General features: G+C 44.8%; 1 long non-coding RNA gene across 1 annotated transcript; it reads left to right on the top strand.

Moving 5' to 3' along the window:
* The first annotated feature begins 37,984 nt into the window (after positions 1-37,984).
* LOC138569085 (uncharacterized) lies at positions 37,985-70,084 on the top strand. Its single transcript, XR_011303115.1, has 3 exons — positions 37,985-38,065; positions 68,343-68,431; positions 69,462-70,084. It is a non-coding gene; the product is annotated as an uncharacterized lncRNA (long non-coding RNA).
* Positions 70,085-72,089: the final 2,005 nt, after the last annotated feature.

Genomic DNA, 72,089 nt, shown 5'->3' with positions numbered 1-72,089 from the left:
TGGGCATCCACGCTAGCGTCCCTATATGACTTCAGAAGGAACAACGAAAGACAGGTATTGTTGGAATGCACGGGGGAATATTTGTCGGGACAATGGAAAAAGTTAATTGGGAAGTTACCACCGCAACGATTGTTGGACTTGAATGCATTAGCCCATTGTAGAGGGAGAGATGAAGAAATAGAACAGCATGTGAAGCGACTGTTTGAAATAAAGAATTCATTGGATCAAGAGTATTCTGAAGTACTCACCGCACCGGGAAATAGGAGAAAGAATATTGAGAGAGGCAGGAAGAAAGCGTAAGGACTGTATATGCAGAAATATTTGCCACCACCGGGACAGATAGCTGATAGACAAAGATTGCAGGTGTGTGTGCGGGAAACAATGAGATTGATGTCAAGCCCTAGGACTTCGGTAGGGGAGATAAATGAGATATGTAATGAGTACCCTTTGCAAATAAGAATAGAAGCTCTGCGGACGATAGTAGGAGTGTTACTCCAGCAGGTAGCAGGACACACCAGGGGAAGGGGAAAGGCACAGAGTAGGGGAAATTCAAATATGCATGGATGGCCTTTGGGATTAAACCAATGTGCATACTGCAGAGAGGAAGGACACTGGTGGGCACAATGTCCGCATTTGTAAAATAGAGGTGGATATAGTCAGAGAAGGCCTCACATGGGAACAAATGGTCACAACAGAAATCATATGCAGCAGCACCAAAATAATTATGGGAACGGTGCACAGAATCAAGGCAAGGCTCTGAATCAAACTACTCAAAGTCAAAATCAGCAGGGTGTACAAACGGGAAGTAGAGGGAGAGGGGGGAACATTTTTGATAACCAGACAGGTGCATATTATAATAACAGTGGAGACTACACATCAGATGATATGTTGTTACCCCAATAGGACAGCCCAGGACAGGGGTCGGATTCAGTGTCAATTCCCATGAATCAGAAATGACCGAAGTAGAGATGAAAATCGGGAATGAAGAGAATAGATTCCTTGTAGACACGGGGGTACAAAAGTGCTCGATAGATCATCACTTGGTTCCAGACATACCTCTGACAGGGTGACAGAATATTTCAGTAGGGTTCGCAGGTACTCCAGTAATAAACCCCAAGTCCAAATCAGTAGCAGTGACAATAGGGCCTTTTACTGAACATTGTCCATTTCGTTTAACAGAGCATTGTGGGGAAAATCTTTTAGGATTGAATCTATTGAAAAAAACTAAGCACAGTTATTCATTGTACACCAGATGGGGTGTTTTGACTATTTCTCCCCAGACTATGCCGACTTCTGAATTTGTGACAGAACCTTTATCAGAGGAATTGAGTAAAGTACCAACTTGCATTTGGGCCGTGAATGACAATGATGTGAGATGCTTGAAAATAGAGCCAGTAAAAATTACATTAAAAGAAGGAATAACGCTACCACCTATTCCACAGTATAAATTTTCAGCAGAAGGAGAAAAAGGATTGAAAAGCATTGTTTCTGATTTGGTGAAATTGGGAGTGATTGTAGAGATTACAGGTAGTGTATGTAACAGTCCCATTCTTCCCGTGTACAAGAAAGGGGGTAATGAGGTACCGTACCGTTTCATAATTGATCTCCGTACACTGAACAACGTGGTAGATCCCCAATTCCCGTTAGTGCCAGATGTCACTACGATTTTGACAATGATCCCTGCGTCAGCAGAATACTTTAGTGTTATCGATTTAAAAAACGCTTTCTTCAGCATTCCAGTACACAAAGAAAGCAGGTATTTATTTGCTTTCACTCTAGGAGGACGATCATTCACATTTACACGCATTCCACAAGGCTATACTGAAAGTCCGAGTATATACAGTAGAGCATTGAAAGAACAGCTAGACATGTTAGAATTACCAGCAGATTGTGTGTTGCTACAATACATTGACGATTTACTAATCGCTGCTGATACGAAGGATATATGTAAAGAAGGTACTGTTCTATTATTGACTCATCTAGCTACGCATGGCCATAAAGCGAGCTTAAAGAAATTCCAGTACTGTCAGAAAGAAGTAGCTTATTTGGGTTACCTACTTTCAAAGGAAGGGAGAAGATCAACGCCAGAGAGGATAAAGAGTATTTCTGGTATGCCTATTCAAAGAACACAGAAAGGTGTGAGAGCGATAATAGGGATGGCTTCTTATTGCCGTCAATGGATTATAAACTTCTCTTTAATTGTGAAACCAATGGTGGAATTGACAAAAAAGGATGCTGTGATGCCTTTGCAGTGGAATGAAGAATGTCAGAAAGCATTTGATTTGCTAAAAACCATTTTGAGTTCTGCTCCAGTTTTGGGCACACCGAAGTATGAAAAGGTTTTTAGGCTATTTGTGCATGAGAACGAAGGATGCGCGTGGTCTGTCTTAACACAGGAACAAGGTGGAAGATATAGGCCATGCGGCTATTTTTCTTCTGCGCTGGACCCTGTAGCGCGCGCACTACCACGATGTTTGCGAGCTGTTGCAGCGGCTGCTGCGTCAGTGAAACAAACAGAAGGGATGGTTTTGGGGCACACCTTAATGTTGATGGTGCCACATGCCATAGATGTTCTACTCAATAGAACGCAGACACAACACCTCACATCCGCTAGATTGACTAGATATGAAATTGTATTGTTCGCGCCCCACATCCAAATTATGAGGTGTAGCGCTTTGAATCCAGCAGAATTAATGCCAATGCCCGGGGAAAACAGTGGTGGGACTGAATTGCCTCCCCATGATTGCCTAATAGTTACTGAGGAAGAAACAAAAAGGAGAATTGATCTGAGTGACACACCACTAAAAGAACCATAAGGGGAAATGTTTTGTGACGGCTCCTGTTTTAAACTACCTGACGGCACATCAACAGCCACATATGCTGTTACGACATTAAAAAGCGTTGTGGAGAGTAAAAGAATTCCTTATAACTCTGCCCAAGCAGCAGAGATAATTGCTTTAACAAGAGCTTGTGAAATTTCGGAGAACTTGAGCGTGAATATCTATACTGATAGCCAGTACGCCTTTGGCGTAGTTCATTATTTTGGACGATTATGGGCCGAGAGAGGTTTCTTAACATCCCATGGGGCTAGAATTCAACATGGCCCTCTGATTGTGCGATTACTGTCGGCACTTACATGTCCAAAGCACCTGGCAATAGTGAAATGCGAGGCGCATTAAAAGGTGACATGTAAAGTGGGAGAAGGAAACGCATTTGCAGACAAGATTGCGAAACAGACTGCCACTGATTTGAATACAAAAATGTTGACAGAACAATCAATCTGCATGATAGGAAATGGAATTGTGACTGTTAAAGAAATGCAGGCGGAAGCTACCGCCGACGAAATACAGGGATGGGCCAAGGGCTCTGCAGAACTGGATTTGGAGGGTTGTTGGGTGGACAAGAAAAGTGGGAATTGGATACTGCCAAATGCTTATGTAAACGCAATGGTTACAATGGCTCACAGTCCCACACACATCTGTGCGAAGAAAATAGTCCAACATTTAGCCACAGTCTGGGAAAATCTACTCATAAAAAAGAATGCCGAAAGGCTGGTACAAAACTGCATTACATGCCTACAGCACAATGTGGGAAAGGGAACGATGACTCCAACAGGAAGTTTTGGACCTCCTTCTATGCCATTCGAAGTGATTCACTTTGACTTCATAGAAATGGAGAGATGCCAAAATCTGAAGTATGTTTTGGTGATCATATGTGCATTCAGCAAATGGGTGGAAGCATATCCCTTGAAAGATTGAACAGCTATGAGCACGGCGAAAGTAATGCTAAAAGAGTATTTCTCTCGCTTTGGTCTGCCCCGTGTCATATGGTCTGACAATGGTCCGCACTTTGTAGGTGCAGTGATACTGCAGATTTGTGCAGGATTGCAGATCGATAAAGGATTCCATTGTTTGAGACATCCGAGTTTGGCCGCTCTTATTGAACGGCATAACGGAATCTTGAAATCCACAATCAGTAAGATCTGTGCAGGCAGCAAATTAAGTTGGGTAGATGCATTGCCAATAGCGTTATTGTGTATGCTAACATCAGTACAGGCCAGAACTGGGCTCTCCCCATATGAAATCATAATGTGGAGACCGGCGAATGTGTGGTGTGCACCTCAGCCGAAGAGAATGAGAGAGGTAGAATACTCTGTACTCAGCATTTACTGTAATTTGTTAGTAAAAAAACTGCATTTGATTCATCAGCAGGTGCATGAGGCATTACCGCTGAGGTACACTGGCCCAGGACATGCATTGGAGCCAGGAACCTGGGTACTAGTTAGAAATTACGAGCGGAAAACATCGCTGGCACCCAAGTGGTGTGGGCCCTATCAGGTACTTTTAACCACGCAGACAGCACTACGCGTGGATGGACGCAAGGCATGGATTCATGCCACGCAAGCCAAGAAAGTCCCATCGCCATTCGACACGTCAAATGATCGGGACAAAGACCAGAAGGAGACAGCAGCGGTTCCAGAAATGAAAAAGGTTGTTGCCAGTCTTTTGCCACAGAAGTTGCCTGATCGTGAAACAGAGCCTGATGAGATTGCCATAAAAGCGGAAGAGCAAAAAGTGCCTCAACGTTGCCCAGCAGATTCTGCATCTCTGCTGGCCGAAATCAAGCGCATACTTCTGTGGCGCCCACCATCTTCTGTTGCGCCACAGCCTGCATTGTCGCCTGGGCACCCATCATCATCTGCCATTGTGCCCCAGGCTGACTCCAAGCTCGAAACCGGAAGTGCACCCGCACTATTTGTTGATCACACGGTACCAGGAGCAAATCGGTACAACCTGCGGAGCAGAAAGAAGGAGTGATCACATTTTTATCTCTTGGTGAATTTCTTGCCTCTGTTTCCTATTTTCGGATGAAGTGGGAACCGGAGGCCTAGAGGAGGGCGGCGTAAGAGTTTTGCAAGTTAGGCAGCTCACAAAACCCAACTCCTCTGTGCTAAATCCATGTGTCAGGAACCCGAGTGAACAAGCGGGGCACACGTGGTACAAAGGCAGCTGCTCTGAAACTATAGGGCAATGTGAAAATGCACGAAGGCCTTGCCAAATGAAAAAGCAATCCAGGCAGATAGCAAACTGGCATAAAAAGATTGTAGACATTGATTGAACTCTGTCAACATCCTGGGAAGCACATGAACAAGAGATATTCACGACGAGCAAAGCAGAAGAAGAAGGAAGAGAAGAAATGTTGGAATCAGCAAATGCCCACTCCTGCACCAATGCTGATAGAGAATTAAACGTAGTACATAGAATGGAAAAAAAAGGATATGGTAAAAAGAATTGTATGCTGGGTTTAACCATATTAATGTGAATAATGAGTATATTAGCCCCAATGCTGACCATATCAGTATTATGGTACCTAGAGGAAATGCACCCTCTCGAAGTACTTTTGCCTATTATGAACATTTCCACAACAGAACGCCCAGTCCATGTGATTTCCTATACCTTGTCCCCATTGGAATAGAAACATAGAGAAGGATATGGGGACAACACATTGCTGTTAATAATGAATATGACACACTCAATCCTTAGAAAAAATAATTGTTGGGTTTGTGCCCACCTGACGCAGCATGGTGGTCAGGGAATAGGATGGTATGTACAGCCCCTGCCCTTAACTTCTGCATGTTATGCTTCTCTGAGTGCCCTATATTATGGGAAATGTAACAAAAGTGAAACTGGTCAACTAGATAAAACAAATATGAATGAATTCGAGGAAGTGATTATGAAGCTGGTGGGTTGCTCCATGTTCCATAAAAGACAATTAATTACACCAGCAATAATGCCACAGGATAGATTGTCTGTACCTTATAAAATTGTCTGTACCTTATAAAACCTCTGTGATCACGTTCCACATGAACTCACAGGAGAATAAGGATGCGGATTCATATATAGTGAATTATAACCCACATTCTGTCCCATTCTGTTTAAAGAAAAAGGGTTCTTTCCAGGTAGAAACATTTACCAGATGCAGGAATATAGCATTCCTTGATAAAGAAGTGGAACCAATATATGTGGGAGATCCTGTGTATTTCATATGTGGAGAAAAAGCATATCCTTGGTTACCTAGGAACTGGGGAGGCACGTGTTATTTGGGATTTCTGTTTCCTGGGGTGTTTCTTTTAAAAACTTCAGACATAACCAAATTGACCAGGTCATGACCTCGCCGTAATATTGAAGACGGGTTGATTGTAGGGGACATAGCAAAATCATTCATACCATTTTGGGGCCAGGCGATAAACTCTTATAACATAAGACGACTGTCTAGGATATTGGAAGAAACAATAAATGGAACAACTGACATATTATATAATATGACTCTCGAAGAAAAAGGAATTAGATTAATGTCACTGAAAAATAGAATGGCCCTTGATATAATCTTAGTTGATCGCAGCGGTGTTTGCAAAATCGTGGGATCAGCGTGTTGCGTATTCGTAAGTGACTCCTCTCCCACGATTTTTGAGGCGATAAGAAAATTGCATGTGTTAAGCGCTGAGCTCCACCCCCCTGAAGGTGGCTGGGAATTGAACATAAGATCCTGGTTTTGGGAAGTGTTATGATCCTGGGGATGTAAGCTATTTGCAATCCTAGTAGCAATCCTAGGAATATTCGTGACATATTGTTGTTGCGTACATTTTCTCCCCATAGTATGTACTGAAATTAGCGAAGAGTGTGTACAAATGATGAAACGAAAAAACATTACTAAATCAGGCACTCGCCATAGTAACGAATCTGAAACCATTAAAGAATTCATGGCAATTGATATTGATAATAATAACGAGGAGACAACAAGTGTACATGAGTCAGAATTTGAATCAGATTCCGAATCTAATCCAAATACTTGGTCGGAGGAGGATGCAATGTATGGATGAGATGTTTGGCATACGGCCAAGAGGAGGGTTTGTCAGTCCAGAAAAACCAAACACCCCTTGAGGGTCTGGATGATAATGATAACTGTTTGGCCGAAGACCAACCGCCTCATTTACAGTGTTAAGAATATATATTCATTAGTTATTACGTAGCTATTAGTTTAACTAGAGTGAGGCCATTTTAAGATGACCAGAATCGCCATTTTGCTTTCTCTCTCTGCTCTCTCTAACGTTGCCACTTTGCCTCATGTAAAACTGCTTTGCTGTAGATATTATTTCGATTCAATGGTCTAAGGCTAAGAAACATGTTCAAACATTACACATGAGAGCCAGACAGAAATGCCCGATTCCCTCCCTCACATATCCTTGAAGACAGGGAGCAAGGCATTTAATCAGTACACAAATGCCAGCGAGTCTCCTGAAAGAATAGCAATGTACGAAACTAGCATTTAAAGAGTTGAATTATGCTCTTCTTTACGGCCCCCTTTCTGAGCCCAGTGAAGCCCCGGAGAGCGGGCTGACCTCTAGAGCAAGAATCGAAACTAAGAGATAGTGAGGTCTGGTATGTGCCAGTCTCCTACGCGCAGCTTGCCCATGAAAAACAGAAACGCTGTGTTCTCGCAAATAAAGAATGGTGTCTGTAAAATTGAAGATTGCAAACCGTTACTAAATATGGTGGTCTAAAGTGTCATAATTATCACTCTGGTCAATCATCACCTCTAATTTAAAGGGAAATGAATTGGGGGCGGCATCAAATGTGTCATACTGTGTCATTGCTGATTGTAAGGTGCTCAGTTTGTATATATGTAACTGATGTACGATTCACGTTGGCTTGCTTCCCCTGAGGTCTGTTAGACACACGTCGCGGGGCGTGAGACCATTTGGCCAACTCAGACTTCTTTGTATTGTAATAAACCCTAGATTTTGAGAATGGAACCTCGTGTCTGGCGTATCTATTCGAGTGTGGTGACTTTGCCTTGTTTCCACATCCGAGGGTCCCTCAGGGGCCCCTTCACTTTTACAGGAGTACAATTGCACAGTGCGATGTGTGCCAGGGGTAAGAAATCGCGCTGCTGATTCCCTATCACGTCTCACCAATATATCTGAGATGGATGAAGGAAATGAAACTTATTCGGAAGTTGTTTTGAATATAGAGACACTGTCCATATCCAAGGCAGAATGGGAAGAAGCAGAGAAACAAGACACTCCTATGATACTTTTAAAACAAATAGTCCAAAGTAAAGAGTCTCTAAAGAAAACAAAATTCGAAGAACTTGATCGCATGGATTACTGGAGAGTTGCAAATGAACTCAACGTGGAGAATGACAGAGTCATGAGAGGTGACTGTATGATTCCGCCTACAAGTCTACGATAAAGACTCATCGAATTGGGACATGGGGGTCATCAAGGGATAATGAAGACAAAACAAAGGATACGTGATGATTTCTGGTGGCCAGGATGTGACCTACAAATCGAGAGAGTCATCCGAGATTGTATCCTTTGCAATGAAAGTGACAGGGCATTTGTGAATGCAAATGTGAAGTACCCTATGGTAGTAACTAATATCCCAGGCAAGGTTTGGGAAGATGTGGGTATGGATATACTAGGTCCAATACATAGCTATGACAAGCAACAATATTGTCTGGTAGTCATTGACCTTCTGACCAGGTGGGTGAAGGTCTTAATTAAAACGTGTATGTTTGCAAAAGTAATTGTTGAATTCTTTTCGGAAATTTGTGCTAGTGAAGGTTTTCCAAAAAGTATATTGACCGACAATGGTGTGCAATTTCGGTCTAAGTAGATGCAAACATTTTGTGTAGAAAATTCTATCATGCACAGAAAAAAGTGCCATATATCACCCACAGATGAATGGTGTGGTTGAGCACTTTAACAAGACGCTCAAAGATGCCATTCGGTGGGCTTGGGCTAACAGATTAAATTGGGAAGATGCGATGAAGAGGAAGATCATTGCTCACCGTTTCACCCCGCATTGTACGACAGGTTTATCTCCATTTGAATTAAGCAGGGGACGCAGAGCAAACACCAAAGTAACCCTGTCCTGGATGGAGAGAGTAACCGTTGTAAGGAAGGATTTTGGTGAAGTGTGTGAGAACATCAGAAATACACAGCAAAGCTTGCTCACAACAAATATTCGAATGGGAGAAAGGAGAGAGAAGCACCTACTGTAGGAGGGTTTGTGAGGATCAAACTTCCCCGTGTGTTGAGAGATGGACCTTGCAAATGGTCCTAACCAGTGGATGTGGTTGAAGTGTTTAAAAACGCAGTAAAAGTTGAGGACGGAAGAGTATGGAACATGGAAAGAGTATGTGTGGTAAAACCATGTAAAGTGAATATACCTGATGAATCCATGTGTATAGACCAGAAAAAAAAGAGCAGTAGTAATAACACTGAGGAGGGTGGTAGGTGTGTCAGAGAAATGAGAGTAATGGGTAGGGATGCAATGTCAAAAATGTCCTTGCCAAAACCGAAACCAGATTCTTCCCCCTGTGTCAAGAACCAGAAGGATCATTCGCAGACCAGGACACATGAAGGATTTCGTATTGGAGTACAGAGAATAAGGATCCAGGCAGTAGACTTTTGAAAGTCAATAGGAGGCTAAGGAAGGGAGATGTGTGTGGCATTCCATAAATACTCTTCTATGCCACTGAACACTCACAGAGCATGAGTGCTCCGTGCTGAGAACTCTGATTGTACGCTATGTAATTGGAACTCTTCACTGTTTGAAGCACAGCAGAGACGTTGGCGTTGCGGTCGGTGGGGCCTCTTTATTACCCTGTATACCTATATTCATAATGTACCTTGTGTAACCATAATAGATAATAAAGGTACATATAAAACTCCACACCGCCCATCTTTCTTATTCCCATTCACTACAAAACCACTAGAAGTAAATAAGAATCAATACTGGAAAACTCAGTCTTGTAGCAGTAAACTATAAGAAAGTAAAATAGAAGGAGAGACTTATACATGTTGGATACCTTTACCAGGGGATGAGAGAAGAACACATCTCTGTAGAAAGAATCAAGAGGAGAAGAATAGAACCCAAAGGGTAACCATCAAGGAAAGGTGAAGCCAAGCAAAGTCTTGAACAAATTGTATGAACTGATCAAAACAGTCACCAGAAACGATCTGAAAATTAACTATTAAAATAGAAGTTTTTAAGAAGCAAATAGACCACAGGAGAAGGGAGTCATTCTCCTCTCTTTAGTTGTTATTATAGCGGGAGGGTCAGTTAGGCTAGTTTGGATGGTGGTCAGGTTCTTTTAAGACATCCACTGATGACTGAATGGCAGCTTTGCTAATTTTGGTATGTAGGAATGCCTTATATCATAGTGATTTTTAGGCATTTTTCCTTTTCTTTAATACTCCTAATAGTGACAATTATCAGAGTCTGCATCCTTCTTCTGACCCACCACAGGCCTTAATACCAAAGCACAGTAGAAAATAGTTCTCTGTGTCCTGGACCATCCTTCGGGAAGTGTGCTCTGCAGTGTGATGAATTGTTGCAATCATTGAGTGCTGGCTCCATCTAATCAGACCGTTGTCCTTGTTTTGCAGATGAGCAGGAGGTGGTGCAAAAGAGAACCTTCACGAAATGGGTCAATTCTCATCTGGCCAAGGTAAGAGCGGCAGCAAGACAGAGTTCCATTTGTCCTGTCCCTGTTTTTAGTTGGTGTCATCTGGCAGGTTCCCAAAAAAGGGGGATTATATATGTTTTTAAACAATTCCTTCACCAATTCTTCCTTCACCAATTCCTAGCAAATCTTTCTCCTTGGCTCCTCAACCCCACAAGCATTGTTCCTCACCTTTCCTCAAGTTCTCATGCGTGGGCGCACTGTAAGCAATCATTACACACATATAATAAAACCAAGCGCTATAAATCGGGCAGGAAATATCACTAATATAAATAAGTGCTCATCACACTTTAGGCGCTAAATAAACTATAGCATGATTAAAATATATTTCCATATTTAACATTCGATATGAAAAATGGCATTGAATGTTAAAAGTATGTGTACATCACAAGACAAACAAAAAAGGAATGCAAGACAAGATATAATCCAAAGAGGGATTCAAATACATACCACATATAAATGACCCTCCCGCATGACAAAGAACAGGTAAAGTAATCTATTCAGGACTTGTAATCTTACTCTACTGTCCCGTTACTACTCGTTCCATTCATGTCTACCTGTAATGCGCCCTGATGCCTGCGGGCTCTGGTGCTATATAAATAAATAAATAAAATAAAATAAAAATATAATGTCCCTCCTGAGTCCCTTTTCTGAATCGGACTCCTTCGTGCCCTCGCTCACGCTTCACTGGAAAATACATTTACGCCCCACCACTTTAACAGTTCACCAGCCATCACTGATCGGAGAACATACCAACAGCATGACCTGCTTGGGTGTTTAGCATGGCTTTTATGGATTCCATCACTTAAAATGGTTCAGTCGGTGTCCGCACATCCTAAAAGAGTGGGACCATAGGTTACTGGGCTGCTGTCAAAGCTCTCTCAGGGATGTGTGTAATTGTAGATCACTGACCTGGGAGGACAGTCCCAAGCAATGTGGTCATCTTTCCTAATTGAATGAGCACTTTAGGATTTCTGGCATCTCAGACTTTGGTTTCTGTTTTTGTTTGTGACAGTGGCATTTAACCTCATGGGAGACGGCTGGCCTTTAAAATGTAAGCATTGCATTCACATATGTATACATGGGTTTAGGGAACGTGGTTAGTAATTACATAAGAGGATGTGTTAGTCTCACTGGGCTAGATACTACCTATAATGATTAGCAAGGTCTAGGTCTACATGCACAGTGACTGTGATGATTGGGGCCAGTCCATGCTTTGGGGTGCAGCTGGTGAAGAATTGTTAAAAGTCTTTGCAACTTTCTGAATGTCTGTGTTTAGAATCTAAGAATGCTATTTGTGAGCAATGTGTTATCATTTAACAGACAGTTTAATCATGACAAATTTCCTAAAGTACACATCATTCAGTGGACAATGGACTGTTGAGTAAATGCAGGGGTGGAGTGTTCCATAATCTCGTCAGCTATTCATCAACATATGGCACACATACACATGTAACTGTATGTCTGATAGATCGATACGAGAAAACTCCCCAGAATCTACCCATTCTAGACAAAAGACTGTCATGTATAAAGGATGCAGTATTCATGTTAATTTTCATATCTATATTTTAATTGGTATTGATGACAATTGTCATGGAATGTTGAGAGGAATATGATTATTAATGAAGATGACTTATTTTATGTAAATGCGTGCTGGGATTAGTTCTTGATTGCAGATGCAGATTTCTGCTGTTCATAGACATTACACCAGATATGTTGGGATTAGTTCCTGATTGTTCCATGAGATTTCCGCAGTTCATATATTCAAGCAGACATGATGGGATTAGTTCCTGATTGTTCCATGAGATTTCCGCAGTTCATATATTCAGGCAGACATGATGGGATTAGTTCCTGATTGTTCCATGAGATTTCCGCAGTTCATAGATATTCAGGCAGACATGATGGGATTAGTTCCTGATTGTTCCATGAGATTTCTGCAGTTCCTAGATATTCAGGCAGACATGATGGGATTAGTTCCTGATTGTTCCATGAGATTTCTGCAGTTCCTAGATATTCAGGCAAAAATGTTGGGATTAGTTCATGATTGTTCAATGCGATTTTATGCAGTTCATAGATATTCAGGTAGACATGATGGGATTAGTTCCTGATTGTTCCATGAGATTTCCGCAGTTCATATATTCAAGCAGACATGATGGGATTAGTTCCTGATTGTTCCATGAGATTTCCGCAGTTCATATATTCAGGCAGACATGATGGGATTAGTTCCTGATTGTTCCATTAGATTTCCGCAGTTCATATATTCAAGCAGACATGATGGGATTAGTTCCTGATTGTTCCATGAGATTTCCGCAGTTCATATATTCAGGCAGACATGATGGGATTAGTTCCTGATTGTTCCATGAGATTTCCGCAGTTCATAGATATTCAGGCAGACATGATGGGATTAGTTCCTGATTGTTCCATGAGATTTCCGCAGTTCATAGATATTCAGGCAGACATGATGGGATTAGTTCCTGATTGTTCCATGAGATTTCTGCAGTTCCTAGATATTCAGGCAGACATGATAGGATTAGTTCCTGATTGTTCCATGATATTTCTGCAGTTCCTAGATATTCAGGCAGACATGATGGGATTAGTTCCTGATTGTTCCATGAGATTTCTGCAGTTCCTAGATATTCCGGCAGAAATGTTGGGATTAGTTCATGATTGTTCAATGCGATTTATGCAGTTCATAGATATTCAGGCAGACATGATGGGATTAGTTCCTGATTGTTCCATGAGATTTCTGCAGTTCCTAGATATTCAGGCAGACATGATGGGATTAGTTCCTGATTGTTCCATGAGATTTCTGCAGTTCCTATATATTCAGGCAGAAATGTTAGGATTAGTTCATGATTGTTCAATGCGATTTATGCAGTTCATAGATATTCAGGCAGACATGATGGGATTAGTTCCTGATTGTTCCATGAGATTTCTGCAGTTCCTAGATATTCAGGCAGAAATGTTGGGATTAGTTCATGATTGTTCAATGTTATTTTTGCAGTTCCTAGATATTCAGGCAGACATGATGGGATTAGTTCCTGATTGTTCCATGAGATTTCTGCAGTTCCTAGATATTCAGGCAGACATGTTGGGATTAGTTCCTGATTGTTCAATGTGATTTCTGCAGTTCCTAGATATTCAGGCAGACATGATGGGATTAGTTCCTGATTGTTCCATGAGATTTCTGCAGTTCCTAGATATTCAGGCAGAAATGTTAGGATTAGTTCATGATTGTTCAATGCGATTTATGCAGTTCATAGATATTCAGGCAGACATGATGGGATTAGTTCCTGATTGTTCCATGAGATTTCTGCAGTTCCTAGATATTCAGGCAGAAATGTTAGGATTAGTTCATGATTGTTCAATGCGATTTATGCAGTTCATAGATATTCAGGCAGACATGATGGGATTAGTTCCTGATTGTTCCATGAGATTTCTGCAGTTCCTAGATATTCAGGCAGAAATGTTGGGATTAGTTCATGATTGTTCAATGTTATTTTTGCAGTTCATCGATATTCAGGCAGACATGATGGGATTAGTTCCTGATTGTTCCATGAGATTTCTGCAGTTCCTAGATATTCAGGCAGACATGTTGGGATTAGTTCCTGATTGTTCAATGTGATTTCTGCAGTTCCTAGATATTCAGGCAGACATGTTGGGATTAGTTCATGATTGTTCAATGCGATTTCTGCAGTTCCTAGATATTCAGGCAGACATGTTGGGATTAGTTCATGATTGTTCAATGCGATTTCTGCAGTTCATAGATATTCTGGCAGACATGTTGGGATTAGTTCTTGATTGCAGATGTAGATTTCTTCTGTTCATTGACATTGTGCCAGACATTTTGGGATTAGTTCTTGTTTGCAGATGCAAATAACTGCAGTTCATAAACATTGCGCCAGACATTTTGGGATTGCCCTTTGTTCTCTTTTGCCCCTTGTAAGCATCGCTAGGCAGATGAGGCGATGAAGGGGAGGCTCATGCTTAAATGGACATGGTCAAGTATAGATTGGCCCAATGTAGGCAGGCTGTTTAGACCAATTTAATATATTTCCCGATTTGCAATATACAAAGGCCATTTTATATATGTATAAAGGTGGGTTTTTGTTGTTGAAAGTTTAGTTGTATCATCAGGCCTTTGCAAGTAGTAATAACCAGCAGATAGTAGGGAACAGGCAAAAGAGGCAGTAATCATCACCAGGTAAGAAAAATACCTCCTAATGCAGTCACGTGGAGGGGTGGAGATGTGGTCCTGGAAATAGCACTGCAGAAATGTATGCAGTAAGAGAAGCACTGAGGGAGGGTGTAGCAATACAGTGTGTTTCGAATATCGCCGTAATAAATGATATGTACACCATTCAATTATTTTATTTTTAAAAAGCAAAATATATGTTAAGTAATTAATGAGAGCCTGCATTTTTATTTTTAAACTATGACATGAATTGCAGTCTTTACACTAAAACAACCATCTTTACACAGTGTTCACATTCGCTGGTGTCCTGCTGCAGCTTCCCACAATGCGGCCAGGATACTCCACAGGGGGACTTTATTGCTTAATGCTAAATCTGCAAACTCAGCGTATGTGTATGGTAGTCCCTATAGTGTTGCTCATATATCATTTATTATTTAGAGAAAAGAGTGGGTGAAAGTTTGTTCCAAAGAGAAAAATGGGACATGGCAAGAGAGGGCAGATGAAAAGGAGTGCTGAAAAGGGAAAAGAACCGGATGAAAGGCAATGGGACAGGGACCCCTTACTCTGTCTCTGTGACCCCTGGGTTCTGCAGAGGCAGAGAGAAACCAAACGTAAAGAGGGCTCTCAGGCGAGAGTCTTCTTTACATTCATTTCTTATGGAAGTCAGTCTGAGTCCAACAAGAAAATATTGATGTTACGGTTTAGATTTCTTTTTGAAATTAGAATGACTTCAAATAGAACTGTCCTCAACCCCTTCTGCCACTCCCCTCGCAGGACATAGAAGGGTCTGTCTCGCTTGCTCTGTTCATGACAGGAACTAGAGCTGGTCCCTTGCATGCGTGGAGCATTGGGTATAGGCCTGCCTGCAGAGGATTTCCTCGTCAGAGCAGCCATGGATTTTTAAAAGCCAGGAAGTTTTTTTTGTAAATGTGTGTACGTGCATGCATGAAAGTGGTTGCATGTAAGCATATGTATTGTATGTAATGTTTGTGAGTGCACAATGTATGGGTGGCTGGGAGTGTGAGTGAATGGTGGATGGGAGCAGTATAAATGAGCATGTGAATGGTGTGCTTGTGCTCAATCCTTAGATTACTTACTTGTAATCTTCATTACTTCTAGTCCAACTATTGCTCGTCCCAGTACTTGCCTATGAGGCACCTTGCCTCATAAGTAAGTACTGGAACATGGATGAGGGACGTGGAGGTAATGCTGGGCCAAGGGGCTGAGTTTGGGTTTGGAAGAGGAGGGTTGGATTGATAGGGGACATGTCAGGAAGGTGGGGCAGGTGGGGGTGCTATCACGTAATGGGCGTCCATGATAAAGCAGGCATGATATGTGCTAGTAGTGTGTAGGCTCGCACTTTGGTACAGTGAGTCTAGCAATTTCTCACTGTGGCATCATATTTTTAGAGGACATCTCTAAAAAGGTAAGCATGATAGATGTTATTACCTGTTTAGACTAACATTTGGGTGCAACCAGTCTAGCCATTTCATACTGCATCATGGCATAATATTCTAGGCATCTATAATGAAGTAAGCATCATATGTGTTATTAGGTGTCTAGACTAGCATTTTGTTGCAGCTAGATTAGCAATTTCTCACTGTAACTTGGCATTTTGTACTGTACATCTCTAATAAAGCAATCATGATAAGTTTCATTACCTGACTAGACTGGCATTTTGGTGCAGCCAGTCCTTACTGTGGCATTGTATATTTTTCTGGCCAGCTATTATAAAGTAAGCATGATAAATGTTATTACGTGGTTAGATTGGCATTTTGGTGCTGCCAGTCTAGGTGTCACTTACTGTGGCATGGTATTTTTTACTGTGCATCATCAAACATGATAAGTGTTATAATGCGTCTGGCCTACATTGTGCAGCCAGTTTTTACATGCTTCTTATGGTGCATTGCATATTTAATAACAAAGCGTTAATATAGCTCAACGGGTTGAGCACTTGCTGCTGTGATCTTTGTGTGTTCTGAAGGTCGCAGGTCCAAATCCTGGTAGAAGGTGGGTGCCATTGTAGTTGCATTAACAGTTTTCATTGATGCTCCTTAGTGATAATTGTGTGCTTTCCCAAATGTTGTTTTTTTAAATGTACAGTGCAAATTGCTAGTAAAATAAGTAATATTGTGTGCTTAACAACCAATGTGGCAGGAGAGGAAGAAAAAACAGTACAGGGTTTATATAATTTAAGGTTAGATCCACAGTATGCCCTTGTTATTAATCACAATAGATAATAGATTATGTTGAATGTTTGTGTTCACTAGCATACATTCCGCTCCATTTCAACATGACATTTTTGGGTCTTCATGTTGATAGAAGTAACCAGGCGTGGTGGTAAACCTCTTAATGTGTAAGCAACATTATGAGTGTATGGCATTATGCAAATCAGTCCTTTAATGTGTTATTAAGATGTATTGCGGGAATATATACTTTGTGCTTTGCTGTGCCGGTTGTGACCATCCCCCTACTTGCGTCATATTGAGTTTCCCAGCAGTGGCTGCTAATTCTGTAGTTAGCGATTTTATGGAATCGCCTGCGAAGAGCTGTAATAGAGCTAATAATGACTGCAATTTGTTCACAGCTTGCTGCCAGGGAGTTAACTACATGGATGTTTGAGTGGGACTCGCATTCTTCAAACATGCTGATATGAGATATGCAGAATTATTGAAATGTCCTTGTGCCTGATTTACAAAAAAAAAGCTTTTCAATGAGATTGTGCCACAGTAAAACCATTTTGAGAATCAAGCTCCTTGAGGTTTGGAGAATAATGCCATGCGTTTATCCTGTTGGCATACAGACCCATGGAAATGTGGGTAATGGCATGAACTCAATGATTTAACTGACCAGCTGCCTAAACCAGATGAGTTCCTTTTGTTCCACTCTGTGTTCTTAAACATCCAGGTTCCATTGGTCAGAGGAGCAGTCGTTTTCATGCTGACTTATCGTTTCATTATAGAATGCTGGAACACGGACTGGCACTTTTCAGAATTCAGCTGGTGATGGTTCTTGTGCTTTTCCTTGCTGACCTTCATCCTTGTCTTCATTCACCCATGCCTTTGGTGTGCGTGTAGTGTGTGGCATGTTACAGTCTCTTTCAGGCATTAAGTCGTGGGCAGCGATCCTTATTGCGTCCTGTTGAGCAAGTCTCGGTGGACCCTTTGGAGCTCCCAGAGACCTTCTCCTTGCCCCCACAATCCACTCTGCAGCCCCTCTCTGCGTCCTCCTTCACACCCTTCTCTTCTCTACAGTTGTTTGTCCCTCACTTGCCTCGTCTTGCCAAAGAAACCCAAATATCTCAGCAGCCCGGTGTATATGTTTGGAAACCAGGCGCGCCAGCGCACCAGGACCAAGCCGGTCTTCACCGCTTGTTTATAGTGCATCCATTCCCCTGACTTCAGTTAGTTGATACGTGATAGGTGTGCTAAATACTGCCTTTTACTGCCTGTGAATAGAAAGAAAAGCATATTGCTCGAACCTAATAGCTAGGACGAACATTTACTTATAGCCATCTTCTAGATTTCACATTCATTAGTTGACTAATTTTGGCGCATTTTGAAAATATTGCACTGCACCTTTGAATTGTAATTTCTAACTCGTGGAGACTGAAATAATTATTGTTGCTCATTTGGCTCGACTTAACTTTGTATTTCTGTGAAAAGTACGGCACTTTCTTTCTGCCGCTGTTTTTCTTTGAAGTACGCTGCAGGGTGGGAAACTACATTTCCTAGCAGCTCTGCGTATATATTTGGAGACCAGGTGCACCGTGAGCAAGCCAGTCTTCGCCGGTCCTCTCTGCTACTCGGTGCTCGAGTGCCAGTGTTCGTGCAAACAAGTACGTTGCTGCTTACCTTGCTCCCCGGACCTGTTTGCGCTTTGCATACCTTATCCTTTTTTTAATTTTTTTATTTGTTTATTGGTTTAGTAACATGAGATAGACAAAGAGTAAAGAAAAACATCATTGGCGATTGGTCAAGCATATCAAGAAAACGACCCAACCCCCCCCCCAAGACCACGGTTAGTTCACTGTTCCTCTCTAGTTCGTGCCCCTATCTGAGCAACTCTCTCCACTCCGCTCCGTATCATCCGCCTCAGGGTGGAGCAAGGGCACCGTCAGGGCCACCCAACGGTGTAGTTCCTTCGCTGGAATCCAGTCTTTGCACATGGATAGCCGTTTCCCATGCCGCGGTTTCAGCTATGATCCACTTCGTGAGGTCTCCCCACCATAGGGGCATGTGTGGACCTCTGGGGCTTTTCCACCCCATGGCAATACGTCTTTTGGCTGTAATGTATATAAGGTCAGTGAGCTTGGATAGGGGTTTATTCTTCCTGTTTCGCCTATATCTGCCAAGGATGCAGGCCGTAGGCTCGTCCACCTCAACTACGATGTCTGCGCCAGCCACTCTGTCCTTCACTTGTGACCAGAACTCCCTGATTACTGGGCAGCCCCAGAACATGTGAGACATTCTCGCTCTGGGTTCACTGGATTTGGGGCATGATTGGGTTCCAGCACCTGTGAATCTTGATATGGCTTCAGGTGTGAGGTACGCTCTATTGGTGATGTACAGTTGAATAAGCTGCAAGCGGGCGTTCCTCGAAACCTTCTTATGGTAGTGGGTTATATCACCCCAATCTTTGTCTTCAAAAACAAGGCCCAATTCAGTTTCCCACTTACTGCTGCATTTGAGGTCTCCCCTGGTCGTACCCCACAGCAGGGCTTCGTAGATTTGTGAGGTTTCGTGGCCCCCCTCAACGGAGTTCAATATCATTTCGATGCATTCATTCTCCTCAATCAGGTCAGCAGTGACCGGCCATCTCCTGCACAAGGCCTGTAAAACCACCCTGTGCAACAGGAACTGTCCTGCCGGGAGGCCCGTGGTCTCACAGAGTTCCGAAAAACGTAGGATTTCCTGTTCTTGAATCAAGTCTCCAAGCGTGGCCACCCCGACGGGCTCCCATTGTGTTTCAACATTCCCCCAAGAGTGATTAACCATGAGTGCAGTGATAGGGATCTGTGGGGAGAACGGGTCGTCCAACCCGACTATTTTGCAGGCCCTTTTCCAAAGCCGGATCCCGAGCTTGGCGAGGTAAGCGCAGTGTCTCGTAGCACCCTCCCCAGCCCACAGTATGTCTCTGAGGAACAACCGGTGGAGGGCCGGCTGAAGGAGGCGAGTGTCTGTCGTGCTCTCATCAGCCATCCATTGCGTGACATGTCTCAGCTGGCTGGCGAGGAAGTACAGCTCAAAGTTGGGGATCTTAAGTCCGCCCCTCTCGTATGGTCTTTGGAGAGTCTCCAACGCCACCCTGTGCCTAGCTCCCTGCCAAAGGAAGCCCCTACAGAGTTTGTTGAGTTCTTTGAAAAATGAGAGGGGGATGTTGAAGGGGACGTTAGTGAAGTTATGTAGTAGGCGGGGAAGGGCAACCATTTTAAGGAGACCAGCCCTCCCGGCCATCGAAAGCGGGAGCTGGCCCCAGAACTCCATGGATTTCGTGAGAATTCCTTAATACCTCGCGGTATTAAGGATGTGTTCTGTGCTGGGTTGCGGTGTATAGTTATCTCCAAGTATTTGAAAGAAGTAGCCTGCCATTCGAGATCTAGAGGGGGGAGGGATATGTATTCATTGGTGTAAAGTGCTGCGAGGGGGTAAAGGCAAGATTTGCTCCTATTGATCTGGATTCCGGTGAGCTTGTGGAAGCAGTCCTGGGTTTCCAGGATGTAGGAAAGGAGGTGCTCAGGGTCCCGTAGGTACAATAGGGTGTCATCAGCGTACATAGAGATGAGGTGGGTCACCCCGTCTATCTTAATGCCTCCCTCCCCATATTCCTGTCTCAGGTAGGCCGCCACTGGTTCAGCGGCAAGGATGTATAACATGGGGGACAGATGTCACCCCTGGCGGGTGCCCCTGTGTAGGGACCATTTAGCAGAATAGGTTTTGTTGGTGCGTACTCTCGCAGTGGGGCTGGCGTAAACTAGATGGGTCCACTTTAGGAATACAGGGCCTATCCCCATTTTGGCCATGGTGGCATACATCCAGTCCCACCTCACAGAATCAAAAGCTTTGGTGGCGTCACGTGACGCCACTGCAAGTTTCTGCAGCCTTCCCTCAGTGCTATAGATGACATGATGCAGCCTGCGCAGGTTCTCAGTGATGGAGCGCCCCGGGACGTATCCCGTTTGGTCTTGATGGATCAACAGAGGGATAACTCTGCGCTGTCTATTCGCAAGCAGGGCAGTAAGGATCTTACAGTCAACATTAAGCATAGAGAGGGGCCTGTATGAACCACAATCTGCCCCGTCCCTCCCCGGTTTAAGCAAGGGTATAATCACGGCCTCATTCATGGAGTCCGGGAGTGTACCATGCTCAAAGGCCTCATTAAAGACCTGGGCCAATATTGGGGCAAGAGTTTCCTCATCGGTCTTGTAAAATTCCCCCGGGAGCCCATCCGAACCCGGGGTTTCCACAGCTGGTAGCGATCTAATTACCACCCTGACCTCGTCGGGGGTGACGAGCTCGTCAAGGGTCTCAGCCAATTGCAAGTCTAGTTTAGGTAGGTCGTTGACGTCAAGGGCGTCTACGATCCTGGTGTCAGAGGGGGGCGGGGCCTCGGAGTACAGGTTACGATAGAAGTCGGTAAAGACCAAATTGATTTCTTGTTGGGTATGTACGGCCGTGCCGTCGGGAGTGAGTATGAGGCAGATGGGTGTCCTAGGGGTCTCCCTTTTATAGAGCCAAGCTAAGAGTTTCCCGGGCTTGTCTCCCAGAGCATGGATTCTCTCTGTGTGCTTGGCGTGACTCAGTTTACCGAGGGATTCCCAGTGAGTTAGGCAGGTTTGTCTAAGTTCGGCCATTTTTTGTAAGTGGTCAGGGGATGGGTCAGCCCTACCTTCGAGCGTACTCAGGTCCCTTTCTGCGTGCTCAAGCGAGGACGTAATAGATCTCTGAGCTCCCCCAACTGCTGCAATCATCTCGCCCCTCATGACCACCTTATATGCTTCCCAAGTTGTGCTCAAGTGTCTAACGCTATGCAGATTATTTTGCCAATATTCCTCTGTGCTATCTTTTATGCATTCCTTGAATGCAGAGTCAAGTAGGGCCTCAGCCCTCAGCCTCCATGTGGGTATAGGGGGTGTGGGCAGGAACACCTCCCAGGTTACCAGAAGGGGAGAGTGATCTGACAGCACCCTAGGCAGGTAGCGTGCATCAACAAATATGGACTGTTGTGTTAGGCTGAGAAAGATGTAGTCCAGCCTGGTGTGTACAGCGTGAGGTGGGGAGTAGAAGGAATACTCACGTTGCTCAGGGTGCTGGACCCTCCATATGTCACTGAGTTGCAACTGTTGGATTAGTTTGGAAAGTATTTTAGGTGGAGGGCAGGGTCGATCGTGTTTGTTATCGGATCTGTCAAGTAGAGGGTCAAGGGTACAGTTGTGGTCACCCCCCCATATCATAATTCTGTCCACATACGGGCTGAGTCGCGTGTGAAGGGAATGGAAGAAGGCCGTCGCGTCATGGTTGGGTGCGTAAGTACTGTCCAAGGATACCTCTTTGCCCTCTATGTAGCCGCACACCACCACCATCCTACCCTCGTTGTCTGTTTTAGTGCTAGTGAGTTTGAAAGGAACAGTATGGGCAATCCAAATCAGAACCCCTCTGGCGTAGGAGGAGTAAGTCGAACCTATTAGGGTACCACACTAAGTTTTTGCCAGGGCTTCCAGTTTCTTGAGAGTTAAGTGGGTTTCCAGCAGCATGGCGATTCCGACCTTGCATCTTTTCAGGTAGGTATGGACCCGCTGTTGTTTAACGAAGCTGTTCAGGCCCCTGACGTTCCAGGTAACGACCCTTATTGTGTCAGCCATAGGCATAGTGTGGTTTATTGTGTGTAAGGGGTGGAGCTCGGGATCTAGGAGGTGCTACATTGCATGTGAATTGTTCCCGTGTTCTTGATATGTCCCAGTGTATGTCCCCAACTTGTGCAAAAACTCCCCTATTCCCACCCTCCCTTCTTAACTGTAAAAACTCCAAACATAGAACTGGCCCAGCGAGGTTACCCTCGTTATGACTGTCCCGTTTCTGCTCCGTTGGACCGTGCATTGGTCTCCACATGCCCTACGAGTGGGTATATGTACCCAAAAAAAGGAAACAATCAGGGGGTGGAGTGAACTTGGACTCCGGGTCTCCGTGAAGAGGATCCTTTCAACTGTGTAGCAGTTCAAACAAGTATAGTTCCCCCCAGAATGACAGGAGGATCGTTATCTCAGTCTCCGTTTCCTTTCCTCAATATCAGGGATCTGTAATCGTCCATCCAGTCCCTGGCCTGGGCCGGGGTGTCGAATAAGTGCGCCTTGCTGTTATGCAGTACTTTAAGCCTAGAAGGATACAGGAGCATACAACGCAGCTCTCAATCTGGTGGCTTTCAATCTGGCCTTGGTATGTATGAACTGCGCTCTGTTCATTTGGACCTGAAAGGTGTAATCAGGGTATATGGCAATTTTAGCAGAGTCTTGTTGGATTTGGCTGCCAGCTCGGGAAAAGGACAGAATGACCTCACGATCCCTGTAGTTGAGAACTTTCGCTATCACCGGCCTGGGTGGGGCCCCCGGCGGTGGTTTCTTAGCCAGGGATCTGTGGGCCCTCTCGATGGTGAAGCCCTGGGAGAGTTTGCCAGCTCCCACCTCTTGTAGCAGGAGGTTCTCTATGTAGTTAGTGGGGTCAGAGCCTTCAGAACCCTCTGGCAGACCGAGGAGGTGTATATTGTTCTGGCGAGCCCTCCCTTCTGCTTCCTATGCTCTGTCCTCCAAGTTCTTGACCCTTTGCTGAAGCTCGTCGACGTCTCAAAGAAGGTGAGTTTTGGATTCAGTGTTTTCCCGGACTTGTGTTTCAAGCGCCTCAGTCCTGCCGGCCAGGGAGCAGACATCTTGACGCAGGAGGCCCAGGTCTGTGGCAACGGCATCTATTTTGTTTTCCATTGTTGCCTGGAAAAGCTTGATGGTTTCGAGTATCTGGGTGTTACCAGGCTCTGAAGACGCGGCTGCCGTGGGGTTAGATTGAGCGTCCGAGGCCGCTTTGTTTGTGCCCTCAGGATTCGGGGATTCACAGGCTACGAAGGTGTCCTTCGTGGTCTGGCGCTGCTGCTTAGGCCTGCCGCTCCTGCCGGACATGTCGTCAACACAGGGCCTCCCTGCACCGAGAATGCTGGGGGCGCAATTGAGAAGCAGCTAGCAGCACTCTCGTTCCCGTCGCACGGCCGACAGGGCGATGATAAGAAGCAGCGGGGTAGCAGGCCAATTTCGGGAAACAAAAGGTATCTCAGTTCAAGCAGGCACGGACGGCCCCCTCTGCCGTCGGCTGTGAAGTGATGGGCGCCCTGGGAGTGGGCCTCACGGTCCGCCGGAGTGTCAGTCTGCAGGCAGGGGCCAGGTGTTTTCGCCCACACCTCCCCCGGTGAAGGAACAGCAGGCGGGGGGGAAAGGAAGACAGCGGGGGTCTCAACACCTCGGGGAGGCAAGCCCAAGTCCTTGCGTTGCCACCAGCAGCAAAGTCAGGCGCAGGGGGTAGAATAGGCCCCCCTCACCCTGCCTCCAATGTAGGTATCCAGGGTGGTCCTCCACCGCGCCCGCTTACCTCTGCGGTACCGGTCGGCCACTGCTCACGCCGGGGGCCCTCTCGACTATCCAGGGCACACCTAAGCCCGGTCGCGTGCCGCGGGCAGGGCGCAGTCCGGCAGAGGTGTCCGGGTCAGTCCTCTCGATCGATGAGTGCAGCTGTTCGGTGCCCTCCTCCGGGTCCGGCGCAAGTCGGCAGCTCAGGATCTTCTCCTCCCACCGGCGGGCAGCTTCGCCAGTGGTGATAGTGCGCTCCGGCCTCTCGAGGGATCAGGGTGTGGGAGCCGCCATTTTGAATCCGCTTGGCGACCCTCTTCGCTCGCCGGATAGAGGTGTTAGCCGTCTCTTCTTCGCTTGGGAGACGGTGCAAAAGTTGCTGACGAGGTTCTGCGGTGGATGGTGCAACTTGTAGGGTTCTGGAGCACTTTAAAGTCACTTAAAACAGCTTATCATGGCACATTAGCGTGGAGCTCTCAGGAGACACGTCCGCTCTATATGGCGGTTAGCCACGCCCGTTGGGTTTATTTTCTCAACCAAGTAACAGGGAGCAGCAAAGTGCGTCAATGCGTGTTACCAGGATGGTCAGGAGACACGAGGCACTCAGAAACTAGAGTGCTACCTAGGGAACATTCTAGAAAGTCTGCCTGAACTTCGTATCCATCCCTGTGTGTAATCATTCAGCAATACCTGCCAAGTCTGCTAGACAGTATTGTATTGATAGTTATGATTAGACCGAGGTGGTCAGCGGTTTGTGTACATGGGGGCGTGCAGGGTGGGATTACGTGCAGTGGTCGCAGCACGCGGGAGAGGGGGCGGGTCCCGCGACCAGTGGGTGCTGCTGCAGCGACAAGTGTGTGCATGTGTGCATGGTGCAGGACCACCTTGTGCGAGAGAAGTGTGCCTGGGTGTGTGACTTGGGTTGAGGCGATAAGGTGTTATTGGGGCTGGTACAGCTCTGGCCAGTTTGTGTCGGTTCTGCCGCATACCTTATCCTTATTTACAGGTTAGCACTTCAGAATGGGCTACACCACAGACCTACCCTCTTTTGGCCAGCCAAAAGGTTAATCGTATGGCCATAGTAGCCCTGTATTTAGAGGCAAAACTATATGCCGAGGTAACACCATACCTCACCACAGGCGAGCCTCTTACATCCTCCCAATGCCAATACATCAGCAAAACTGCTCCCTGTCACTCTCAGTGAGAAAATGACTCTGATCCCACATGTGGCAACCATTGCTAGCGGCAATTGCTCATTAACCAATGATGTCCCAACTTCTTGTGTGACTACAGCGACTACTCCCATTACTGTAGAACCTGCTGAGGACACACCACAGCTCCCTAACTCCCAGACCTACATAACATCTGGGATTCTCACCACTGACCTTAATGAACCTAGTGATGATATCAGTAATCAATATATCCTGTGGTCACCATGCCCGAAGCCTACAAACCAACCAATGAAAGCACCATATATAGCCACTTGATAGAGAGAGAACAAATACTTAAATCAGCCTTATTAAATACCAGGTCACTTAACAGACATGCTCCCAATATCTTAGACTATATCGTTGACAATGACCTAGATCTAATGTTTCTAAACGAAACATGGATTAATGAAGCTTGTAGACCAATGATAGAATTGGCCGTCCCAGAAGGCTACACCATTTACTGCCAAAACAGGGACCAGTGATCTGGAGGTGGAGTAGCAATGATTGCCAAAAGTCACATTAAGCTCCATAAATACCCCAGCCCCTGCAATGGCTGTGAAATGTTGCAACTGAAACTAACTCACTTCCCTCTCAGCTGTGATAATATCGTCCTGATCTACCGACCCCCGGTGGGTATGAACACCTTTAATGAAGAAATCACACAGGTTTTAGCTGAACTTAAAGGGGCCAACTGTGCCACACTATTTCTTGGTGACTTACACCGTTGGCGAGGGGACAAGGAGGATAAGGAAGCAGTCATGCTCGAATCAGCCCTGAATAACATTGACTATTATGTTGTAAACTCTGATCCCACAAATGCAAATGGTAATGTCCCTGACTGGATTGTGACAAGGAACCTCAAGGTACAGATCAACAATACTACTCCTTGTATTTGGAGTGACCACTTCATGATTAACATTCCCCTATGCCTACAGGCCCCTCCTCTCGAACGAAATAATACACCAAAATCAGTTACCAACCAAAACCTCTCAGACTGCATCACAACAATCATGTCCATTACAACTGCGCAAGACCCCCCTGAACTGCTTGTCTAGGTCTTTATCAACAATTTCAAACTCCTCTTGGACGAACTCGCTCCAAAACCAAATTTGTCCGTAATAACCCAGATCACCAAAAATGGATCATGCGAGAGCTTAAAACTCTGAAAGCTGAAAAAAGGAAAAAAGAAAGATGCTGACGGAAATGTCCCTCCACCAAAATTGCATGGAAAATTCTCGAGAGAACCTATAAAAAGGAGATCATTTATTCTAAGAAAAACCTCTTCAAAAAACACATTTATGAAGCAGACAACAAACCTAAGAAACTGTTTGAAATATTAAAATTTCTAGAGAAACCAAAAGCTCAATCTACTACAATTCCAACTATGAACTCACATTGCTCCACAATCCAGCATGCCTTTGAAGCTAAAATATCTATAGCAAGGGAACAAATCAAAGAACATATTGCAAGGAAAACAAGCAACAAACCTCCACCTCACAATCCAAGCAACTCCCCTCACCTAACCATCCCCCCAGATACAGAATATACTGCTTTTGAATTTTATCCAGTAAATAGCCTGGAACTAACTACTTTGAGCACTATGCAACCGTCTGCTGGTCCAGATAACATCCTCCCACCAACAATGATCCTTGATAATAAAGAGATGTTTCCCCTTTCCTAGCAAAATTCATCAATGCATCCTTTCACACCTGCTCAGTACCGAACAACATTAAAAACGTTACAGTAACGCCACTTTAAAAAAACATCTGGGGCAGTCCAAAGTGATGTGGCCAATTTAAGGCCCATCAGCAACTGCAATTTCTTGCTGAAGGTTCTGAAAAAGGAGGCAACACGACAAATCCAGACGTTCATAGAATGTATTAGCGTACTACATCTGAGACTCTCCGGTTTTCGGCCTGCTCATAATACTAAGACTGCCCTTATCGACCCGCAGACCCACATGCTGGGGATTATGGACAAGGGTAAAACGGGACTCTTAGTACTATTAGACCTATTGGCGGCTTTCCATCTCCTGGAACATAAACGCCTCTTGAACACACTGAAAGATACTGGCCTCTGTTACGAAAGGACATGTATGTGGGTACACGCTTTTCTGTCCGGGATACTATCCAGAGTCTTCTGGTGAGAAGCATTAGCAGCCACCGTTCACTCCACCTCTAGGTAGGGTGCCACAGGGGGCTTGTATGTCCACTGTGCTCTTCAATATTTATGCCAGACCCTCTGCAGCCTCTTGGAAGCATCAGGTTTGTTTTTTAACAACTACACAGATGACACTCAGCTGATTCTAGAGATCTCTGGGAACCATGCTGACGACACCACAAACCTCTGTGAGAAACCTGAGGCATTTCTCCAAGGCTTTTCCAGGGGAACCCAGACTAAGGTGGCTAGGGCACGGCCATGGTGTCCAGTCAAAGTTTCGAATACATAGTTTCGAAATACAATACTTTTGAAACAAAAGGATCGAGAAAAAAATAATTCAAATGCATTTTTTTTAATGTCCTTTATTTTTTGGGGTTTCGTATAGTAAAAATTGTGTTTTTTCCCCAAAAAACTGGGGTTTGTGGAAGGACAACCGAAAAAATCAATGTTTTTGATGCTTTTGGGTCAAAACTATTGTATTTCTACACTATGACGGTCGAAACTTTGACTATAAAGCCACGGCCATACCTGTTGGATCCAATTCCTGGGGTGGACCAGTGGTGGAGGATCACCTGAGTAGGGGAGCCCGGGTTTATGCTTGCGAGAACACCTCACGTGAGATGCAGTACCATCACAGGGAGACTGGTGAGGGGAACAAAGTCCCTGAAGCTTTTATAAACTATTCCCGCTCATCATCCTTTCCAGGCATTGAATCTCACTTACCCAAAGGTAAAGCCAACAACCCATTTGCATCTGTTAAACTTATTAAAAACCACAACTCCCAGAATCCCTGCTATCCTGTCTTCTACTCGGATATTCACAATCATTCTACTTCGTGTGTCTCAGATTATCGCTTTCCGAGCTCCCAGTGAAATGTGACCAACCACTACATTTACCACAAACCCTCTTACTCATTCCACACATCCTACGTGAATACTCCTACTTATTATGGTTACCTGACATGTCCCAACCCAAGGGTCAGGCAAAGTCAGGCAATTGACCAAAATCACACACACCTCAAAGCCCTTTCCTTTCCCCACAGGATAAAAGGTGGTACAAGAGAGCACACAACTAGCAAGGCAGATTGCATGACGTGTGAGCTAACCCAGCACCTCAGTTCAAGAGGAGGTGAAAGATGGGGCAAGTCGAGAGGACACAAAAGGAAGAAGTGACCTTGCCCTTATTGACAGAGACCCGTGAAGCCTCAAGAGAAGGAATTGTAAGACGGCAGACAATAGCCAGCGTCTGTTGCAGGAGATGTCAACGGTACCCTGGCGCCTCCTCTGTTGACAGCCAAGCTGAGGAGAGACACATTGGCCCAATAGTAGCGGTCTTGACTCTACAGACAAGAAAGCAAAGCAGTTCATCGCGGCCAGTAAATCGAGGTGTGAGCCAATAAAGAAGCTGAGACTGTGTTGAATGAAAGTAGCAAGTGGCTAATTGAACTTTGAATGAACAAAGATCTATTGATATAAGGAAAAGGGAAAGCCAGCATAACAGAGTCAAACACTGCATGGGTGTTCACTTGAGAAATGCTACTGCTGTTGAACTACCGTAACCAGTAGACCTTGGGAAGTGGCGAAGAGAGGTCAAAGTGGTCCTACAGGAGTCTTATAAAACCCCCTGTACCATCGTAAGTTACCACCCAAAGGTTTGTTGGGAGAGGAACTTTGTGTTTGGGGTGTGTGCCCGGAAGAGGGGGAGACAGGGGTGAAGTTGTCACCCAAAGCTATACGTGAAACAGAACTTTGTGTTTATTTGTTGAAATTATCAGGCACTCGAAGGCAAGATACTTTTTATTAAAAAAAGAGACTTAACCATTGAAGAACCTGATAGTAGAAACTGAACTGTCGGCTCGTGCCACGCTGGTCCCTGCTGAAAACGTGGGGAATAGAGACGCCTGGCAATCACATCCTGACTTATTATTTGTGAAGACTTCTTTCTTTATTTAACCCTTATCCCACATTCTTTGTGTAATTGTAAGGAATGGGCAATCGTTTTTACTTAGTATGGGTCCTTTTATTTTGGGACAAAGACTGCCTTATTTTTCATTTGATAGTCGACACTTGCTCCTTTCTTAGATTTAGGTTAGGCGTTTTTCCACCCTGCATTTGCAGTTTAATAAACACCCTTGAACAGTGATCACTTGTGTCTGTCTTTACTGTTGCCACCATGAGTTCCTTACACCTCCTAAACACCTACAACCTTACTGACTCGTGGATGAGAGACAACTGGATGTGCCTCAATGGAGGCAGAACAGAGCTATTAATCTTCGGGTCTCCGTAGGCGAGAGAAAAATTAAATCATGACTACCAAGGTTTCTCCATCCAGGATTGTGTCATCTCAGTGCGGGACAAAATAAAAATCTACCTTGACTGCCCCATGAGCGCAGTCACACACAGCCTGCCACACAGTGGAAAGAAACGTTGCCTACTACCTAAGATTCCTGAGGAACATTCGTCCCTAACTTACTGAAGCTAACTGCACAAAAATAGCTCGGGCAGTCATCTTCTCGAGGATATTTTACTGTAGTGCCTTGCGGATAGGCGTGGCCGAGAGAAGCGCGAGGCGGCTTCAGACTGTTCAGAACGATGCCGTTTGCATCATAAAAGAAATCTCGAGTAAGTGCCATGTCTCAGCCTTTTGGCAAGGCCTACACCGTCTCCCTGTGAGGGCCAGACACCAGTTCAAAGCAGCTACCCTGGTTCAGAAATGCTTCTTTGGAAAAACTCCAAACTATTCGAAATATCTAGTGACCCTCTCGAAACCCTCACATACGCTTCAATCAAACAATCTGATGCAGGTCAATAGTCCTTCCTCCATGTGGTCTAAGGGCTTGAGCAGGTCCTTTGCCGTATGTTCAGCAAAAACCTGGAATTTGCTTCCTTTACCACTCTGACAGAACACCGACACTAGAACTTTTAGGAAAGCACTGAAGACCTTCCTCTTTGAGTAAATGTTGTGTCAATCCAACCTCACCTTGTTATTCTGTTGTCCCATGTGTATATGTGCGCCCTGATGCCTCCGGGTTGTGGCTCGTTATAAATAAATCTCAGCATCTCTGGTAAGTCAGCCTTCTGCAGAGTCACTAAAGCAGTGCTTTGCCTGAGCGGTGATTTGTGATTCTGGCCATTGCTTGTTTTGTGATCCTGCATCATGATAAACATGTGGGACCAAAGGGGATGCAGGGAGAGACACACTCCATGCACTGTTTCACTTATTTATATAATATTATTCGGGCTGCCTTTTTGAAGTCTGTATATTAGTGACCACAGGGAGTCCTGTGACTTTTAGCTCACACAGATCACTGCTGATTGGCCATTGGATAGACCGCTGATTGGGCAAGGACAGTATGACGCGGCAGGACCACAATACATCCCTCACAAAGTATGCAGTGTCTCCATTCACTGTGAGGTGTTGAGCAGCACATGAAGCTGCACAGACCAGCTCCCAGACTTATTCACGACTCAAACCAAAAACATCTCTGTGTATTCAGTGTTTTCTTTGGGATATTCCTGCTGTATTGTGTGGTTCTCACCAGCATCCATTTTTAGTGGCCAAACCCGTCCTACAGGGTCAGGGGAATAGGGGTTCTGTCGGCAGGATGATTAAAGTCAGTGAATTGCCTGGTGAGATGTGGTGCTCTCTGGGAGATTCCTGAGACCGGTATAAGGGTCAAAACACATTCACACACTTTGTGTGGGTTTTGTTAGGGTTTAAGAGCGGAGGTTTTGTTTGTTTGTTTGTTTTATTATTTGTAATGCGCACCAGACCCAAGGATAACAGGGCGCAGCAGATACAGGAATATGCCAAGCTTAGTTACAGTCACAAGGTTACAGGCAATTGTGCAAATCAATACATTACTATACATTATTATACAACAGGATATTTACAGATATTACATGTATTGTACATAGAGGTGAGGTTAGCGCCTTGGGATTAGCATGCAGTTTGTAATTTGGACACACAGTTGTGCGTTTAGTGGTCAGTGGATTTTAGCCATAAGATAGTATTGGTTCTGAAATTCTGGTAAGGCTGGTCTACTCTTAGGGAGGGAGGCAGAGAATTCCATAGTTTAGCCGCGTTAACATTGAAGCTGTTGCTACCAATCATTGATCGTTTGAATTTGGGGATGGACAAGCAGTACCGGTTTATAGATCTAGTTGGTCTTGAGGATGTCCGTTTGTGAAATTTCTCAGAGAGGTCGATGGGTGCAGTGTTCTTAAGAGATTTGTGAGTGAGTGACGCAGTTTTTAATAGGATTTTGTCATTTGTCCGGAGCCAGTTGATCGGTCGTCTACTCTCGGAGATGTGCTCTCTCCTGGAGATACCTAGGGCTGCTCTAAGGGCATTGTTTTGTTGGGTTTGGATTTTGGTAATGATGGATTTGTTGGAACCTACGTATAGGTCGTTGCAATAGTCCAGACGGGACAGGATGAGGGCTCTGGCCAGGATGGTACAGCTATTATTCGAAAAAAATGGCTTGCCGGTTCTAATGAGTGTGCATGTGTACGCCATGGAGGATGCTAGCGTGTTCACCTGTTTAGAGAAGGTTAAGGTGGAGTCGAGGTAAAAACCTAATGTTTTTACCTCTGGTGCTACCTTAATGAGGTTGCCGTCAATTGAGAAGGAGGTGTAGTCGGGTCCTAATTTTTTTTAGGTTAGTGGGGGTGCCCAAGATGATGAGTTCTGTTTTATCATCATTCGGGTATAGACCATGCATGGCCATCAATGCCTGGATGATGATGTACACTCTATTTACCAAGGCCAAATCCTTGTCGTAATCCCCTGTAAGTGGGAGGAGGATCTGAGTATCATCTGCATAGTTAGTGTAGGTGATACCAAGATGGTCCAGATCGTCGAAAAGGGGCTTGATAAAGATATTGTACAGTGTGGGAGAGACGCAGGAGCCCTGTGGTACCTCGCAGGTGATACTTATGGGATCTGCAGCTGCTGACGGCGAGAAGACCCTCATTGTTCTCCCACTTAGGAAGGGTCTAATCCAGGTTATGGCATCTTTGGAGAAGTGAGCTGCTGTGTCGAAATAGTTGCATATGATCGTGTGATCTACCAAATCAAAGGCAGCTGAAAGGTCTAGGAGTAGCAGTAGAGCTGATTTGCCGCTGTCTCTAAGCTCGTCAACTTGGGTTTTTAGGTCGATGAGGGCGGTCTCAGTTCCATGTGTGGGCGGAAGACTGACTGTCTGGCTCCTAGCAGGTGGTGTAGTTCCAGGTATTTTTGAATTTGCATGTAGGCCACTTTTTCTAGTATTTTTATAAGGAACAGGACTGTTGTGATTGGCCTGTAGTTGGTGGGAATTAATGGATCAAGAGTGTTTTTTTTTAGTAGTGGGAGTACCCATGATTCTTTGAGGTTAGTAGGGATGGTGCCGGTGGCAAAGGATGCTTTAATGAGCTTGGATATGAACGGTGACAGGTCTTGAGCCGCATCCTTTATGAGTTGTGCTGGGCAGAGATCAATCTGGCAGTTGGTTGGTTTGAGAGATAGGATAATTCTTTCCACCTCGATGATGGATACTTCAGAGAAATTAAAACGGATGGGATGTTTTTCAGCGGTGTTCACGGATAGTTTAGGTGTGGGTGGAACATTTAGAGATGGTTTTTTTGGGATATTTTACTTTGTAGTGTGGATACTTTATTAGCTAGTGCGTGTTGGATATCTGAGCACCATTTTTTATCTTTGGTGCAAATGTCTGGTATTGCAATGGGAGACTCTAGTTCTTTAAGAATGGTAAATAGTTCTTTCATATTGGAGTTAGCTTGGGAGATACGGGTGTTGTAGGATTCCCATTTAGCTAAGCAAATTTCTTTTTTGTAGAGTGATGAGAGTTTTGTAAGGTTTAGTTTGTTGGCTTCTGATGGTAGTAGTTTCCATGCAGCCTCGCAGTTTCTTTGTTGTTTTTTAGGAAGGGTGTAAACCATTTATTTAAGTGTTTTTTTTGCTTACTTGGTCTCAGTTTGAGAGGGGCAATCTGATCTAAGGAGGAAGCCATAATTTTGTTGTATTCACTAACCATGCTTTCTGGGTCAGTATTCTTGGAGAGTGAGTTATGGGTGGGGAGATTAGCAGGTATGAGCCTATCCGCTGTGATGTTCTTTTTGTTTCTGGTTAGGGTGGGCGAAGCCCTAGGGGCAGGTATGGGGGTCTGTTAGTGGATAGCGTAAATGAGAGTAGGTAGTGGTCGGTCCATGCTAGTGGTGAAGTGGAGAGGATATTGGCATGGCAGTTGTAGTCAGTTACCCAATCTGGTATTCTCCCTTTGTTATGGGTGGGGGTTTTGCTTCTTTGGATAAGGCCATATTCTGATAGGATGTTTGCCGTTGCTAAGGCAGACTGATCTGCGGGGTCATTGAATCCCAAGTTGAGGTTCCCAAGTAGTAGTACTTGCTTGGAGCTTTTGAGGTTACTGGAGAGTATAGTGTGGATGTCTTCCTCAAAAGTCCCGGTTGGGCCTGTGGGGCCGTAGATCAAGTGGATATTGAGGGTCTGAGAGTTGATCAATGGTAATTTGACAGAGTTTTTCAAGAATGGGTGTCGTACGGGGGGTGCTAATCTCATAGAGAGGGTGCATTTGCAGATAATGGCGATGCCTCCACCTCTGGTTCCTTGTCTATTTTGTCTTAAGATTGTATAGCCCTCTGGAACCGCTAGCATGAGCATAGGGCCTGCTGCAGCACGCAACCGTGTCTCAATGATTGCGAGGAAGTCTAAGTTATCGCTCAGGATCAGATCAGCAATCTCTGTGGCATGTGCTACAAGAGATCTGGAGTTTATTAGAGCTCCTTTGGTCTTGTGAGGTGTACAGGACAAGCACACAATATGTGTTTAATAGGAGTTTTGGTATATTGTGGAGGAGTTTGGCAACCTTTTTTGTCAATGCATTTGATTTCAGTATTTTTCATCCCTTTTTGACCATGTTGTCTATTTGCATATTTATTAAGCCCCCATTGCTTATGTTGCATTTTTACCCGTGCTTTCCCATATAAAAAACATGAAACATCTTCCTATTCTTTCCCCTGATCTTTGTCCCCTTTGAGTCACTCTAAAATGTTAGAAAAAGCAAAACAAGCTCTCTTTCCGTTTGTATTTCTAAGCCCATTTGCCTGTGCGACCATCCTTCTATGCCTTGTATAACCACTGTCCCTTTGTTCCTTTGGAGTAAACGAGGAACATTCCACATGCTGCGCCCCTGCACTTGTTTCTTCTGGCTCGTTAGTAGCTCCAATCTGACATTTCTGTCGCCCTCCTAATCACATGACAATCAGGTGACGATGGTCCCTTTGTCATAGTCACAAAAATATGACACATTTCGTAATCAGTTAGTGCCACTGATGTTCACCTCTGCCTAAAATTAATTTTAAGTTTCAGAAATATGATTTTCATCCATTGAATGTAATCTCATCCAGTGGACCAAGAATTATACAGCTTTTTTGTGGCCAGAGAGCATACTAGTCAAAGAGAAAAGGATGATAAATATACTTGCAGCCAGTGAATGCACTCTTTTGCCTAAACGAAGATTCAATATCTTTTATTTGCAAATTCACAAGCAACAAGTATTTGGTATGGCCACTGAAAGATAGCTTAATGATGTACAGCTACTGAATGTAATCCCCTTCCTCCCTCCAAAATAGTCTGTGAGGTTCTTCTCCTTACACTGATAAGAAAGGTCACTAGACTATACATGTCATGCAAGGTGGTCACAAGTATGCAGTAGAGCCTATTATACTTCAATGTACCCATCTCCCTCCGCTGACTGCTGAATGAATCTTCGACAGATCCCCCAGCTAATTCCTGCGTTCGTTTTGTAACTGTCCCTCGACTAAATCCGATTTTAATGTGTGACCTTCCCCTTAACTTAAATCAATTGAAATGTCTACCTTTGCAATGCCTGTTCCTTTAATTGCTCTAACTACCTCTTGCCTCTGCTTAACAAGACTAATTCCAAAATCCAACCATGCATCCTTTATGTATACTATTATGTCCTAAACCAACAAAAGCACTTTTCCTGAACCAGAGATAATGTTTGGAACACCTCAATTTCTCAACAATGTTCAAAATGCAAAGTTTCGGTATATGCCCAAACATGTTTTCTTAGGCTCATTTCAAAGCAGGAAGGGTGCTGGCATACTAGGCATTGGGACAGATGTGTGCCTTAGCAGGTCATGAGCCAAGCCCAACTTGATTGTCAGAGTTTAAGGACTGGGGCATGTACCCTTCTTTCCTTTTCGAGAAAATCAAATTAAGGACTTAGAAATATACAGAGCAGACAATAGATTGGAGATCCAGAGCTCAGAGTGGCTTCACTCTTTGGACATCTGCCAGAATTGAATGAATAAAGAGTTCCTGTACCGTGAGCCTGGCTGTTTCTCTTAAATGTAACTTGAGCTGTTTTCAGGCTCCAACCATCCCTCAAGCATGGGTCTAGTTGTGGTTCCGTCTTCCCCCCAACCCTCCCAACCAAGAGAATTACAAGTTATCTTTCTTGGAGAAACTAAGATCACCAGAGTTTTGCCTTGGGCTGCATGAAAACGTTATTTGCGAACCTCCCCACTGGAATTGGGTGTCCCTCTCCCCAACTGTTTTTTTTTTTTGTTCTTTTATTATGGCCTTAATACCGATGCACATTGATTGAAGAGAGGGGATAACTCCCAGAAGCTTGCAGGGTGTGGTGTACATCCAGAAGGGTGCACTATGACTCTCGTGGCTGGGAGAAAGAGATAATACTCCAGGAGGTTAACAGAGTATGTGTCATTTCTCCTGAACTAACAATAAACCAATCTATCCTCTGAAGGGAACCCCATACAATGTCTTTATAGTTTTAATGATCATCAAAGAAGCCAGTTCAGCGTTGGAGTGATTTCCAAATGTACAGGGCTAGGTGATCTGCCTACATAAGTAGACATGTTGGATAAGCCATCTGGGCTAATGTAGCATTGGATGTCTGGTGCCAATTATAAAAAATACCACCGGTGGAGGAAGATTTGGTGGGCAAAGTACTTGAGGGGACAATTCCCACTTGTAGAGTTGCAGCCTCACCCCCACTCTCTGATGAACTGCTGTAGGCTCTGCCTGTCCTTGCCATTGCAAGAAGGCTTGAGGACCCTGTATAATGGTTGGGTGCCTTTAGACACTGGTGCATCAGAGAACATCCAAACAGCATGACCTGCATGGGTTTTTAGCATGACTTTCATGGCTTCTATCTCTTAAAATGGTTCAGTCTGCGACCGCATCATCCTGAAAGAGTGGGACTAGATGATACTAGCCTCATGTGAGATATCTCTCTGGGATGTGTGTGATTGTAGACCACCGTCCTGGCAGAACAGTTTGATGCAAATTGATAATCTTTCCTAAATGACCACTCTAGGACTACTGTAGGATTGTTCGCATACTGGACAGTGGTTTGTGTATTTGTTTGTAATAGGGCACCTCACAGGAGACGGCTGGCCTTAAACATTTAAAAATTGAATTCACAAAGTGCACAGGGGTTCAGGGAACATGGTTAGTTATTACATAAAAGGATGTGTTAGTCTCCCTGGGCGAAATACTACCTATAATGATGAGCATGGTCTAGGTGTACATGCACAGTGACTGTGAAGGTGGGGGAGGGAAGCCCATGCATTGGGGGTGCAGATGGCGAAGAATTGTTCAAATCTTTACAGGTTTTTGAATTTCTGTGTTAACAATCTAAGAATGCTATTTGTGTGCAACGTGGTATCATTTAACCGACAGTTTACTGATGAGAAATGTTATATAACACACATCATTCAGTGGACAATGGGCAGTTGGGTAAATGAAGGGATGGAGTAAAAGCAGTAACTTTCATTCTGCACACGTGGTGGAAGTCCTGGGAACTACAATTCCCAGACTCCCTCGAGGATACATTCTTAACGCAGGCGCGAGCGCGCAGGTTCGAATATATAAACTTGTATCAGTTCCTCCTCCGAACTGATAGCTGTACTTTACTTGATCTTACTCCCTCGTGCTATTGTAGTAATTGGATCTTATTGAGTTTTTTATAGACTGTTTTTAGCCGATCCGGATCGTCGTGATTATTGTGTTCTTAATATTTCTTTTTGCTAGAGCTAGAGCTACTTAGCACTGCTACTTTCATTGTGTGTACTAAATCATGTTGATTCTCTGCCAGACTATCGAGTAAACGCAGTAACTTTCGTTCTGCAAGCCCAGTGGAAATCCTGGGAGCTACAATTCCCAGACTCCCTCGAGGATAAATTCCAGGCGCAAATGCGCCTGCGCTAACGGGCCGGTTAGTGTCGGCTTGTGTAAGGGAGGTGGAAGGGAAACTAGGAGATGATACACCCGGCTTTGCTTTCCTTTGATAAGGTGCGTTGTGCTTTTCTTATATTACAAAACATGTACCTTTCCGTAAGTAAGTAAAGGATGACCCGCAGGGACCTGATCAGGCACATTCAGTTCAACCGGAAACTCAGACTGCATGCCGAGATAGGGGATTTCCCAGTAGTCATTCTGCCCAACACTCCACACCTGGGCAGGTTAACAGCAGGAACTACCCATTCTGAAATGATCAGGAATGAGCCTGTAAATAGCGACATAGAGGGGGTTACCAGTATCATACCTTTGAGTCCTACAACAGTGAACCAATAGCCTCAAGCTCATACTTCACTGAAAACTGTGCTGCTGAATGCGCGTTCTCTAGTAGGACATGCTACTGAGATCGCTGATTATATTTTGTCTGCAGATGTTGACATTATGCTCTTTACAGAGACATGGCTCTGTGATACAAACCAACATTCCCTGCAACTTGCTACTCCAGTGGGGTATAAAGCATTACACACAGATCGCCATGGACAGAAGCGAGGTAGTGCTGCTATTATCTTTAAAGATTTCTTGACTTTTTATACTTCAAGAGTGTGCTTGTGAAACTCCACTTCAACCCCACTACCACCTTAGGCTTATTAATTCTTTATTGGCCTCCAATTGCCCTTCCAGATTTTCAGGAGCAACTATTGACATGTTTGGGTTCCCTTATGAAACCCCTAACTCCTTGTTTAGTGGCAGAATATTTCAAACTATGGGCAAATAAGACCACTGATCCAGAGGCCTGTGCCATGTTGAATCTCATGGCAAATCTAGGCTTTGAACAACTCTTAAATATAGCCACATCTCAATGGGTAAATACGTTAGAATGGCTACTGACCGGAAACCAGCTGACTACACCTATAGAGGTCAAACCTGTCGCTGGTCCGATCATCATCTTATCCATTTCTCACTCCTTACTCCAGATATTAGGATGAAGAAAGTGGGGGAGCGCATTAAATCAACTATGCACAGATGTACTAGCAAGATGACCCATGAAGCTTTTACACGTATAAGTTTGCCTTTAGTGTCAGCAATTGATGAATCTAGCACACTTAACTCCTATACAACTAAATTGCGCAGCATATTAAACAAGACCTATGACAAGCTAGAACCACTCAAAGCTAGTTTTGGAAGGAAAGATATTCACCCAAGCGTAAGCCAATGATTTTCTGCTGAAGTGTTAGCAGCTCGACACATTAAACGAGCTGCCGGGAGAAGTTGGTGTAAATGTTCCAATAAAAATACTGCGGCACTCTACAAAGAGGCAGCCAAACATTATAAGAATGTTATTTGGCAGGCAAAAAGGAAACTTTAGAGGAGCGTATAATGGGTGCTAGATCTAGCACCAGAGAGCGCTACAACATCTTAGGTGAACTAAAAGGGAAAGCTCATGAACTTCCACTACAGGAAAATCATGCATGGTGTCAAAAGACCATAACACCTAACCCTACGGACCAGGCGTCCGGATCTTCATCTGTTGCACATAACCATGTTGCCAGTGTGGATTAGATGGTTGAGGACAAACCTTTTTCCTTCAGGCAGGTCATGGGTGAGGATGTATTTACAACGGTGGAAAAATTGAAGCCTACTAGCTGTAAGGGAGATATATTTCCTGCAACTATGTTCAAGAAGTTTTTTTTTTTAGCATAGCTACTCCCAATAATTCCATTGCAAACTACTCATTTGCTGAAGGGGTAGTTCCTGAAGACATCAAGGAGGTCTGGATCACCCCCCTTTTGAAAAAAGACGGGTTAGATCCACAGGACGCCTCAAACTATCCTCCAGTAGCCAATGTGCCTTTCCTCCTCAAGGTTATGGACAAAATTGCCTGCTCCCAATACAATGCATTTGTTGAAGAGGAAGGTATACTGTTGAGTAGACATTCTGGATTCCGGAAAAACCATTGCACTGAGACTGCACTCATAGGGCCTCATTACGACCCTGGCACTAAGTGGTTAACGGCGCCGTAAAAGGCTGTGGCGCCGTTAACCACTTAGCGCCTTACTACAAGGTCCCTTTGCGGGACCCGACCTGAACGGCTGGTCTGGAACAGTCATTAAAGTAGGGTCCCGCAAAGGGACCTCGCAGGAAATTACGGTACCGCAATTTGCGGTACCGTAATTGCCGCCTTCCCCATTCCCATTGAGCCCTATGGGGCAAAAATGGGAATGGGGAAGGGCCATGGGGAAATGGGGAAATACCGCCCCACCAACCTTGGAATGGGCCGGTACTTCCCCATTTCCCCATGGCGGACTTGTTACAACACCGGCACCAACCATGGTGCTAATAGCACCATGGTTTAGCGCCGGTGTTGTAATGAGGGCCATAGACATAAAATCTATGCTCTCTGAGATAGCAGACAAAGGCAAAGTTGCCATGTTGGTGCTGTTGGCTCATGGAAGTGGGCAGATGCTCTCTAAGCCTGACGTTGATTGGTTCTGGTCCTTTTAGGGTCCTAGGAGCGCCAGGGTAACCTTTGGAGACTTCAAGTCGGAGGAAGCCACCCTCTACTGTGGAGTGCCTCAGGGCTCTAGCGTGCCTCCATTACTATATAATGTTCCCTCTAAACTATTCTTTGATCTTCTGGACAGTATGGTAGTCAGTTATGCAAACTTTGCCGATGACACTCAGATAGTTCTGGAACTTACAGGTTCCTATGAAGATGATGCAGAGTTGGCCTCTAAAGTATTTTTTGCCATTAAGGCTTGGATGTCCGATGAATTCCTAGCCAAAAATGACAGGAAGACAAAGATCTTGATTGTGGGTAGTGTGGCCAAGATTAAGACTCTTCACTCTTGTTAAAGTGATTTTGAAGTTGGGGGGGTGGGGGGTACTGTCGAGGTTTTCAGCCAATTCAAGACGTTAGGAGTAATATTTGATTGCAACCTTAATTTCGACAAGCACATTACATATGCAAGTTTTAGCTCCACTTACACAATCCATCTGCTATGGTAAATCAGACCCTATCTATCTGAAGAAAATCATGCTTTAATTGCCACGGCAACTACCAACGTGAGGTTGGATTACTGCAATGGACTACATGTAGGTACCACTGCTACTAATATTAGGAAACTACAAACCTTACAAAACAGAGAAATAAGGGCTGTCTTTGGGCTGGGACACAGAGATCACGTGACCAATGCACAGAGGCAGTTGCATTGGCCCCCTGTGGCTCAAAGGATTTGTTTCAAGTCCATAATTGTCTTGCCCATACTGTCCCCCGGTATTTACAAGACAGCCTTAAGAAAACGCCTTTTAGAAGTACCCTTCACTCTTAAAATAATGACCTACTACAACAACCACGTTTTAGACTAAAAAAGTATGGGGATTGCAGTTTTAATCCATGGTGGCCTAAGGTTTGGAATTACCTTCCAAATTCCTTTAGGCATTTGCCTTCATATCTTCAATTTAGAAAAGACTTGAAAACCAGCTTATTTGACGGCAGAGGAGTTTAGATTGTCCTGCTCCGACCAAGTTACAGGAACCATTTATCTATCGGCATCTTGATTTATCATCAATACTATGATCGTTGTCCTGTCTGTTCTATGTTTTCTGTCAGCGCTCTGAGGCCTGCGGGTGAGTTAGCGCTTTACAAGAGTTAAATAGAATAGGAGTGTTGCATAATCTCTTCAGCGCGTTCATCAAAATATGGAATGCAAATCACATGTAATTGCATCTGCAAAACTCCTAAGAATCTGCCAATTCTTGGCAAAAGACAAAGTAATGCATCATAATTAAATAATGTAGCTTTCATGTTAAGTTACATGTATATTATTTTAATTGATATTAATGATAATTGTCATGGAATTTTGAGAGGAATATGATTATTAATGAAAATGACTGCTCTTTATTGTAAATGCAAAGTGTGATCCATTAGCATTGCAAAGGCATATGAGCAACGCTTTATTTCCAGAAGGCTCACCTGGAGCTGTGCACATTTCCCTATTTCCCTTGGCTGCTCTTGTCACTACACATCTATATTTTAAGCACCTCTTCATTCACAGATGTTCTAATGGCGTCTATGGCTGCCAGTGCACCAGAGGATTTAATTTTGGCACATGACCGCATATAGACCTGTGCAAATCACACATTATTCTTCCTCAAATTATAAATGAAACCAAAGAAGAAGTTCTGGAAATTGGAATGTATTACTCTCCGGGGCTTCAATATGGCAGGTTTAAAAGTGGAGTCATTTTGGAAGTACTCGCTCAAATGTCAACTCTCCATTTCTGCTTTAACTTCACTCCTCTTTCAAATCTAGCCCTTATTCCCTGAACCTACCCCAACATCTCCTCCATGATCCAGCTTTCACCTTCTCTCCCTGCCTAATCGGCTCTCCCTGATTAATCTATTTCCTGCCTCCCACCTAGAACCCTTACAAACTGATCCTGTTCCACCCCTTAGTCCCTGCGCTAACCATGCCGTAATGCTCTAATCCTCCCTATACAGCTCTGCCAAATGCCCCGTCATTTTCTTGCACCACCCCACCACCCTCCGCTCCTACCCTTCCTGCCTGGTCTAGATTTAGCCTTTTGTCACTGTTTATGCTTCAGCCCTCCCTGCTCAAACCTATCCGTTCCACCCTACTCTGTTCATTCCTCCCTGCTCCTGCCATTTTATAATCAGCCTTCCCTTCCTGATCCAGCCCTCCCCCATCTACCGTAAACCTCCTTGCTCCAACTCCTGTTCTCTGCACCAACTCAAACACTCCCTCTCAGCTTCAAACCGTAATTCCCGTTCACTTCCTCGCAACTCCAGTCTTCAGTCTGACCCCTGATAGGCACCAGAGCCTCATTATGAAATGGGCAGTGCGGGTTAAATGCAGTGGTATTACTGTTTACTGCTACATTACCAGACCACCCAACTACGAGTTGAGTGGAACTTGGAGGATTCACCTCTCCTTATGAGCTGGAGGTAAATCTACAAACTTTCCGCCCAATTTCAGTGGAATTACCAGAGTGAAACTACTGCAGCAGTCTTTCTGCTGAAATGCCCCATGGAGTGCTATGGACCCCAAGTTAATTGGGATTTACACCACCACCGCCACTTGTAATCCAGCGGTAATAATGCTGGACCAAATTGCAGTAACAGTATTACAGTTTGGTGGTATCTTGGCAGGTTTACCCCCCGAGATACCACCAAACTCACAATGAGGAGACTGTCACAAATGGGGCCCAAAAGCCACCAATGAAGAACATGCTGGGACTCTAGGAACTAGGTAAGGGGATATTTTCCCGGATGGTGGGGTGACGAGCATCTTTTGTTTCAGGCATTGGGGCAACAACTGTCATGAACTGTGGGTTATCGCAGCGTCCCGCCGATATCTAAATCAGAATTTCATTCTGGCGTTTTTTCATAAAGGCTGTAATTTACCACTCGTTTGATAGCTCAGGACAGACAGCAATTAATGGTAAATGGGTTGTGAGGTCAAGTCCATTTCAATGATCTATTTATTTAGGTGAAAAGTTCCAAGTCTTTATGAAAGGTTCTAATCTTTGATTGGTAATGCTGTGGTGGACTTTATGCGATTTCAAGCTAAATCCCGACCACAGCCCTCGTTAATTAATTACTTTGATACATAAATAACATGGTTTTCTTGATGGACCAGCAAAAAAAGCTTCCCTTTTTGTCAAACCACAATTTTTATTCAAATAATGGATAACAATTTGAATGTCTTTTTCAAACAATGAAAGCAGCAGGTGACCTTACTTAATTATGCAACCCAGAGGAGAGTATACAGACATCTCAAGTACACTCATGTCAGTGGAATGGAGTCTTGCCTCCTTTCCATGTGTTCTGTCACTTGAAGCCGTGTGTGTGTGTGTGTTTTTTTTTTTTTTTCTAGGACAGGCACAATTGTCTGTTGTAACCCCAGTCCTAGAATATCTGAGGCAAGTGCTTGTTTTACGTGGGATAGCATATTTAGGGGAAATGTCACCCCCGCGACTTTATCACTGGCTACCATCCACTCACACCTTACAAGGGGCACAGTGCTTTGTCATGTGTTAACAAACTGTGGCGCACACCATTATTACAATCGTTCCCTGAACCCTGACCTGCCATGACTACAGATAATTGAAGCTGTATGATGTAAGGTCCATCAGTCCAGATTGTGTTGGATACAAGTCAGCACATAAGGGAGGCATTAGCATACAGTATGGGTACATGAATGCAAAGAAACACAGCACTCATGTCTGATATGGTGTGGGTGGACACAGCGGTGCTTCACAACGGCCATATGGTTGAACCGGGCAAGATGTGCGCACACAAGCAATCTGCAATTTTTTAAGGGAAACACTATTTTATGTTTTTGACAGCATTCCACTATACAGTCTTGTTTTGTGCAGGACATGATAGAAAGGTGTAGGGGGATGTCAGTAAGAAGGGAGCTCTTTTCTGGGCAGCAGTGTACAAGAAGTATTCTGCTTTTTTCCTGCATATTATGCGCCTTAGTATGACATTTTTGGTTTTATTTATTCATTTATTGTTTGCTTGCTAGGCACTTATACAGCAAATACATTCTGTTTCAAAGCGGCCAGAAGGCAACAGGGAGGGAACATGGGATTGAAGTACATTAAAATACACAAATATAACTACAGTGAGGGGAAGGAATGGACCAACCTACTATTCCTTGTGAGTATTGAGAACATGCAAGTGCAGCAAACAAGAGGGCAGTGGGGTAAGTGCTGGGGTGTCCATGCTCATGGGTGAGCCAGAGATGCAGTGCAAGGTAAGGTAAGTGCTATACGGCCTGGTGTCAAATTGGAGAAAGGAGGAGACAGAAGCTGGGGAGATTGGGTGTGAGCGTTCCGGGGCCCAGAGGATGTATTAGGGTCCAAGACACCAATCAGAGCAACTGTGAGGGTAGCAGAGGAGGGTTTCAAAGGAGGGATCCAGCTGAGGAAAGCAAACAACCTCCTGCTCTCTATTTAGTGAAACACTTTACACACAAGGAGTTGGTGCCAGAGGAACGTAGCGGTCTAGGAGGAGAGTATTTTGTAAGAGAGAGTTGCAGATAGAGTTATCCTAGGCCCCATGCAGTATTGTGGATGACGCAGATGGATTTGAATTTGATCCATGCAGCAACCAGGAGCCATTGAAGACTTTTTAGGGCAGGAGAGATGTGGTCCCTGGGATTGAGGCTAAGGATAAGTCTTGCTACTCTATTTTGAATTAGCTGAAAGGGTCATAGAGTGGAAGAAGGAAGATTGAGGAGGAGGCTATGGGGAATGCGAGAAAAGGGAGAATTCCTTTAAGAAGGGAGAGTTGAAAGTGGGACTTCTTATCAAAGTGCTTGGTGTGAGGGAGGAAAGAGAGAGAGGAGTCAAAGATGTCTCCAAGGTTTCTGGTTTCAGAAGAAGGAGTAGGGGGAGAGGCCATGGAGGGAGGCCATGGAGAAGGGAAAAGGGAGGGAGCAGGCGTCCCATTCAGAAGGCTCTCAGTTTTGCTGGCATTGAGGAAGAGATTGTTCGAAGATCACCAGTCCTGGATGGCAGATAGGCAGTCAGGGATGAAGGAAGGTGTGAGTGAGTCAGCAGGAAGCCTGAATAAACGTTGAGCATCATCTGCATAAAACTGGAAGTTGGGGGAGAAGAAGAAGATGAGGAGCACCAGCTGAGCAAGGTACATGTTAAAGAGCCAGTGGGAGAGGATAGAACCCTGGGGTACACCACAGATTGAGAAGGATGTAGGAGAGGAGAAGGTTCCCTGGATGACTTGTTCATTACAAAAGAGGTCAGCCACTCCAGTTCCCGTTCCGAGATATCAAAGATATCATGGTGCCTTTGTATGAGGATGGAATGGTTAACAGTGTCAAGGGCAGAGGAGAGATGACGCAGGATGAGGATAGCTGGGGAGTTGGAGGCCAGGGATGCAAGCAGTTCTTCACAGGTGTTCAGGAGAGCATTTTCTGTGCCTCTGGATGCTCGGAATCCAGACTGATAGTCGTGGAGACCACCACCAACAAGTTCAGTGTGCGAGTTGAGTTGGGGAAGGACAGCTTCTTCATCAGGTTCCCCAGGACGGGGTGATTAAAATAGGGCAGTAGTTGGATGGACAGTTAGGGTCTGCTGAAGGCTTTTTTCAGGAGGGGGCACACAAGGGAGTACTTCAGGGAGGAGGGGAAAGATCCAGTGGTGAAAGAGTGGGTGCAGAAATCAGCGAGTTTGTGGGCAAGAGAGCCAATATTGTGCTGGACAGATAGGGCGGCTGAAGAACTTTTTGTATTATCTTATTGTCATTTATTAACTTCAGTGACATCTGTGATGTCATGGAAGGTCAAAGGTAACATGTCAAAACTTCCTGTTATGCCACCAGGTTCAAAGGGCACGTTCTGTCATTTCATCCCATTACCTTGAAAATATGCTGATTTCACATCATTGCCTCAGCTAGACTTTGGCATTTGCCAGCCTGTTACCAGGGGTACCTCCGTGCTCCAGGCTACCCTCCCAAGGGAAGGAAAGGGATTTTTCCAATTCTCCTGCACTGAACGGGCAATGAACGCAGTGGGGAAGGCTACAAATGTCTGCCCTGTTAAAACAAAGAATTGACGCAGCGACGTGGGGAGTGGGCTATTTCTACACTAGGAAGCCAAGTGGCATCCCCTAGGGGAAACACCAAGACAGAGGGGGATAATTTAAACATATGGTTATTGCATGGAGGGGAATGCCAACGTTAGCACTTATATGCACTTGCTTCAACTCAATGCAATAATTTTAGTAAGGTGCAAAATGTAGTGAGCTAATTAAGTGTAAAAATAGGAGAAATTGCCATTATACCTTGTTTTTTTGCCTTACTTTGATGCTCTGCGGACTTGAAAAATGCACTCCAGAGGTCGCTAGGCAGAACTAGAACCCTGACTGCGCACCCACTTCCGCAGTAGATACCTGACGTGCTCAGCACATTCCAGCTTGCCCAAAATACCAGTCTTCATGTTCGCGATGGTTCTTCCTAGAGGTGAAGAGCGACCAAGCCATCTTTGTAAGCCAGCTGAGTCACCAACTTGGTAGAGAGACCTCTCAGGGGAATGGCACATGTTACGAACAGCAGGAGTAGGCTTGAAAAACACCTGAATGGCAAACTGCCAATGACTGGAAAGAGAATGTGTGAATTATGACCTACGTGGCCATGTCCATTGTACGTGATCTTCTTCCAGCCAATTCCAGATCATCTCCAGCACTGGAAACATTATTCCTATCCCCCCCTCCACTTCTGACTCCTTCCAAAACCACATCCTAGTCATCTGGCCTCAACCGAGCCCCAGCCACCGTACTGTTCTGTGTGCAGCATCTCAAGTCAGGGATGTTCCTGCTGCAATCAATGTTCTCTGCAAAGCAATTGGCTGCTGCTTGGATACAGGTCTGCTCTGTATCAACTGCCTATGTAAATTCTATGCTGAGACTTTGCCTGATTAAACACTGGGAGTGGAAGTTTTCTTTAAGAGACGGATGAACGTGGCCAACAGGAACCCAGCTGCATTGATAGACGTGCCACGGTGGTCTGACAGTTCTGTGGCTTGCACACCTGTTTAAAGGGACGTGTGTGTGTAAGTTGCAAGTCATGGTTAGGAACCAAGCCAGGAGTGCCATCTTTATGAAGGTGATAAAATGCAAACCATCGAGGTGTGCTAGGACCGAACTGGCTATTTAGACAATTCGTTAAATGGTGTCATTATTTAAGTCAGCAAATTGGAAAACAAGGAGCATAACTCATGCGTTGACCTGCCTTTCTGAAACTTGATGAGAACCATCTTTGATTCCGGGAGCACCTAAAGACCTTCCTCGTTTCTGCTAACTTTGCTCTTCCTCTCCCCTGCTAATCTGTCTGCTTTGGCACTGGGCACCTGGTTACTCGCTGATTTCAGGCCCATTTCAGGCCCCCTGAACCAGGGTGATGACCTGTAACACCTGTCTCATAAGGAAGTAATATATGAGCTTGGAAAATAATATCCATTGTTTTTTTAGTACGCAGCAGTGATTGGACCTATAGATTCTGGACCAATGATCGCTGTGATTTTTATATATAAGTCACACTGAGGGCTAGCGACATGATTAAAAGAAATTTGTTGACTCCCAAGGGTGTGCACCTCTTTTTAGTAATCGTAGGAAAGTAGTGGGCCAGGATAGGGCGAGTGCCCCTTTGGCTGTTCTCTGGATAAAACCAGGAACAGATTCCTTTCCTCCATAGGGACATTTAGTTAGAGCTAAGGACTCAAGCTATAGGTTTAAACTATTTTAACAAAACAGATTCTGTTTGTGATGTGTTGAAATTTTCCTAAAGCAAGGCATGCTTTAGGCAACGTAAGATCATGTCACTCTGGCCCTGAAAGCATTGAACACCCTGCCTCTGAACCTCCGGCAAGAATCCGACTCAGTTTCGTAAACGCCTGAAGATGTTTTTGTTCACATAAACAGCACTGTCCTAAACTACCTTGCCTCTGATTGTCCTGTGCTCAATGTCTGTCTTTAGTCTTTGTGTGCACCCTGATGCCTATAGCCATCTGTGTGTTACAAATAAATAAACATTTTAAAATACAAATACAAGACTATCACCTTAAAGTCCCCAAGCTTCCTCACTGAGAAACTCAGCATCTACGGAGGCCTGCAATCCTCCAGAAGTAAGGATATTTGCAGACTTGAACTCCACCAGTTCAGGAAGGAAAGAACCATAAAGCAGACCTTCTTTGTCTATGCCCCAGGACTCTGTTATCTCCTCTCCGTCAACATCAGTCTCCCCCACACTTCTACAGTTCAGGAACGAGATCAAGACTCTCCTCTTCAAGGAATGACTCCTCCCTAACACCCAGGTTCACACACCCTCCAATCCCCACCCTACCTGAGACTGTGTAATCTGCTCCTCACTGTTTCCTGCCCTGGTTGCATGTAGGTCCCTTGCTGTCAAATTGCCTACCCTCCCACGCCCCTGTTTTTATCTCCCTGCTCCCTTGTTTCTCTGCTTCTTTCACTGTGTTGATCCCTCTATGATTGTATAGAACTTCGTAGGTTCTCGAAACTAGGTCTGCACTCAATAAATACCCAATAAATAATAATAATAATAGTTATTATTATTATTATTATTATTATTATTATTATTATTATTATTATTATTATTATTATTATTAAAACACTTTATTGCTTTTTAACACACACAGTGCAATTGCAGTATTCAATAGCGTTACATGACAAACACATTTAGCACTTATGCAATGCTCACGCAGAGCATGAGAAAGAATAAACAACTATACATGAATGTACCATAAGCCCCAAATTATGCCCTTACTACTGTTCCAAGCCTGACCCAGGTCAAATTATGTATGTACACCTAAAGCAATGCCTCCCGCCCCAGTAACATTCTACAATTTTTCTGAGGGGTCAAACATTGACTGTGCCAGTGTGCTCCATGAAGTGACATCCACACTATTCTCTTTCAGGCCCCTATACACAGCCCGATGCCATACTGCTGTTTCTGCCAGTGCCCAGCCCTGGAGATCCCACCACTAAGTATCAAAGCTTGGGCCTTCCTGCGGATTTCCAAGCCATTGCAATTCTTCGCTTGCCTAGCACACAGATTTCATTTTGGCAACTCCAACAGGGCGCATGTGTGTTGTGAGTATTTCAACTCATTATCAAATAAACCACAAGGTGAATGCATTGGTATTCAAAGGGAGTACTGATGGAAAAAGCAGGCAGAAGTCCAAACACTGTATTTCCACCAGCATTATATTCCCGCTGAGGAATTTGTAATCACCCTTTTGATTCGTTGGCTCCATCGGGAGCAGTATCTTCATATCTCAGCTGTCAGCTTCTTATCTAAGGTGCGAAAAATAGTCAAACCATTGAAATGAGGATGTTACTACGATAACCTTCAGTGGCTATGGCCCATGTCTAGGTTTTCAATTCATATGTATATTGTTCACATTTTCCACCACTTGAAAGCCTTTAGGCGCTGTGTTATGAGTTTTGTCGCAGCTGAGTAACGTCAAATGTGCATCCTTTGCTACAACTAAAATGTTTCATCGTTTCAAAGGGCATAGCGTCGTCAGCAGTCCAGGGGCTTTACCCTACCAATTCCATGACTCCACACAAATGACTACACGAGATAGAGTTCATGGGGGTTGTAGGCCAAAGCATCTGGAGAGACGCAGGTTACCTACCTGTTTCTGGGACGTAATTATTTCTTACTTCTAAGTCAAATGGTAACATTCTGCCTTTCCCTAAATTTCATTTTCATTATATTCACAAGATACAAAACATGCTTAAGAACATTTTAGTGAATGGATTTTTCTGGCGACACGTATGGATTACCTCAAAATGTATAATGTAAACTGCAGCCCAACACTACCTGCTGGTGCCTCTCACATGCACTGCCCAGCCTCTGTGCAGCGAGAGGGGGTTGAAGGGGTGATTTGTTTGCCTTCAAGTGACTTTCTACCGTTGTCAAATGGTGCTAATAATTCATACTCATGGCACCTACTGCTCGGGCGACTCCCAGTGATTCCGAGGGATATACGTATTTAGGTGCGGCCTTCTGGATGTTCATTGACAAACTATGATTATACGTGATTTCTTCATGATCAACCATTGATAAAGATCGTGGGCGACCATGGATCTCCAGAGAAAGCCACCAATAGTAAATTGCTCAGGGACAGGCCATTGGTACCATGAATCTCCATTGAAAGACGGCGATAGTAAATTGCTCATGGACAGGCCATCATTGGTAACCATGGATCTACAGGGCAAGCCACCGACAGTAAATTGCTCAGGGTCAGGACATTGGTAACCATGGATCTCCATGGAAAGTCGCTGATAGTAAATTGCCCAGGGACAGGCCATTGGTAACTATGGATCTCCATGGAAAGCCACTGATATGAAATTGCTCAGTGGCAGGCCATTGGTAACCATGGATCTCCATGGAAAGCTGCTGATAGTAAATTGCCCAGGGGCAGGCCATTGGTAACCATGGTCCATGGATCTCCATTGAAAGCCACCAATAGTAAATTGCTCAGGGACAGGCCATTGGTAACCATGGTGTAATGGTGTCCATGGTTCATCCTGGTCATGAAGAGTTGGGATATCCAAGAAAACACATGAATGAAGAACATTGTTTATCATTTGTTTGTTTCATCTGTGGAGTGCCCGGTGAGGTATGATTCAAAATGAAAGCCATACAATGCCATAGATAACCTTGGTTAGCAATATTCACTCCGGAAGAGCTATGTCCCAGGAACTATTGCATAGTGCATAGCAGAAACAGTCACCCCCATTGAAACATGTGCCTCTCGGCGTCTCAGCAATAGCAGAGTACCTCTGTCAAGCAAACATTTCTGACCAATCAGGTTTACTGTTGCATAAGAATAGCTTACCTCAGGGCAGGACCGCACCTGAGAAGCACCCTAAAAATAATGGGTTGACTTTAATAAGCAAAAACCTCTCTTCCCTAATGCCATATTGGGTGGTAACTGCTGCTGCCCAAAGCACTAGGGCCAAGCAAATAGAAAGCCTTAACAAAGGGCTTTGGCTCATTACCACACAGCATGGTCCCAGGGACGCATATTTGGAAGAAAAAGACGCACCGGGCCAACTAAGACTATGGCCCTCATTCCGAGACTGGAGGCAGCCATGGCGCTATTTGCGCCATGGATGCCTCCAATATCGGGTCTGGCACCGGTCTGGTTGAAAGGGATTTACCGGGTCATTCCGACCCTGGAGGACCCGGGAAATCCCCATTCAACCAACCATTCTGTGAATAGCAGGCCCGTTATTAGCGCCCTGGACCCTTAGCGGGACCCGTAAAGGATGTGTGGTCAGACCACCGGTGCCCAGTATCCCTTACCGTCCAACTCATAATGACCCCCTATGTGAACCTATGCACTGAACTCACCATATCTGTAACTAGTGCCTAGATGCCCCCTGGGTAGGCACGCCTCTATGTAAAAATAAATAAATAAATTTAGTGAAACCATGGGTGCCATTGGGATAGAAGCTGAGGCTCCCAGAAGAGGCCCTCTCTATGTCCAAGGTGCTTGTGTGGCAGGAGCCACAGGTAAGGAAGAAATGTGTTGCAGAGGGGAATTGGGCAGCCCAGGCAGCGGGAGGGAGCAGAGCAGTAGAGAGCAGAGGTGAGGGGGTCGGCAGAGAGGAGCATGTCTACAGAAAAAGCACCGGCCAACAGGAGAGAGCAGGTGGACTGATATCAGGAAATACAGCCTGGGTTGAAGTCCTCCTGGCAAACTGGGTGTATAGAGAATTACCTGAGCGGTGTTAGATGCAAAGAATCTGTGCACTACGAACCATAATGGGAATGCACTAATTCATGCGGGAATGGACACAGAACTCAGTCTTATTATGCAGAGGATTATGGGTATCAAACTATGCGGATGACACCCAGATACTCCTCACCATCTCGTGCTACTACAATACTAAAAAATAGCCAGGATCAATAAAATCTTCTCCGTCATTCAGGCATGGATGGCCACACACGGCCTCTGCCTGAATGACGAGAAGACTGAACTGCTCATTGTTGGCGCACCAAACAACCTACAAAAACTAAGCCCTAACTACTCTAATATAATAATTGATGGCAATACAATCCCGATCGCCAAAAGCGTGAAAACACTTGGCTTCTATCTCGATGCCAATATAAACCTCTCTAAACAAGTCAACTCGATCGCCTCAACCACTGCATATACAGGAAAACTAATCAGAGCCTGCAGACCATTTCTTTCCCCTAACAGTTGCCTTACGCTAGCCCGAGCTCTTATACAATCTAAGCTAGACTACTGCAATAGCCTCTATTTAGGTGCCAACCAAGCGATAATCAGTAAACTCCAAGTCATTCAAAATAATGCGCTACGAGCAGTGTTAAACATTCCCAAGCGTGAGCATATCTCTGCCACCAGAAGTACATGCAAATGGCTCACCAGCCAACATAAAATCAATCTAAAGTCCCTCTGCCTCACCTACAAAGCTCTCAACCATCTAACCCCCCCTTACCTTACTAACAAATTCACCATGAGAACATCCATTAGAACCACGAGATCGTCCAATACCCTATGTCTTACAGTACCCAGATTTTCCTCTGAAAGAGCCAGTGGTTCAAGCTTTACTGTCCTCGCCTCCCAACTCTGGAATACCTTGCCTCTGAATATTAAGGCGTCCAAATCCTTCCAGTCGTTCAGGAAACATGCCATTATGTGGCTCCTGACAAAAAGTCAACCTTAAGTTAGACCCAGCTATAAACTGTACATATTGCACATGTCTGTTTTGTCATCATGGGTGGCCATCACATCCATTGTCTTTATATGCTGTATATACTTGCTGCCGTACTATTATTGCTATTCTATGTACTATGCCTGTAACCTGTACTAAGCGCCCCTATACTCCCGGGTCCGGAGCGCTATAGAAATAATAAACATAAACATAAACACACACAAACAATTAGGCTCAGATCATGGGACAAGTATGTTGCAAAATCCTATGACCTAGACCGCAAGATGCAATCTGTTCGCATATCAATCACACTGAGTGTAGTAAATGAACATTATTCGGATTATCTAGATTTGTAGTGGGTTGTATTTAATTTGAATTTCAGTAGGTGTGGATTTCTGAAATGAGCTTCCTTTGAGGAAGGCGATGAAACATAGTGACAATAATTATATTTTTAATAGAAAAACAAATATTTTGCGCAAACATGCATACCCCTCTACTTAATACTTATCGATTAGCTGAATGCAATCAAAATGGTTCATGGACAGATCATGATATAATTACAGTGCAACAAAATCAAGGCGGCCCATGCATGACAGTGGACCGCTGTGGGAGCCTCTCCATATTCGCTCATGTTACCATGACAGTGGAGCGCTGTGGTTGCTTCTTCATGTTCGCCGATGTTACCATGACAGTGGACTGCTGTGGTTGTCTCTCCATCTTTGCCCATGTTACCATGACAGTGGACCGCTGTGGTTGCCTCTCAATTGACAGTGGACCGCTGTGGTTGACTCTCCATATTCTCCCATGTTACCATGACAGTGGAGCGCTTTGGTTGCTTTTTCATGTTCGCCGATGTTACCATGACAGTGGACTGCTGTGGTTGGCACTCCATCTTTGCCCATGTTACCATGACAGTGGACTGCTGTGGTTGGCTCTCCGTCTTTGCTCATGTTACCATGACAGTGGACCGCTGTGGTTGCCTCTCCATGTTGCCCATGTTACCACAACCGTGGACCGTTGTGGTTGCCTCTCTGTGTTCGCCCGTGTTACCATGACAGTGGACCACTGTGGTTGCCTCCCCATGTTCGTTACCTGGGTAAAGACCAAACATGTAATGATCGGGATCAATATAAGAGCAGAGGGACTGGTAGTGGTATAATGCCGGACAAGTGAAGGAAGTTATTTGTTTGTTGTTGTTATCAGTTACTAAAATAACACTGCAAGTATAAAGGTCTTTACTTGATGCGTAACAATTGATAAATGCATGGTTGTACTTAAGCAAATGCCAATAAAATAATTTTAAAAATAAAATAGACAAGCGACAAAAATACCACAGACACAGATTGGTTCTATGAGGGAGCATCAGCCCTCTTTTTTTAGACACTTTGTTTGAAAGAATTGGGTTCAGTTTTTGTTTTCCCCCAGTTACCCTACACGGAAGGGACCTGTTATCTCTGCTCTTTGCTTCCCTCAATACATCAACATAACCCTTGCCCTGACCTTTGTTCAGGATTTTCGTTTTATTGCACATGCTCAAGAATATTCTCAGAAATACCGAGCTGATCGCACATTCAGGAATGGGCACACACAGGCGTGGGGAACTTTGTTTATCAATGATACCATTGACAACCAAAACTGGCACCATGGAATTCATTCATAGCATGAGAGGGCACTCTAGATAGACTAGTAGCCTGGTAGCCCACTAACTGGTGGCTGCGCTCATGGTGAAAAACTAGCAGATGGTTCAGAAGACTGCAAAGCAGAGGTGGCTGCTGCTGGATATTTTTTCATGTGAGGGCCATAAACATGACAATGCCATTACTATTATTATACTGTAATAATGCATGGATCTATAGGGGAACACATGTAAACATCGAGTAAGTGCCAAGTCACGATAAGTGCAGAGGATCATTTCCCTGCACATTTTCAGGATGCCTGTGCACAGAACATATGCAAGTATTGGCACGGTAAGTACACACTCATGATGGATCATTAGTCCAATCATTCCAGCGCGAGTTTCAATAAAAGCACACACATGTTTCATTTGCCCGGCAAGTACACCCGTGTGTTTACATTCGCCAGATGAATGGACTCTGGGTTTTTCACCACTGTCATTTCAACGTGAAAACTCATCAAATTCTGTAGGGGGGTTAAAACAAATATATAGATGGGGTGTGGGTGTTCGGGGATAGTTAAATCATTAAGGGGATGGCGAGTGACCAAAAAAAAAAATATATAAAAACGATGAGTTTTTGCGTTGAAATATCAACGGAAAAAAAACCCATTGTTGTTTCATCCCACGATGAAATGACATGGAACCATGTGGTTACTGGTTGAAGACATTGGCATGTTGGCTGTGAAATCCCTGTGCAGGCCCGTCACCTTGAGAACATTTCCACTTCTCCTACCCAGATCCCACACACTACAAGTATTGTGATAAAGTACCCTGACTGGCCCTGGTTACCACCAATGTGGTGACCACCCCAAGCCAGAAGAGGATGGGCATCGGGGGCAGAATGTCAAGCTTTAGCTGGTCACTCGCTCTTGGTCCACATCATGTGTCTAAGGGAAGTCACAGGAGAAATCCCTGTGAACCCCTTCACAAACTGATAGTATCTAAAGTTCTCACAATCCCGACACAAGAAGAAAAGAAAATCAGTAATCATTGGCTTCACTGAGCTTTGTAAGCATGCCACTCTGAAAACTCACACTATTACTGTTAAACGAAATCCTACAATGGAGAATGTCATACTTCAAAGGCCCAGCGAGTTTCTCCCGAAGCCCCGAGTTCCTGAGCCGGATACAAGGTTACCAGTTTGTGGTTTTATGACAGCCAGGTTACCCACAGATGATACAAACTAACCATCCATTGTCTACCAACAGAGACTGCCAGCTTGTGTCTCCCACAAAGGAAGTTTTACTGAGGATACATTACGAGGATTACGGATAGCACTAAAGCAGTCACATTTCAATGTGTTTGGTTCCGCCTTGAAAAGTGAGGCTTCTGTATCCAGGCAACCATGCATTTCTGTTACTTTACATTAGCACCTTGTGAGGCGCCATCAACCCATGAGAATGCTCGGAACGCAGACTGCATTCACTAAGGAAAGCCCGTGTTCGGGGCAGCTTTATTCGTGTCAGGAGCTTCTCTTCCCACTCCTCCTTCACCTTAGCACCTGTGCAGCTCCCTACATGGGTTCTAATTGTGTTCTGTCTTTTTCTTCAGAACGAAAAAAGAAAACATACCTTTATCGTGTCGCCCAATGCCACGCAGTGCTGTTGTCATCATCATTGTAAACAGACTTTCTGGCTGACAGCACGGTGCGGCGTCAGGCGACGAGCTAAAGGCAAGTTTTCTTTCTTTTATAAAAAAACATTAGTACCCTTGAGCGAGTGCTGGAAGAATCACAAGTGAATGCATTCAACAGTAGCCGCCAAGGTTGTCTGCGCCTTCACTGTACTCACCACTCAGTCTTTTTCAGGTTTTACCTCTAACAGCCGCCCACTCCCAACAGTACCCTCCTCCTCCCTTGACCACTGTCCCTCGGCACTGCCTCCCAGCTACCATCTCAGTTCTCCTACAGTAATTGGCCACAATGGAAAGCAAAAAGGCACTCCGTACAGAGCCTCTTTCACATTTTGTTTGGTGGCCATATTTAGGTTGGAATTTCTTGGGATTTCTTTGTCTTTGATCGGTGCAGTGCACTCCGTGTGAAGATCCATCAAAGCAAATGGTTTCATTGCACCCTATTAGGGTACACATTCAATTGTGGGTGCTAATGGTGATAGAACCTGGGCAGGTTGTAACGCTCACCTGATTCTCGCAGAGGCGCCGGTCTTGACTTGGCGACTACCGTATCTTCAAAGGTGATGTGTAGCACCCGGTTGGCTCTTTGGGCTGGACCTCTGTTCACTGTATGCCTGACATGTAGAGTAAGATGTCTTAGGTAAGTGAATGCCGAGCTCTCCATCTGCCTCGGGGCAGGGTGCTGTAACCAGTTTCTTCACTGGATAGGTAGCGCAGGCCTCTTGACTTCAGAGGACTGCTGTCCGTCGTTTACTGCACGAACGGTAAGTTTCGAGTCATTCAAATGTCTTTAAAGTCTTTAGTAATGATGTCTCTTGTTTTGCAGGGTTCCGGTGATGGCGGATGACGGGCTGAAGTGAGTTGAAGATGGAGCCCGTGTGATGAATAGAAGCGCCTGGAAGCACGTAAGTAAGCGCTTGTTGCCTGCTTCACTATGCACTCTAACTGTCTTTTTATTTTGCAGGTACGAGTTTGGAGCGGCTGCAGGGTGCCGGAATACCCACTGGATTAGATGTGGAAAGGAGTAATGGCACGTGAGTATTAAAGTTCCCCAATGTCTTTAAACGCACCTTGTTTTGTCTTTCAGATGCCGGAATGCAGTGTGAAGACCTCCGGAGCGCACGAAGAGTAGGTAAGCCTTTGCCTTTCAGATGCCGGAATGCTAACCTGTTCTTTCTTGTCTTTATAGGTGTTGCTGAAGACTGGATTCAGGATGGTAAGCCTTTGCCTTTCAGATGCCGGAATGCTAACCTGTTCTTTCTTGTCTTTATAGGTGTTGCTGAAGACTGGATTCAGGATGGTAAGCCTTTTTCCTTAGGCCCTGGACCGGATGCAGAAGACACGATGAGCGTTCTGCTGCAGAGGTTGCAGAATAACGCAAAGCAAGATTCATCCACCGGGTGTGGTTTAAATAGCCTCCTGTAGTGCTTAGGTGTCTCCTTCCACAGCCACGCCTAAGTAAGAAAAGAGTTCCTGGTAAGAAAAGAGTTCCTGCCTTCCAGAAGAGTTCCAGTGTTCTGAATCTAGGGAGTGGCTCCAGCCCCACCCAACAGGAAAAGTAGTTCCAAACAGAAGAGGATCAGAGGCTCAACTGGCAGGCAAGTAAGCAGCATGGTCTGCTGAAGGTAAGTCCACCCAAGCATTATGAGCCCGGCGCTTCCAGCGCTGGGACTGGGCATATTTATGAGCCTGGTGCCACTGGCGCCAGGACTGGGTCCAAAAGGTCCCAATTGGGACTGGTTGGCACTCGGAACCTGGGTTATGGATCTGCTTCCAAGGGAGTTGGGAAAACCCTGACCTTTTGGAAGCAGAGATCATGACAGTACCCCCCCTCAAGGCCACTCCCAAACCGGGCTTCTCCGGGGGTTTTGGCTTGTCAGGAAATGTTTGGTGAAATCTTTTGATTAGGCGAGGAGCGTGGACATATTCAGCAGGTTCCCAGGATCTCTCTTGGGGGCCGTAGCCTTTCCAGTCAATTAGGTAGAATAGTTTAGATTTGGAGATCTTGGAGTCCAGAATGCTTTTGACTTCAAACTCGAGTTCTCCATCCACTAGGATAGGTTTTGGAGATTTGGTTAGTCGGGTTTGAGGTTGCACGGGTTTTAATAGAGAGACGTGGAAGACCGGATGTATCTTCATGTGCGGGGGCAAGTCCAACTTGACCGCTACTGGGTTTACTATGGTAGTGATGGAATAGGGACCAAGGTATCTTGGGTTGAATGTGCGTGGCCCTTTTAGAGATAGATATTTGGTGGATAACCAGACTTGATCCCCTACTTGATAGTGAGGGGCTTCCTTCCGATGTTGATCTGCTCCTTTCTTGTATTGTTCTTTAGCCCTTTGAAGATGAGAAACAGCTTCCTTAAAGGCTTGGGTGATTGTAGAATGCAGGTAGTCTACTGCTGGTGTTTCAAGATCTTGGAGGGGATCCAACTCCGAGGTTCGAGGGTGACTGCCGTACAAAAGAAAAAACAGGGTTTTCCCAGTTCCCGAATGGACAGAATTACTCGGCTATCCAAAGGATATCTTTCCAAGTTTTTTCAGTTTGTTGCAGCATGCAGCGTAAATACTGTTCCAGAGTTTGATTGGTCCTCTCGGTTTGTCCGTCGGTCTGAGGGTGGTGACTGGTCGATAGTCTCACATCAATTTGAGCCGACCGACAGCAACTTCGCCAAAAATGAGAAATAAATTGACTACCTCGATCCGAAATTAGAACCGAAGGAAAACCGTGCAGTCGGACGATGTTTTCGAGAAATTCTCGGGCCAGAGTTGCTGCTGTTGGCAAGCCTTTGAGCGGAATGAAATGCGCCATCTTGGAGAATAAGTCCACGATTACTAGAATCGTATTGTATCCAGAGCCTGGAGGTAGATCGGTGATGAAGTCCATAGAAAGCGTATGCCAAGGGCGAGGTGGGATGTCAATAGGGCGTAAGAGGCCTGCTGGTCTTTCCTTTTGACTCTTGTTTTGGGCGCATACTCCACAGGACATTATAAAGTCTCTGATATCTTTTTTCCAAGACGGCCACCAGAAGTAGCGCTTGATCTTTTCTGAGGTCTTGGCTATACCGGGATGACCTTCCATTAAAGAGTCGTGATAACAAGAGATTACTTTTTTCTGTAAATCTGTGCTGGGTAGGTATAATCGTTCTTGGAAATACAATAAGTTGTCCTTTACTGCAAAGTCCTTTCCCTGCAGATGCCAATTCTGTATGTCTGCTGGAGTTACAAGTTGCCTGGCTTTATCCTTAACTTCCTCTATGGATTCTGTGGCGATTACACCCAGAATTCTTTGTTCGGGAATGATTGGTACAGGTTTAGGGTTGACCAAGTGTTCTTCCACTCCCATCCGAGAAAGGGCATCGGCTTTACCGTTCTTTGTACCAGGTCGATAGGTAATTATGAAGTCAAACTCGGCAAAGAATAATGCCCAACGGAGTTGTCTAGAGGATTGGGCTTTTGCGGTCTTCAAATATTGCAGGTTTCGGTGATCCGTAATCACAGTAACGGTGTGTCGGGCCCCCAGCAGATAATGCCGCCAAGCCTTAAAGGCAGACTTGATAGCCAGAAGTTCCTTGTCAGTAATCGTGTAATTGATTTCAGGAGGCGAGAATTTGCGGGACCAAAATGCCACGGGATGCAACTGATTGGTTACCGGGTCCTTTTGTGATAGAACTGCCCCCATGGCAAGGCTTGAAGCATCAGTTTCCACGATGTAGGGGAATTCGGGGCGAGGGTGTTTTAAGATTGGTGCAGAGATAAATTTAGTCTTCAAATCCTGGAAAGCTTGTTCCGCCTCGGTAGACCATTCAAAACGTTTGTTTTTCTTTAACAAGGCAGTGATGGGCTGGACTATTCGAGAGAATTCGGGGATAAACCTGCGGTAAAAGTTAGCGAAGCCTAACATGCTTTGCACACCTTTTACGGAGGATGGTGATGGCCATTTGAGAACTGCATCGACGTTCTTTGAATCCATACGCACTCCGCCAGGTGATAATATGAATCCCAAGAATTCAACTTCAGTCACGTTGAAAACACATTTTTCCAACTTAGCGAAAAGTTTGTGTTGACGCAATCTTTCGAGGACCATTTTCACGTGTTTCCGATGTTCAGATTCCGATGAAGAATAAACGAGGATGTCGTCAATGTAAACAACAACACATACATCTATGAGCTCTCTGAGGACATCGTTCATAAAATATTGAAAGGCGGCCGGGGCATTACAAAGTCCGAAGGGCATGACCTGATATTCAAATAGCCCATACTTGGTGCGGAAGGCCGTCTTCCATTCATCGCCCTCTTTTACTCGTACCAAGTGGTAAGCTCCTCTAAGATCCAGATTTGTATATATGCATGCTTTTCTGACTTGGTCCAGGAGTTCAGGGATCAAAGGTAACGGATATCTATTCTTAACGGTGATCTGGTTCAGGGAGCGATAATCGATACAAGTTCTAAGGTCTCCTTCCTTTTTTGGAACGAAGAACAAAGCTGAAGAAGCAGGGGACTTGGAAGGACGAATAAACCCATTTGCCAGGTATTGATCCAGGTATTGTCGAAGGTGAAGGTTCTCAGGCTCGGTGAGGGCATAAATTCTACTACAAGGAGGAGTAGATCCAGGTATCAGGTCTATCTGGCAGTCATAAGACCTATGAGGAGGTAGAGAGTTAGCCTGATCCTTCCGGAAAACATCTTGGTATTCTAGGTATTCGGGAGGTAACTGGGGAGTCTCTGAAGAAATTGCGGCCAGTGCAACACCAGGTGGAGGGTGACAAGTAGAGACACATTCTGGAAACTGGACCGTTCTTGCTCGCCAATCGATCAGAGGATTGTGTTTCTCTAACCAAGGTATTCCTAGAATAATCTGAAACTGAGGGGCCTTGATCACATCGAACACGATCTTCTCATGGTGTCCATCTTGACTTACTAGCGTCACCTCTTGAGTGGTATGCGTTACTGGCCCGGAGGCTATCTCCGTACCATCCACCGTAGTAATGACGTCCTTTACAGCCTTGGGACAAAGAGTTAGATTCATCCTCAAAACCATTTCATGATCCACATAATTGCCGATGGCACCGCTGTCGACGTAAGCTTCAATTGCATGTAATCGATCCGGATTATCAGGGCTAATGAGGACCATAGGTATCACGAAATGCGAGGTCACGGAACTGGTTTTCACGCTCGGCAAGAGGACCTCTATTCTTGTCGGGCGAGGTCGTTTCCCTGCTCAGTGTTTGTAACTTTGGTAACTGCAGCTCCTACTGCCTTCTTGGCAGGTTTCACCGGACAGTCTCGAAGAAAGTGCCCTGAGTTTCTGCAATATAGGCATAATTGCAACTGTTTCCTCCTTTCCCGCTCCCTTTGTGTTAGAGGACCTTTCAGACCCCCTATTTGCATGGGTTCCCCGGAGTCTACTCCTTTGGAAGGAGTTGGCGGTTTGGAAAATACTCGAGCATCAAACGTGGAACAATCGGCCTTCCTGTTCTGCAGCCTGTGATCTATTTGAATGACCAAGTCTATATAATCCGAACAGTCTTGTGGGGGATTCACTACTTGGGCTAAAACGTCTTTGAGCTCTCCACGTAGACCTCTATAAAACAGCGTAATCCTTTTGTCCTCAGGCCATTGAGTTTCCACTATTAGTCTATTGAAAGATGCAATATAAGCCAAAAGGTCTTGATTACCCTGTCGCAACGAAAGAAGCTCATTGTCCAAGGCCTGCCCCTGTGAATGTCTTGCGAACAGTTTTTCCATACTAAGCTGAAAGGCTTGAAAATCATGGAGAACCGGATCCTCTTGATTAACTAGAGGGATCGACCAGTCTGCCGCATTGCCACTAAGGTACGAAAGTACAAAAGCAACTTTTGCTTGATCAGTTGGAAAGGCTGCTGGCCGGCATAAGAAGTGCAACCGGCACTGATTGATAAATACTGCAAACCTCTTTGGGTCACCAGAAAATCGTTCGGGCGGAGCCAGAGGTACATTCCCAGGTAGGTTGATCTGCACTGGATTCATAGAGGATGTTGAAGGAAGATTTGCCCCTGATGCGGGTAACGGGGTCTGTCCGGCTTGTGACTGTAGCACTTGTCTAGCAAGATTGTCTGTTCTCTCCTTGGAAATAATTAGTTCCCTTCTTAGAGCATTCGTTTCCTGACGAGCTGCATGCACTTCTGCCCTTAGTTCCCCAAGTAACCGGGCTAGGGGGTCAGTATCCGAGGTTTCCATAGCGCCTGGGCGAGAGTTTTGCGGTAGGCTTTGCGTTCTGTAACGCTCACCTGATTCTCGCAGAGGCGCCGGTCTTGACTGGGCGACTACCGTATCTTCAAAGGTGATGTGTAGCACCCGGTTGGCTCTTTGGGCTGGACCTCTGTTCACTGTATGCCTGACATGTAGAGTAAGATGTCTTAGGTAAGTGAATGCCGAGCTCTCCATCTGCCTCGGGGCAGGGTGCTGTAACCAGTTTCTTCACTGGATAGGTAGCGCAGGCCTCTTGACTTCAGAGCACTGCTGTCCGTCGTTTACTGCACGAACGGTAAGTTTCGAGTCATTCAAATGTCTTTAAAGTCTTTAGTAATGATGTCTCTTGTTTTGCAGGGTTCCGGCGATGGCGGATGACGGGCTGAAGTGAGTTGAAGATGGAGCCCGTGTGATGAATAGAAGCGCCTGGAAGCACGTAAGTAAGCGCTTGTTGCCTGCTTCACTATGCACTCTAACTGTCTTTTTATTTTGCAGGTACGAGTTCGGAGCGGCTGCAGGGTGCCGGAATACCCACTGGATTAGATGTGGAAAGGAGTAATGGCACGTGAGTATTAAAGTTCCCCAATGTCTTTAAACGCACCTTGTTTTGTCTTTCAGATGCCGGAATGCAGTGTGAAGACCTCCGGAGCGCACGAAGAGTAGGTAAGCCTTTGCCTTTCAGATGCCGGAATGCTAACCTGTTCTTTCCTGTCTTTATAGGTGTTGCTGAAGACTGGATTCAGGATGGTAAGCCTTTGCCTTTCAGATGCCGGAATGCTAACCTGTTCTTTCTTGTCTTTATAGGTGTTGCTGAAGACTGGATTCAGGATGGTAAGCCTTTTTCCTTAGGCCCTGGACCGGATGCAGAAGACACGATGAGCGTTCTGCTGCAGAGGTTGCAGAATAACGCAAAGCAAGATTCATCCACCGGGTGTGGTTTAAATAGCCTCCTGTAGTGCTTAGGTGTCTCCTTCCACAGCCACGCCTAAGTAAGAAAAGAGTTCCTGGTAAGAAAAGAGTTCCTGCCTTCCAGAAGAGTTCCAGTGTTCTGAATCTAGGGAGTGGCTCCAGCCCCACCCAACAGGAAAAGTAGTTCCAAAGAGAAGAGGATCAGAGGCTCAACTGGCAGGCAAGTAAGCAGCATGGTCTGCTGAAGGTAAGTCCACCCAAGCATTATGAGCCCGGCGCTTCCAGCGCTGGGACTGGGCATATTTATGAGCCTGGTGCCACTGGCGCCAGGACTGGGTCCAAAAGGTCCCAATTGGGACTGGTTGGCACTCGGAACCTGGGTTATGGATCTGCTTCCAAGGGAGTTGGGAAAACCCTGACCTTTTGGAAGCAGAGATCATGACACAGGTGGACTGACCCTTTCGGGGGCCGCACCGCGGACATCCTCGCTACGTTTGAGCCCTTAACTTCGGCAGCTGGCATGGTGAGTCCATCCATCGGGTTTTATTTATCTTTTTATTACATGCCAAATGCCAGCAGGCATCAAGATGCACAATTACACAAGGGTACAACACTAAGAGACAGGACATAATCTCTCTATGTGTGTATTTATAGAGCACCAAAAGCCTGTAGGCATAAGAAGCCACCGGCGGCCCAAACTTATTTGAATAACCTGGTCTTCAGCCAGTTCCAAAAGGAGAGAATACGGGGGTGAACGGTGCCGGTGCTACCAACTTCCCCATTCCCATTGAGTCCTACAGGACTCAATGGGAATGGGGAATACCATGTTTCCAGCGCCTGACTTAGCGGAACGCCGGGGTCGTAATACCCTGGTAATTCCGGGAATCCAGGCACCGGAAAAATCACGAGTCTGGCAGCCAGACTGCCAGGTTTACCGGTACGGCTACCGCCAGACTCATAATGAGGCCCTATGTCTTTTCTGTTACAGTTTGATTGGTAAGATGTTGCATGCTTGAACTGGGAAGTATCTGCCGTTCCCCCTCGTTCGCTTAGTTCTTGGACAACCAGGCGATTTGTATTACAAGAACGTAGTGTTCTTCTTGGTTCATATAATTTCAAACTGTTTTCAAGTATGAAGGGGCTACACCCTAGACGCACTTGTGTGTTAAAGTGTTCATTTTAAACTGTATTCCGGCAGTCAATAGAAGCCAGCGCAGGTTTTTCCCAGTGGCAGAAATGTGTTCCCTCCTCGGAATGTTCCGAACAACCCTAACCAGGTCATTTTGTACCACTTGCAACCTTTAAGTATCGCTTCTACTGGCGGCACTCACAAGTCCACTGCAGTAATCCACTCAATTATATTATAATCTCAATACAGACAGTTTTCTTTTTGGCAGGGCTAAAAATGCTTTCAACATTTCAGGTGAAGATTCCTAGTACAATTGCAGTATCATGTTAATACATTGTGGTAGTGAATTTCAATCTGTAAACGTTTAGACATTGGGACTCATGACATGTTTGCCGGTCCGGAAATAAGGGTGCCGGCAAACTCACCAGCACCCTTGTTTCCGGACTGGCAAACTACGTGTTTGGCTGCCGGAGCCACTGTGCCGAACAGGTCTGACCCTGCCGGGTGCCCAGTCACGATAAGCAAACCCGTCACGGCAGCAACAGCGCCTTTAGCAACGGTGCTTCCGTGTCCCACACCCGTAGAATCCTATGAGACTTTACGGGAATGGGGATTAACACATTTAGCGGTGCCTGACTTCCTGTTCGCCAGACTCGTAATGAGCCGGTGAAACCGGGAAGTCATGTGTCAGTAAAGTTTTACGGGTCCAGCAGCAACTCACCAGTAGCACCGTCACGGTTACCGCCAGACCCGTAAGAAAGCCCATTGACTAGGAGCCCGACTAAATGGGGTCATCAGAAATGTCTTAGACTTCCCGTTACTAGCATATTTAAACATAGTATTCAAGTCTGTGAAATAAAAGATGACTTAATTATGCACCAATTGCCACCCAATGGAGCAACAAATGGTGGTAAGTAAAGCTGTTTTTTAGTAGAAAGCTAAATAATGATCAAAATATAAGAATCAGGTTTGAAGGTCATGAACCGCGAAGGCAAATCACATAAGGGCAGTCAGCCGCACTCTCTCTGCTACACAGGACAGGCGTCCCCCGTGTCACAATGTTAAGGGCAAGCTGCAGCAATCTTCCAAGTGTAGGGATCTGTGATGGATTTTCATCTTCTAGGGAATTCTCTCAAGATTGTTTCAAAATGTGCAGAACTCAATTAAATGGGTTTTGCATAAACGTCAGGTCTGCTACACGAGGCCGTGAAATTCATGTATACTTTCGGCAGGTATCATGTTGATTCGTCCCCAACAGTTTTTTAGAAATAGTTTTTGGGGATTTAAGTTAAAAAAAACACATCTAAATAAATGGGGGTGGAGTTAGAAGGTATTACAAGGGGTCAGGTGGGGTTTATAATATAGTGAAGAGGGCTTGGGGGGCTCCCCCAAATATACAAAAAATACAATTCTATGAGTTTCTTCGAAAATAAGTTTGTAAAACATTTTTTGGGGAAAAAACGTATGTCGATGTAGGGACATAGAACCCTTTCTGCACAGCTGCAGCGAGTAGGCATGTCAGCAGCAATTAGGAGGCATAGATACTTAATGAGGATGTATACGCAGCAGAAGCAGTGTGCACATGACGTGTTGCAAGTAACATGCATGATCAATCCTTTACAATGTTTACTGGCTTTAGGATCGGTGCCTTGTGCTATTCAGCTGTCCATTGGCACCCCACATGCTGGTAGCACCAAAGCTAGCCTTCATTGAATTGAATTGTATTTATTTATTTATTTGTTTATTTTTACTGCGCTATAGCCCACAGACATCATACATACATTTGAACGTATATTATTTCCTTGAAATGGCTGTTAAGCCCCATAACATGCTAAGCAGACAGGAATTTCCTTTAGAAGTGCAGCCCCAAAGGTAATGGGCATACCATTGTGTCTGACATGCCTGCTGAGAATGCCCGCGTAGCCCTAGAGTTGTGCATACCTGGCACCTTATGGAAGCGAATCACGAAAGGAATTATCTGCAGTATGAACAGAATCATAGTCATTTTATGGTCACATTTTTTCTGCGTATAGTAGATATTTTAAAATGTTTATCTTGATTTGTTAATAATAACCTGTTTATTTTATAATGTGATGATATGTCCCCCTTTTTAGTCGTGATGATTTTTATTGGAGATTAATTTTATATTTGATCTTGTATTTTTGAATTATGCCTTGTGTTTCATGTATGTCTGTTTTTAATGTTGTATATACAAAGCTGAAAGGCTATTAAGTATATTAAACTGAATCAAAGTTACGACCATTTGCATTTACCTCTTTTGAAATGTGCACATAAAAAATCTCAAACCATTATTTATAATAACTTACGATGGTTGCTCAATTGACCGTAATGCCTGGTGGCCCAGTCACGGCCTCCTACACACTGGAGGCTGGAATAGAATTTAAATAAAGCCATATCCTACCAAAGATGGATATTGTCCAGGAACGTCAATTGTGGGTCACCAGGGGCCACAACCGAAACCCATGGCAACTCTGTGTGACCCCTGGGGGTTGCAGAGGCAGAGAGAAACCAGAAGTAAAGGGAGCTGTCAGGCGAGAGCCCTCTTTACATTAATGTATTTTTGAAGTGTGACTGACTTCAAAAAGAAATTATTTCCATAACATAAATCTTTTCTTTTTGAAGTCAGAATTACTTCAAATCTTGGGAGTTACAAATGACTTCACTGTTTAAAACCTCTAATTTCCTTATAAACTTTACCAACCATATTTTCCTCGCCCCAGTATTGGTCTACAGCCAATCAGCCAATGTTCTAGCATTTCAGGCTCCCCCGGCTTTTTAAAGAACCGACAATTTCTTGCCAAAGGATATCTCTTATGGGACCCCATCTTTGTAGGGAGCCTAGTAAATAAAGACAAAAGCACATATAAAGGAAACAATATTTTATTCCTGGGAATCTCATCATTGAGGACTGCATCTCCTTATCTTTCCTCAGGTGTGTGGTTGGCTCCCTTTGTAGTTTGTACGGTGACTTTCTCTGTATATTACAATTCTCACTTTGTTGATCATCTTCACTGGGCTTTCCATCAATGTAAGTTTGCGGACTTCATTGCAGCACGAATCGGGTCACTGCACTCCACAAAAATTGCTCAATGGTTTGTCATAATGATTGCTTAAACATTTATTCAAATCTTCAAATAGCAAACCTGATGGTGAAACCAATTTTGCCTCGGTCTATGCTGTACTATTGGGTCTAGCTCTACGATATCATGAGCCCTTGGCACGGTTAGAATAGCTCAGTGGCAACGCGCTTGTCTTGGAAGCAAGACGATGTAGAGCTAGGCAGGTTTGAATCCCCGGTCCGTGCTTAGAAACCTTTTCAATATTAAGCGCATTGTAAAAAAAATAAAACAATGATATAAATATATGTAGCCAGCACCATTGTTAAAATGTGGTTGGTATCTAAAATATTCTTGTCTGCTTCAGTATGTATTTGGTATTTTGGAATGTTTACGTACTTATTTTTTTTTCACCCGCAAGCCTCATCCGATAAAGTCACCAGGGTTAAAGAGAAACTGATATCATCTGGGTCAACGGTCAATTGACATCACTTCCTGTGATGTCATCAGGTCTGTGATGTCACCTCCATTATCACTGACATTTTGCTGAATCAACGTCCCTGATATTATCATGTTGTAGGGAATTGAAGTTATTGCAAATATGGACTTTATTGTTCAATGTAATGTGCCTATTTTGCTCTCCACTAATTGGCCGAACTGATTAAAGGGCCAATTTCTGAATGTCTTTCCTTTTCTTCAGAACTGCAAAGAGATGGTCCAACCAAACCCAGTAAATCCTTGTATTCAGTTGGAGTTCCTGGGCAGGGCTGAATTATATGCACTTTAAGGGCTTGCTTGGAGGAGTGGATGGGTTTAAGGAAGACAATTACAGAGGAGACTCTTTGAGCTACAGGTGACGGGAGTTGGAGAAATTGAAGAGTAGCTTGGGAACAAATGACACAGAAAAGAAACATGCAGCGTGTGGAATTATGCTGTAGATAGCGGCCTCATACTGCAGGCGACTTTATGCAGATTTAGGACTCTGATATGACAGCAAAATAATGAAGAGAGTGTATTCAGTTGCTCTCAATAGCACCTAGCTGAAGTCTTGATAACACACCAATCCTCTGCCGAAGTGCAGTTATATGAGAAGTGAACACTAATCACTTTGGTCAATCTTGCTGGAGCTGTGAACCAGTGCAAGGTTTAAAACAGGTTTCCCAGAAGGGAATAACAGGCCTTTTTCTCAGCAACCTCTGAGTGATAGAGACTTTACCTGCTGAAACAATCAAAAGCTTGACTATTGCTCCGAAGTGGGTACCGAGGACCAGCATGTCATTTTTAGACATTAAGATAGCTCAGCGGGTTGAGCACTCACTGCTGCAATCTGAGTGTGAACTGCAGGTCGCAAGTTTGAATCCCTGCAAGGCTAACTCATCCTTCTTAGGTTGATAAATGAGTACCAATTACGATTGGGTGATACTGTATGTATATATGTTCTATGCAAAGCACTTAGGCGTAACTGCTATATAAATAACACATCATTATCATTGTGGCAAGCATCCTGAAATTAACATTGGCAACCTTTTTGTCTGCCTAGGAAAGTACAGAAGAGAGCCCCAATTCTTCAAGGAAACCTTTTTTATACCCCACAGCATTTCTTAAGTCCAAGGGCTTACCCCATGTAATTGTTCGTTGTCAACACTGCCGCATTTCTGATTTGAGACACTTTCAGACTGTTAAGACATTTCTGAAGTTCTTTCAAAATGCTGACTCCGCACCTACTCTCACCTGTGCACCGTCGCTTTACCAAACCTCCCAGAGGATCACATTGTGGGACAAAGCTGGTCATCACTAATCGAGACTCTTCGATCTCACTCACTGCATGGAAATGCTAGAACTGAATCACCGGCCTCATTTTCATTCAAGTGCTCAACATGCCATGCCGACTCAGACCATTGCCTGTGCATCAGAATACATCTGCATTCATTGATCCATGCTGTGGTGCTCGAATCCTGTTGAGCCAGCTCTTAGCTTCATGCTCGGACTCGAACCATACAAAAGTGCCAAGAAGACCATCTCTACTCTCTGGGGACACCATAAAGAGACGAAGGCAGTGTGTTCCTGCTTACGCAATTCACCTGGCCTTTACCTCTGGCCATAAAGAATGGTTTGATCCCCTCTTAATTACTTACCGAAAATACATTTTGTTTTGTATTTTTACTGTTTTCTTCATGCATGCCTCCATTTGTTCTCCCCTGCATTAGATTCCAGCTTAGTGGTGGGAACGGTCAAGGTCCATCAGTTTAAAAAGGTGTGGTGTAAAAGACGTTACAGCTTTGCATATTTTTGCCACCTGCTCCTGTGTGGGAGGGGTATACATTCACAAATTCATTTTATTTCCTTATTAATTTACTCAGTAAGATAGATCAGCGGGTTGAGTGCTTGATGCTGTGTTCTATGTGTGATCTATGTTTTCCGGAAACTCCTCTTCTTTTCCTCCTTCTCGCTCCCTCTCCACTGCTAACTTCCTTTCTCTTCTCTCATGCCTCCCTCCTCCTTCTCCAGCCTAGCTCTGTTCAGCTTCTTACTAACAGGTCGCCTGGTTCACCTCCAGAGCCGTACAGGTCCCAGGCTCTCCCGCCAGTCTTGCACTTGGATGCGGGTCCCTGCACTATGTACAGCATTACTGCACTTTCAGCTTACGCCCCAGAAGAGGGGTAACATCCCTGCACTTAACCGAGGGCTCTGCGCACTTGTTTCTTTCCGCCCCCATTCCTTCCACTTCCATCTGTACACCTTCTTGACCTGAATGTACTAGGACAAAGTAAGTTTGTTTGTCCTGCCCCACCCCCCCTTTCTATGTCTCCCCTCCCTAGCTTTGTCACGCCTCAAACACTTCATGCACTTGCACTAGGAGAAATGCCGTCAGGCCTAGTAAACTAGTTTCCTGTTTGATCATTCGGAAACTTCAAGGTCTAAGAATGACTACTGTATTCCCTTGCTCCCTTCCCACCTTGAAGCTCTTTGAAGCACTCCACTTGTGTATAAGCGCTGTATAAACAATTACAATCTGCAGGTTGCAGGTTCGATTCTTCGCAAAGCCAACCCAGCCTTTCATCCTTCTGAAGGTAGATAAATGAGTACCAACCTCGGTTGGGATGATGTATGTAAATATGTGATATGCACAGCGCTTAGGCGTAAGCGCTATATAAATAAGCCCATCACAAAGCATTAATCGTCCGCAGATGAAGATTTGTTTGATAACAACAGTCCTGGACCATGAGGTAGTAACAAACACACAGTTCTTTCTGCTGGGGACTCAGGTCACCTGGCACTTGGCGGTGGGTGGAGGGTGTAACATCAGCCTATAAATCCAGCTATGGAGAGTCCTCCTGTGCCCACCACATCGGTCCCAGATACCTGTCTACATTATATCTGAGCAATGTACACCCTCCTATGTATTGTCAACCAGAATATGTTTGGCAGAAAAGCGCTTGTGGAAAATTGATGCCGATGTTACTGCCCATTTGGAAGCCGAGGAGTAGACCTCACCCCCTCCAGAAGAAAGACCGCCGTCAGAAGGCAGAGGGGGAAAGTTCGATGCAGCCGCGCATGCTTTCATTGACTTTTCTCTATACGCTTTGAGCTGAGAGTGAATCATTTCATTGCAGTTGTGTTCTTCGAAGCGTATCCCTTGGCCGTATCACGCAAGGTAAATATGTCAATCATTATCCCGAACCACCATCCATCATGTATCCATTCAATTATGTTGAGTGACAGCTCTTAGCATAATATTCCAGGAAGACTGAGATGTTGCCAGGGTGCAAACGAGCCGCAGGGAATATTTAGCAGGTGAAATGCCGGCAGACGAGAATCTTTAGCCGCAAAAAGGAAGGCTTGTTATTTTGTTTCACTGCTGGGGTTTTCAACTTGTTGAGCCTTGTGCTAACGCCTCACCTGCCATTACCTTGGGTGTACTGTGCTGGGGCTCCCTTGCTGCTGGAGTGCTCCATTTTATACGAGGTGATTCATATTTTAATGTAGCGGCCATTTTGTGTACATTGCTGATGCCACGTCTCGACTGCTTCGCCATGAGTCGAGGGATGGCTATGACGAGAGAGCCAGAAAGGCAAGTGGGCAAAAATGCACAATATGAAAAGGATGGACAGGCCATGGATCAACCTGTTTGGTGATCCTCAGATGTCCAAAGTCTCCAACGTGTGTC

The sequence above is a fragment of the Ambystoma mexicanum genome, chromosome 2q, assembly GCF_040938575.1.
Source record: "Ambystoma mexicanum isolate Mex_15411 chromosome 2q, UKY_AmexF1_1, whole genome shotgun sequence".
Lineage (NCBI taxonomy): Eukaryota > Metazoa > Chordata > Amphibia > Caudata > Ambystomatidae > Ambystoma > Ambystoma mexicanum.
Note: the sequence above shows the minus strand (reverse complement) of the source record. Positions and strands in the feature narration are given on the sequence as shown.